Raw genomic sequence first — 72089 nt, 5'->3', positions numbered from 1 at the left:
AGAAAATGTAATATTGTATTATCATCTTTCAAGTGTACTTTACATTGTAATATGGGTCTCTATTTATAGGACTCAAGGGAGATAGAAAATCACACATATTAAACACATATTAAGTATGGAATATGAAGATGAAGAACTAGGAGATGGATGGACATCCACTAATATAAATATTCATAACAAAAATTTATTATTGATCTCTTTATTCTATAATAATATACACTAAAAATATTTTTAGTTTTTATTTTATAATTAATTTTTTACAAATATATCATCTAAATAATACTATAAATATCATTATTAATTTTTATTATACATTTAATAAATATATATCAATAACTAATATAAAAAATTAAGTACAATCATTTTTTAAATTTATTTGAAATAGTTAAATATCCAAGAGAGTGCCTTTTTTATCTTGGTGATATATAATTGGTGAACCTATCGTAGTTAGTGTTTTTTTAATCTAAACTAAAGATTAAAGGTCCGATCAATTTATTTTCACAATTATTAAATTTTATTAGATTTTTCTAATCACATTAATTCTATTGAACAATTTCAAGAATTAAATTGATTAATTTTCCACATTTCTATTATCTTGTTCCACATTTTCTCTCTACCTCGTTAGTGCATGGACCACGAAAAAGAATTATTGTCATATTCTTATAGCCACTAATTTTCTTATAAATTACTTGTGCTTTATGTTTCATTCCTTTTTCATTTCACTTCATGAATAATCACTTTTCTTAAGGAATAATTCCTGTATTACTCAAATAGTAGGAGTTCTAGCTATAGTAGAACACTTCCAAAAATGTAACCAGTGATGGCTTCATGTGAACTTTTTTTATTTGGTTTTAATAAGTCCACGTGAACTTTAAGAATCGTTTTTATATAATATATTCGAAGATATTGATATCTGCCTAAATTTAGCTCATACAAATTCAATAACTTAATATTAATAATAATAAACATATTTGGTCCAAAAATAATAATAATACTATGCATATTATTGAATAAATAATTCAAACTATCTCGTATGGTCAATTCATATTGCAAAAATTTGCGGAAACATTTTATGTGTATACACATAGGTTTGAACGTGCAATTTGTCTATGGTCTTTTATAATAAAAAATAAATAAATATTAAAGTCGGCTATATTTTTTATTTACATCAATACAATTAATTTTATTAATTTTTCAAAATAGAATAAGGAGTTACAAAATATTGTTCAATATGATTTATCTATGTCACTTATAATAGAGATAGTCATCAAAATGTTGATATTTTATATTAAGTGATGAATAATTTCAAAATTATTTTCAACAAATATCCAAATTAGTGTTTTTAAATTTTTGTATAAACAAATAGAATTAAAAAGGAAACAAGAAGGTACTCCAACCAGTGTTTTAAAAACTGGATCGAACCGGTCGGTCGGACCGGTCAGACCTGGAATTGGATGGGTCATCAGTCTGATCTGATTGCTAGATCAGGTGTGCTATTGAACCGGTTAGAACCGGCCAAAACTAATCAAAATCGTAAAAAATTAGTGAACCGGCGATTTAAGAATAAATATAAGTGTCTCTTCTGGTATTAATTCTTCCTGCTAAGAATTTTATGAAGGAAATAATTTGTGAGTGAAGTGAGAATAGAAAATGGGAAATTTATAAGAGAAAATTTACTATTGAAATGGTAGCAAATTTTGAAATGTTTGCCTAGTCGGTAACAAAGATATGAAAAGAAAATTGAATTATTTGTTTGATGCATTAATCGAAGTGGCCATAACACAGTCCTATAGTTTTTTTTTTTTAACTATAACACAGTGCTATAGTTACTACTATATTGTGAATGATATTTTAGTATGAAGTTTGTAGAGAACACGTTATTGGAGATGAGTCACCAAAGTTTAAACTTAAAATAATAAATGTGCGTAAACCTTTTTAAATATTATTTTTCTATATTGGTCATCCATATGTTCTAAATTATTTTCAGCAAATACTCGAATTAGGGTTTTTTATAATTTTTTATAAGTAAACAGAATATAAAAGAAAACAGGGATACTCCAACACTTAAGATAAAATTGACTTTCTTTCCTTAATAATCTCTAATTTTATAATTTTAAATATGTGTTACTATTCCAAAAGCACTTTTATTTGTCTTCTAGAACCTGTTAAAATATTTTTAAAGTTAATGCTTTTAAAGTTTTGCAAAACAATAACACTTTTAAATCGTTTAGTATGTAGAAAAAAAACAAATACGTTGTTAAAAAATAACATTTTTTAATAAAACTTTATTAAATTCACCTATTAAAACACTTAATAAATTTATGGCTTGATGTACACTTTTTTTCTTTTTAAAATCTAATTTTACTCTTTGATTTTATAATTAAAATACAGAACAAAGATATATAGAAAAAGAATATCAATCAATATTGAAATGAGAATAATTAAAATAATGAAATTATATTTTAATTTTATTATCTAACATGATTTTTAGTACAAGTGTATGAAGTGTCTCTTCTTCTATTTTTTTCTTCCAGCTTAGGATTTTGTGAAGGGAATCATTTTTGAGAAAGTGAGAATAGAACATGGTTCTTTTATAAGAGAAAATTTACTATTGAAATGAGATGGTTCTTTTGGTAGATGCATTAATATATGAAGTGAATAACATAGTGATATTTTAGTTGGAAGTTTCTAAAGAACACGGTGCGGAGATGAGTCACCAAAGTTGAAACTTAAAATAATAAATGTGCGTAAATCTTTTTAAAAATATTAGTTTTATAGTAATGTACCTAACTTTGATTTTTATCTTTTAGAATAAATTAATAGTATTAATTAAAGTTATGTTTAAAAAAATACACATGATATAAGTGGAAAAAAAAATTTAGAAGAAGATTTATAAATTAAAAATGAAATGCCTCTTTTGGAGATGAGTCACCAAACATTAAAATTTTTTTAAGAGTGACATACAGAGTGTTAATCACCCCGCAACATTTTTTATAAAATATAGTGGAAATTTAACTGATGTAATTATTGACGCGTTAGAGACATGTGAACATTTTGATATTTAAAATTCTTGAAAAGTGAGTTGAAAAGTGTATAACATTCCGCAACGCTTTCTTTAAAAAAACGGTAGGAATTTAAATGGTGTAATTATTGAGGCGTCAGTGTTGCAGGTGGACATTCTGAATTTTGCAAACGTTACGGGATGCATCTCATTTCGCAGTGCAGGCGTTAGATTCAGGAGTTGCGGTGTGGATTTAACTTTGCATAGCCCAACGACTCTAAGAGTTGTGGGGTGCAACTTAGGGATGACAATTTGACTCATCGCTAATGGGTACTTATATAACATAAGTGTTCGTTTATTTCATAATTCAAAAATAAGTTTTTTGAAAACATTTAAATGTTCTTAAAAACTTAAAATGATATGATATTTTATAGTTGATATATTTATTTTTTATTAGAAATGAGGGTAACGGGTATGGGTACGAGTACAGGTGTTAAAGTTGTTATCCAAGCGGGTATGAGCTCTGTACAGGGATTTTTTCCATCTGCGGATATGGGGATGAGTACTATGGTACCATATGTATATCTTGCCCATTGCCACCCCTAGTGCAACTCACGTCGCAACCTTATTATATATTCCCAACACTCCAACTGCTTCCTTCACATTCCATAAACACCCATATCAATTTTCCAGATTTGTTTCTTTTTCCAAACCGAATCTAGCTCTCTTTCTCTTCAAATTCTACAAATCCAAACTCTCTCAAACCCCTCATCTTCAAAAAAAATCAATATTTACATTCTCTCCAACAAAATCTGTCAAGATTTATTTTCAAATCAATTACTGGATTTGAATTTCTATTGAAGGATTTTGTCAAACACCTTTGTTAAGGTACACATATAAAATTTGTTAGTTTCATGGGCATAATTTTGGTAAAACATGGTTTTTAACTGGTGTTGAGCAAGATGTTGAAACATCTTGTCCTACTGTCATAATTGGTTCAACTGTTATGTGTTTTGACATATGTTATGCAAGATGTTGTGACATCCTATACCAGAACATCCTCACAATTCAGACTGGTTTTTTATCCTTGAAAGATTTGATTGAAAAATATGAGGATCTGAAATATCCAGATACTTATTACAGGCGCATGAAATCAAGGAATGTTTAGAACAAATACAGATTGGTCCCGGTTTTTAGAAAAAGATTCTTTGAGATTTCTTTTAAAAAAAATAAGATTTGATTTGATTTGTTCCTATTTTATGTGAAAATCTTGCAACTATTTCAGAAAGGAGGAAGGTTGGATTTATTTCAGAGTCCAAGCCCATACTACAAGAGTTTATAAATAAGAACTTGGGAAACCTAGTTTTGCAAGCATTCACACAAGGGAAACCGTGGGTGCAATAAGGGTTGTAGTTTGGGGAGTCCTTCAAGTTCTTCGTGTGTCATGTTCTTTGTGTCACTCATGTATCTTCTGATATATTGAGGTGGACACGTGTTCTCACTCTTGAATCTTTTAAGCAATAGAGTTGACTATTGTTCTTGATCAAAGATTTTAAGAAAGATCGAATATTGTTCTTAGTTGAAGCCGTGAAGCAAGACGAAGTATTGTTTAGTTGAAAGTGTATTTTTCTTTTTGATTACTCTGGTCATGGGTTATGTGCCTGTGTTTTTATCACTGTGGTGATTGGAGGTGAGATGTCGATTTCTCATATCTAGATGTTGATTTATAGGTAGAAGTTACACTGAATAGGGATTAGCTGAGAAGTTGTAAACTTAGACTGTTTAAGATTTGAACTAGTACTACTAATAGTGAATTTCCTTCCTGACTCGGTAGCCCCCAGATTAGGTGTTGTTGCACTGAAATGGGTTAACAATTACTTGTGTTATTTAACATTAGGCAGTTTATTTCTATTTGGATATTTGTGCTGTCAGTCAGTAAATGTTATAACATTTGTCTTGACATTGTGTGTTGTTAGGACATCTGTCTTGAAATCTATTTTGTAAGTTCCAGAATTTGAATTGGCATCTAAGCATGCACCTTGTTCTGTTTATTGGGTGAACTCCAAGGAAAATATTTTCTGGTACTATGGATAAAGAAGGAGGATACAACAATAGACCACCTCTGTTGGATGGTTCTAATTATGACTGGTGGAAAGTCAGTATGATGGCTTTTTTAAAATCCATGCACAACCGAACTTAGAAGGATGTTTTAAAAGAATGGGAGCATCCTGTTGATAAAGAAAAAGTATGGAATGTGTCCTTAAAAGCTGGAGAAGATTGATCTGATAAGAACGATAAATCAGCTCTTAGAAACTCCAAGGCTTTGAATGCTCTATTCAATGGAGTAGACAAGAATGTTTTTATGTTGATCAACACCTAAACTATAGCCAAAGATGCTTGGGAAATCCTCATAACAACTTGTGAAGGCACATCTAAAGTAAAGATGTCTAGACTTCAAATTCTCACTTCAAAATTTGAAAAAATAAAGATGAATGATGACAAATGTATTCAGGACTTTCATATGAATATTCTTAAAATTGAAAATACATCTAGTGCCTTGGGAGAAAATATGTGTGACACAAAACTTGTTAGAAAAATTCTCAGGTCCTTACCTAAAAGGTTTGATATGAAAGTAACTTCCATTGAAGAAGCTCTAGGAATTAACAACATGAGAGTTGATGAACTCATTGGGTCACTTCAGACATTTGAAATGTTAATAGGTGAGAGATATGAAAAAGGAGAAAAAGAACAGCTGTAGAACCTATGACACTGAAAATGAAAAAAGGTTAATTTGACATAGACACTGATGAAGGGTTGTCAAGAGATGTGGTATTTTTGGGAAAGGAACTCAATCAGTTATTAAACAAAGTAAAGATAAGATCTAATGTCCAGGACATCGCCTCAAAGATTAGTAGGAACAATGTTGATCAAAGAAGAGTAGTTACAACAGATAATCCTCTAAAATAAAAAGAAGCTGCAAAGAAGGTCATAGCCCTGACAGGAAGGTATGAATCTGAAGAAGACTCTGATAATACAGAATTAGTTGTCTTCTACAAAGAACTCTGTGAGAAAAATGGAGAAGTGTGCAAAGTAAGTGAAACACAGAAGAATATCTTGACTCAACTTCAGGAAGAAAGAGAAAAACTCATGGCCACAAATCTTGAGCTTCAAGATAAGGTAAATCTATTATCTTCCAAATTTGAAAGCATAACTAGTAAATCTGGCATGCTAGATGAAACTATTCAAAATGGAGAAAGAGATAGAAAATTTCTTAGTATAGGTTTTAACTATCAGTCCTTAAATTATAAAGGAAAAACATATGTGACTGAAGATATCTCTGATAAAAAGAAGGATGAATTAGCAATGTGAGGCAAAATGTTCCAACATCCTGCCCAACCTCAAAAAGGTTAAACCAGAGTTAGGTATAGGTTGTGGTACTGTCATTTCTGCGAAAAGGTAGGTCACATCAAACCTTTCTGTTTCATATTATGTGGCTATCTAAGACACTCCCCTTATCACAAAGATAACCATGATAGAAGTTGGCAAAGATGGAAAGAAAAAAATCCTATCATTAGAACTATGATTGATACCTCTTCCAAACCACCATCTGAGGTTATTGTCTGCCTATTCACATGTTCAACAATTGAAAATGAAGAATAAAAAAGGATAGACAGAATCTTGAGTTTCAAAATGTGGTGTTATCTAGAAGCAAGTGGAATCAAGTTGCTAGATTAAACAAGTCCGATGACAAAATGAATGTCTTAAAAACATATTATGAACATCAGGTTACCGAGAAACAACAGTCAAAATCCCCAAACCGTCTTTTAAAAGTAGATTATTGTGAGAAAAGATGTTTTAACCAATTAATGAGGCACGCTATTTTAGGAAAATCATTGCATTCACTGTATAAATCTTCTTAAATCCACTCAAGAACCCTGATGATGTGTCGGATGTTGCAACATCCCTAGCGTAACTTGGAAAATCCACTCAAGAACCAAACATCATCAGTGTCTCTGAGCCATTAGAACAACCTCTAGATGAAAGAATTATGGAAGACACAGAAGACAATGTAGCTTTGGAAGAAGACAAGACTCATGATGATCAAGAAAGTCCTACTGTAAACAAGGGTCAGATTATTGATGTTGTTCTTGTTGATTTAGATACTGATAAGGAATCAATTGTTAATACATTATTTCCTGGAATAACAAAGAGATTAAAAAATAGAAAAGACAAAGTTGTTGAGTCCTCAAGCAAATCTTAAAAGACTCCCAAAAGGAGATTGGGTGTTGCTCCTGAAAAGAGTTGGAGCAAGGTAGAAACTTCTACTGTTCAAAAGAAGTCCTTAAAAAGAAAAAAAAGCCATCTTCTAGTGACTCAGAATATGAGGAGGATGTCAAACCAAATGTTCAAGATATCGTTCCATCATTCATAAAGATAGTTGCTGGAAAGAAGATTCCTGATAATATTCTAGAGGTAGCAACTGACAGCGTCTCTTTTCACTCTGCTAAAACGTGATGAAATGGAAGTTTGTAAGCTGTAGAAGGCTAGCCCTAGAAAGAGAATTGGGAAAGGATTCTATTGAATACAAGGAAGTCATCAATCTCATTAAGGAAGCAGGATTAATGAAGACAATTTTTGTGAAGGAATTCATAGTGAACATTTATGGTGATTGTGATATTAGAAAAAAGCAAGGACTACATAAAGGTGTTTGTCAGAGGAAAATGTTTGGAGTTTTCTCCCAAAATAATTAACAAGTATCTAGGAAGATGTGAAGATTAGCAAGGTGAGGAAGAGGTAAATGACAATGTCATCTGCAAAGAGATTACTGCAGGACAAGTGACTCAATGGCCAAGAAAAAGAAACTATTGGTGAGCTATCTGAGTGACAAGTATGATGTGCTAAACATGATAGGAGTTGACAACTAGGTTCCTATAAATCACACCTCCGCAATAACTATAAGGCTAGGCAAGTTCATTTGTTAGAATATATTTTTTTAAGTGTAGGATAACTTTGTTAGAATATATATGTTATTTTTCATTTTTTTTTAAATAGAAGAAATTGAATATATGTTTTCATTTAACTTTTTTAAATAGAATAAATATAATATACATTGTTATTTAATTTTTTAAATAGAAATAAATAATATAAAAAGAATTTATTTTACACACATTCTGAGGTGAATTTTACCCTGCAAACACACGTAATGAATTTCACCTAGTAAACATAAGTCAGCTTTCCATCAAATTCCACTGATACAGACTGATACGGTGCTGTAAAGCCTAAAAAAGATGTTATAAAATGATATTTATATAGCAATGTTGCAGGGTGTGCAAAAAGTTGCTTATAACGTTTTTGCGGGATATTTGTTCTATCTCGCAATAGTTTAGTTACGGGGTGTATTTCGTTGTTGTGAGGTGATAATTATCCTGCAACTTAAGTTTTTTTTTAATAAAAATTAAATCTTAGAATAATAAATGTGTGTAAATCTTCTTATAAATATTATTTTTATATTAATGTGAGTAACTTTAATTTTTATCTTTTAGAATAAATTAATAATATAAAGTTATATCTTTTTAAAAAAATACTACACCTAATATGTGGACAATTTTTTCAAAAGAATAGCTTATAAATAAAAATGAATCTTTGGAAATATGGTCAACAAAGTTGAATATTAAAGGTGTGTAAATCTTTTTAAAATATTATTTTAATATTAATGGTGTGACTTTAATTTTTATTTTTTAGAATAGAATTAATAGTACTAATTAAAGAGGTATGTGAGAGTAGTTCAATTAATAACTGTTAACTAAATTAAATGAATGTAAATTGTTGATTTAAGATTTAATATTTTAAGATAATAATTATTTATATTTATATATTAATATAATAAATTTTTAACATTTATAAATTAATAACTTTTTAAAAAAATTAATTAAAAATATGTTTTAAAAAATTCACATGATTTGTGGACAATTTTTTTAAAAGAAGAGTTAAAAATATGTGAAGTAATTGTTAACAAAGAATAAGAGGAGTATTATTTTCTTTGTCAAATTGTTTGGTGGTTAAAATTTCATATTTAAAGGTGAATAAATAAGATATTACGAGTTCGAATTCGCACCTCTCTAATCTAATGTCATTGCAAAGCTATCAACTAATGTAGTATAACGAGTACGGAAGAAATATTATTAAATGGTGGAGATCTAAACAAAACACTTTTGTGATTCTTGTAAATATAAACCAAAAAAAAATCATTATATTTTGGTTATAATATGGTTTTTTTTTTTTAATTTTACGTCATTTACAAAATTAATCTTTTTATTTTAATTTTAAAAAATTTTGATTTCTTTTTATATTTTTAATAAAATTGATAATGTATTCATTCTAAACAACGTGTCACTTGTAAAATGTGAAAAATAATTATATAAAATTATTTACAAAATTTAAATAAAAATATATTCACTTTTTAATAATACTACTTTATAATATTTACACTTTTCATCAATACTAATCAGTGAAGATTCTTCAAAATATCACCAAAAAAAAAAACCTTTATTTAGAATATCATAATTGCAACTTGTTGTGTTTAGTAGTTTCGACTCTACAGAATATTTATTTCAAAATGATTTTTTCATTTTTATCGATTGTTATTGAAAATTGTTTGCCTTTCTATGCTTTTTAATATGAAGTGTGAAGTTTTATGCTCTTTTAAATGGATGTAACATAATAATACGTTGTTAATAATAATATGTTGTTAGATTGATTTTCATTTACAAATGGAAGTACTATTTAGCTCTTCAATTTATGCTCTAATATCATGCAGAATTATTTACAGCCATGCAAAACACACTAAGGGGTAATGTTTCTTTAAATTCTCCACTCGTTCAAACTTGAAGAAATAGTATATACACATTTTACATCTGATTCTATATCAGGTTAATTACACCAAATCATCTAAAAATAAGCAAATATTCAATTCTTAAATGCATGAAATAAAATATCAACACAATATGAACCAATTACTTATTTCCTAATTTCCAATATCCTAGGTAAAAAACAAAAAAAAATGATAATTCTGCATGTTAGTCTTAAAAAATGTCCCACAAATCAAGATAATGTCGGCTACTTCTCTCATGTTTAATGTTATTATTGTTATACAATTAACCAAAACAATATAGAGATGAATGAGAGATGAATTGAGAAAGAGAAGAGAGAAAATAATCTTGTATTATCATCTTCAAGTCCACTTAGCATTATAACATGGACCATATTTATAGTACATGACCAATAAACAACCATTAACTTAAGGAATACTTAAAGGTTAGGAAATTAACTCATATGGGTTAAAGAATATAGAAAGATGGATAAATGAACATCCACATCTATTTACTATATTATTCATAACACTCACCCTAGGATATTCATTAAGGATATGCCTCGTTAAAACCTTACTAGAAAAAACCCAATGAAAAAATTCTACTAAAGGAAAAATAATACAATTTCCTTTAAATGTGAATTGCCTCGTTAAAAACCTTATTAGGAAAATCCAGTGGGACAAAACCACGGTGAAGGGAAAAAGATTGCAAAACATATGTATTTCTACCCCTCATGCATATAGTTATATGTGAGACGATATTCTTTGTAGTCGTTGCTTAAAAGTTCTTCTTGGAAGTGACTTCATGTAGTGCATGATTTGATGACTTTGTTGCTATGAGTTGTTTCATAAATCTTCATGAAATGGTTGTACCTCCACAAGTAAACAAGTGACATATTTGTGATCTACTATTATAAGGATTTGATAAGTAACTTACAACTTTACGGTAACAAAGTATTTATCTGACTTCGTTCCAATATCTTCGTGTAGGTGAATAACGCTATCTTGCTAATAGATAGACCACAAATGATATATCAAGACGTGTATAGTTAGAAAGGAACATTAGTGCTCCAATTGCACTAAGATATGGTACTTCAGGACCAAGCAATTTTTCATCCTTTTCTCGAGGCCTGAAAGAATCTTTCTCTACATCTAATGATCTAACAACCATTCGATTAAACAACGGATGAGATTTGTCCATATAGAAGCGTTTCAACATTTTTCTATATAACCTTCCTGATGTACAAATATTCCATTATCCAAATTCTCAATTTGTAAGCCTAGTCATAATTTTGTTTTTCATAGATCCTTCATCTCAAACTCTTTCTTTAAACAACTATACCTTTTGGAAGCTCTTCAAGAGTTCCAATAATATTTATGCATCCTCAAGGACATCTATTATAGCAAATAATTTTCCATATCTTTTTACAAAAAAGCAAGGAAAAATGGAGTTATTTGGATATCCCTCCCTTAGAAAATATTCACTGAGACAACTTTAACACTGGCGTCCAAATTGTTTCAGTTTATAGGTAGACTTGCTCAATTTGATGGAGTAGCTTTCTCGAAATTCAGAATTATGTGCATCTAGTATATTGAACCCTTCAGGGAGTTTCAAGTAAATTTCAATATCTAGTGAGTCCTACAAATAAATAAGTTGTTACAACATCCATCATGTAAAAATTAATTCTTTTATGTGCTACAAGATTTATTAAATATCAAAAAGTACTTGCATCTTCTGCATGTGAATATGTCTCATCAAAATCAATTTCAGTTCTTTGCGAAAATCTTTGAGATACTAATTGAGCTTTGTATCTCACAATCTCATTATTTTCATTTAATTTTTGCACGAAAACCCATATGTATCCAACTGGATTCACACCTTTTAGTTGTTTGGACTACAGGTCCAATAACTTGTCTGTTGCAAAGTGGGTTTAATCCTACTTAAATTGCATCTATCCATTTTGGCCAATCGTCACTTTGTCTACAATTTTTAATAGATATTAGTTCATGATCCTCCTTTTCATTTATCACATTTAGTGCTATATTGTATGCAAAATATCGTCAATGTCGACTTCTTGTCAGTTCCATTGTATTTCATTATAGGCATAATTTATCGAGATCTCTTTATTTTTGTGAATGTCAGGTACCTGATAAACCTCTTCTGGAGCTAAAATATTTATTATGTTTGAAGATTCTATAAGATTTTCTATATCCTCACCTGGGTCATCTTATTCTTAGCTCCCTTTTTTGTTTGAGGATTTTTATCTTTGAAATCGATTTGTCTTCCACGCTTCAGGCATGGTTTAGACTCATTGGATTTTCCAGCAGGGATATCAATTTTTATTCGAGCATTTGCAGTTGGTATTTCCAGTTGGTATATATGATTTAGTCACACCTTTTGGATCAGTGGATACATTTGGTAATTGATTTACTAAGTTTTGCAGCTAAATTATATTTTGAACTTCTAGTTCACATTGTTTTGTTTGAGAATCAAGATGAGATGATTATAATTCATTCCAACTAGTCTCTGTTTCCAGCTTCTTATTCTCTCCCCCTAATGCTAGAAAATTTGATTCATCAAAATGACAATAAGTAAAACGAGCAGTGAATGAATCTCATGTTGTTGGTTCAAGGTACTTACGATAAATGAATATTCATATCCAACATATATTCCTATCCTACTTTGAGGACCCATCTTATTGCGTTATGGTAGAGAAATTGGAACATAAACCGCACATCAAAAAAAATTCTTAGATAGGAAATATTAGGTTTTTTTACCAAAAACTAATTGTAATGGGGAAGAGGTGTGATAACGTTTTGGCTTGATGCGAATTAATGTTGTGTCATGCAAAATTGCATGTCCCCAAGTAGAAACTGGGAGTTTGCATCTCATGATAAGTGGTCTTGCAATTAATTTAATACGTTTAAAAAGTGATTTTGCATGTCCATTTTGTGTATGAACATGTGCTATTGGATGTTCGATGTCAAATCAAATAGACATATAATACTCATTAAATACCCGGGATGAAAATTATGCAGCATTATCAAGACTTGTTTCCTTGACACGATAAACCATATTCAAGTTAGTTTAGCTTGCAATCTCGCACACGTCTGGCCGCGAGTTGACAACAAACAAACAAGTGACCATCTAGGAGATGGATCAACTAAAATCATAAAATATCTAAATGGTCCGCATGATGGGTGTATTGATTCACAAATATAATCATGTATACAGTCTAAAAAATTGACAAATTCATTTCCAATTTTTGTTGGTGATGACCGAATTATCAACTTCTATTTCGAGCAAGAGCTGCACGAGAACTTATTTAATTGAATAATTTTCCGACAAATTAATTGATGACCACATAAGTTTCAATTATTTTTTGCATCATTATATAACCGGGATGACCCAATCGGTCATGCCAAATTAGAAATTTATCATTATTTGCAAATTTCTGGTTTATAGTTGCATATGCTTCAATTGTACTAATATTACTGTAGTACAAGACAGAGGATAAAACGGTAACTTTTCCATTACAAATTTTGTGTCCGAATTGTGTTTTGTAATAAAAAGATATTCAATCCCTTCATCATCTCTTGTTTCAATATGGTATCCATTTAGGCGAATATCTTTGAAACTTAATAAATTTCTATGAGACTTAGGGTAATATAATACATTATCAATGTGCAATATTGTTCCTCCATGTAACAATACACTGGCTCTTTTGGAACCTTCAACTATTTTTGAGGTTCCCAATATAGTATTGACATCATCCTTTCGCTTTACTAAATAAGAGAAATGTTTTTTTATGTGATTGACTTATTATAATAACGAAAAAGAAATTTTCATAAATTCTATTTCTTGATACTTCCATGTGATTGAATTGATATAATTCTTAAAACATTATTCATGATAATTTTTAGTGCAATGATAACTAAAAAGGCAAAAAGTCAAGTAATGAAAAGTTATTTCCAATAAAAACTTCAATTTGTCTCTTTTTATAGTAGTGATAAAAATTTGAATAAGCTTTACATTCCAAAACATATATATAGACCAAATTTGATGAAAGCTCAAAGTTACATTAAGATGCATTACATTTGTGATTCCAAAGTAAAATATTTTTCTTTTAGTTAATATCATCAAAATCTTCAACCATGATAATTATATGAGTCAAAAATTTCATGAAATATCTATTAGGAGTAAAAAAAGGTCTAAATAATATAAGGGACATGACATTTGTAATTTTACAATGTGACACAAGTTTTTTTAGTCAATGGCATCAAAAATATTAAACCATGACACATAAAAATTCAGATAATAATTAAGAAAGAAATGTTAGACATTATCAATAAGATGAAAAATATAGATTTATAATTTCAATTATGCCACAAATGATACACTAACAAATTTAAGAAGTTTTTAATTAACATAGTCAAATGCTAGGAAAAAAATTACAATAATATAAAAACATAGTTATCCTTCTTGGTTGCGTTAGAGTCATCCATGTTATTCTTCTAGAAAGACAGTTATTTTATGAGTATATTACAAAATCGAAACACAAAAATCTTTGTGAAATCTTTTGGGGATATTTTAACATAATTCATGCAATTCTTCAGGGACGCATGTTATTCATGCAATCATTTATGGATACATGTTATTCACAATTGATATTTTCCTTGTTTAATAAGATATAATAGGTAGAATAAAACTATTATATTTTATGAAACTAAAACTAAGAAATATACATGAGGGCTTCATTCTACTAAAAAATTACAATATTTGCAATCCTCCAAGTATGCATACCATCAAATTATGGAGAAAAAAATTGGATACTTTTTATTCAATTTTATTTCTCAAAAATTTATGTTACAAATCTTTAAATCAATAAAGGAAAAAAAATTAAATTTCTTTGTGAAATTCTTCTGGGATACTTCACTATTATTGATTCATATCTTCTAGAATTCGGTAATATTGTTGATGTAATCAGTTTGCTAATTTTTAACTTAATTGATGCAATACTTATGGAATTCGTAAATATTGTAGATGCAATCCTTTTGAGATTTGTTAATATTAATATTGTAGATGCAATCCTTCTAGAATTTAATAATATTAAGGATGCAATCCTTCTAGGATTGAATCATATTATAGATGCAACCTTTTAAGGATGCTTGAATGTTGAATTCTTTTGGAATTCATCAATTACTAATAAACGCAATAATCAGTTAAAATTCAGTCTTTGAACAATTGTTTAGATATAATTTAATATTAAATTTTATAATATAAAATTTTAGTTCTACAAAAATCACATAATAAATTATTTTCATAAACAACTATTATAAAAAATTATTCTTCGTGCAATCCTTCAGGGATGCTTAAATGTTAAATTATTTTGAAATTAATCAAGAATAGATTATCACTTTAATGTGTTAAAACTCAATTTTGGATAATCATATAGAAATGCGTTAATGTTAAATTATTTTCGAATGTAATAAGAATGATAAAAGAAATATAATATGATTATATAAGGTAGATAAATTTCTCTATAAAATATATAAAAAATAAACATATTTACATGAAGAAAAAAAATAGTAACAAGATCATTAATTATATATATTATATGTTCAAACATATTGAGAGTAGAGAAATAATGTAGAACCTGGATATATCATCAGTCGCACCGTAGAGTCTCGTGCTGATAACATGTTATAAAATTAACGAAAACAATATTGAGATGAAGGGGAGATGAATGACAGAAAGAGAAGAGAGAAAGTAATCTTGTATTATCAACTCAAGTTCACTTAGTATTGCAACATGAACCATATTTAATTTATAGTACATTACTAATAAATAATTATTAATTTAAAAAATACACTAAAATCAGGAAATTAACTCATATAAATTAAAAAATATAAAAAGTTGATAAATGAACATCCATATCCATTTATTATTATTCATAACAAATATTTTAAAAACAATTATTTTTCACTCTCATAGAATAACTTTATGTTAAATTATTACTCACCCTATCTCATCATAACTATTGTATTTGCAACAAAAATCATCCTACATAAATTGTCACTTTTAGTTTTCTTCTAATTATGCCAACTAAATGTAATATAAGCTTCACTTTATTTATTTTATTTGTTTAATTTGTATGGAATTATAAACAAACACGACTATGGTTGTGGAAAGGGATAGAGAATATATATTAGGTTTCTACTTCTTTTTGTTGTCGATGTATCATTGGTCCACCTAGGGTACTTAGTGGTTTTGGTCTAAATAAAAGATATTCTCACTATCACTTTATAGATCAATTATGAGGATTTTGAGATTTAATCGGTTTAAAGATCCTTGACCTTCCTCTAAAGATTGAATATGTATTTTTTTAGACTTAACATTTAATATGTTTGACATATTCTCACCACTAAATCTCACCTACAAATGATTTCTCATAGGTAAAAAAATAATTTGATTGAATTTTGCAAATTTCATTCATAAAAATTTATTCTTGAAATTGCAGGGCAAATTATTATTTTTTAATTGGTGAATTTTAAATTTTGAAATTTTGAAATTTTGAAATTTTTTATGAAATTATTTCAACTAAATAAGAGTTTTACTTAATGTATGTTTTTTAATTTTTAAATTTTAAATTTCACCAATTTTAGAAACTAAATTAACTTATGCTATAAATCTTTTGAATATGTATTTAGTTTATGGATTAATTAACCTAGACAATATTTCAATATGCCTTTGCCAACTATTAGGCCGTAAATAAAGACTTAGGAAGATAGAATTAGAATTGTTCCACATTTTATCTTTAGTGATTGGAGCACAAAAGAAGATTTATTGTCAGATTCACATAGCCACTTATTTTCTCATCAATACTTGTCCTTTATGTTTCCTTCCTTTTTTCAATTCACTGCATGAGTAATCACTTTTTTTTTAAGGAATAAGTCCTGTAGTACTCAATCAGTAGAACCACTACTAGCACTAGGACAATTCCAGACATGTAAGCAGTGATAGTTACAAGTCAACTTTTTTCTTTTGGTTTTGATAAGTCCACGTGAACTTTAAGAATCATTTTTATATAAAATGTTCCAAGATATCGATATCAGCCTAAATTGTGTTATAGATACGATTGTTGGAATATTTTATATATATTATTCTAATATTATTTTTTTAGAAGTTTTTTTATGTCCTTTGTATACAATCGGTTTTGTTGGTCCGTCCATAACATAAACACATTTATGTGTTTAATTTTTCAGATTAAAAAATATGTTTTTTTTTTTTTTGCATAATTAGAATTTGATTATTAAGCCATCAAATAAACATACAATTTTGACATTGATTTATAGATAATGTTTTTGTATGAATTTTAAAACCTTTCTATTTAATTTATTAAATAAAAAATGTATAATTGTTTCTTTTTAGTTGGTTGAAACAACAAGTTGTAAAAGTAATATCTGTTGCATAAATTTGATTGAATCAGAATCACAAATGAAGTAATGTGTTATTGTTTATGCGAACGGTTATGATCGGCCAAAAGGAAGACATAGTTTGGCCGAATAATTGCTTGACCGTGATGATAAACATGTAGTAATTTATTAAGTTTGACCATATGGCTAGCTAATTATTGATGTCAAAGACATTTATTATCTGACCTGGCTTATTATTAGTATTTTATCATTGCATGAGAGTACTACTTACAGTTAATTCTTGCAATCAAGATTGAGAATTAATGGTATTTTTGGTATCTTATTCAAGTCTTATTTAATTTGCATATAAAGAATATTGTATATGTCTATATGGTTATTTGACATGGCTACTAAGGTTGTATGTTTGTTGCTTTTTCCAATCGATCTAGTTGTCGCTCCTACTGCTAGCTTAGATTAACTCTATCTCTATGCTAAGTGGGATGAACTTCAAGTCCTACAAAGAATCAGCAGATAACATTCTTGGATGCATGGACTTAAACTTATACCTGAGAGAAGAACGTCCCATCGTCATTGATGAGAACTCAAATTAAACTAAAATAGAAAAATGGGACCGATCTAACCGGATGTGCCTCATGATAATCAAAAAATCCATACATGAACTGATTAAGGGTTATATTACTAAGAGCGAAAGCGCCAAGAGGTTCCTCGAAACTGTGGAGCAATTATTTACTAAAAATGATAGGGCTGCGGGAATTTTTTTCTCAAAATAAGATGGCAAAGGAACAACCTAAGGAGTTCACTTGCTTCTTTTGTAAGAAGGTTGGACATATGAAGAAGGAATGTTTCAAGTACGCCATATGGCGTGAAAAAAAGGGTAATTTTCTCGCTTTTGTTTGTTTTAAAATTAATTTAATTTATGTACCTAAGGATACTTGGTGGGTACATTCTTGTGCTAGTACTCACATAAGTATGTCCAAGCATGGTTGCCTCTGGAGTCGTCCGCCAAGTGATGCTGAAAGATTCATCTATGTGGGCGATGTCAATAAAGTTGCAGTAAAGGCTATAGGAACTTTTAGATTATTATTATTAAAAATTGGTTTTCATTTCGATTTGGTTGAGAGTTTTGTTGCACCCTTTATTAGACGGAATTTAATTTCTATTTCTACTTTGGACAAATCAAGTTATACTTGTTCATTTAGAAATAATAAATTTAGTCCCTCATATGATTCAAGTGTGTTTGGTTCCAGTTCTTTGAATGATAATTTTTATATGCTTGATATTGAGTGTCCTTATAACAAAATTATGCAAATAGAGTGACATGGTACAAAACGAAAAAATTAAATGAGAATTCTGCCACTTTATGACATAAGCAATTAGGACATATCTCTAAATAGAGAATTCAGAGGCTTATGTCGCAGGGAATTCTTGGATCCCTTGATTTGTTAGACTTTTATAGTGGTGGATATAGTAGCTTGTTATGGATTGATGTCTTGGAAATATCATGAGCGATCTTCCTTTATGAATGTAGGATAGAGATTCGTTGTTGTAGCTGTGTAATAAGACCCCTCGGTTTTGTAAAAAAACCGAGAGAAAAAATATATTTTTTTAAATAGAATAATAAAATTAAATAAGTAAACCCCTCATTTTAGAAAAAAAATGAGAAATGAGGTAATAAGTTTCAATCAAAAATTGGTAGATAATAAAGAATTGAAAGCAACATGTCTTGTTTCAATTTCAATTCTTTACTAGTAAGCATTTTTTGTTTGCAATTTACAACATGTTTAAGGATAAATTTATCAATGTTGTCAACCCAAGAAAAAATGTTGTTTTCTTTGATTTACAACATAAGAAGGTTATTCCAAAAATACAACAACATCAACACCATTATGTGAGATAGATTGCAATGGGAGAAAAAATGTTTTGTTCAAGATAGAAGAACACAGAACAATGAATATTTTTTCTGTCTTGCAATCCATCCTAAAGAATGATGCTCACGAGTTTGTGGCGGCTACATAAGTTAGGATTAGAGTAAAATTTGTTTAAAGAGTGCTTTGATAATAAAGTCTGATTATTCTGTCATTCGGTTATTACAGAAACCGAAGGGATAGATCATTTAGTTTACACTTATAAATAAATAAAAATATAAACTTAAATAGCTGGATTTTGAAGCATATCCTGAATTGTTTTTCTCCTCGGTTATATTTAAAATAGAGGGAACATGTTGTTTTGATTTTTTTTTAATTAAAACATGGCACGCCATGGAATTATTGTTGAGTGAGGTGAAAGCTTAATCATGAAATATATTATTTATAGTAATGCCTATTTGGTTCATGAGAAATATCAATCTTTTGATATGTTTAAGTCATTCAAAGTTGATGTTGAACTTCAACTTGAAAAGAAAATAAAGGTTGTCAAATTCGATCGTGGTGGTGAATACTATGGTTGGTATAATGGATCAGGGGAACAAAGTCTAGGGTCATTCGCGCTTTTCCTCGATGAGTATGGAATTATTCTGCAATACACAATCCAAGGAAAACCTAGCACGAATGAAGTTGCAGAATGATGAAACCAGACTCTTAAGGATATAGTGAGGAGTATGATTAGTCATTATTCTCTTTTGGAGTCACTTTGTGGATAGGCATTAAAGACCGTTGTTTATATCCTTAATAGAGTACCTAGTAAAATACTCCCTCCGATCCTATTTGTAATAGAAAATTTATTTTTTAGGCTCATTGAATAATTAATATATCTACATTGTATAATAGATCAGATACATTAATTATTCAAAGAATCTAAAAAGTCAATTTCTCTTATAAATAGGACCAGAGGGAGTAGTAGCTAAGACCCCTTATGAGCTATGGATTGGGAAAAAGTATAGCATCAGGCACCTACACATTTAAGGATGTCAAGCTGAAGCGAGGCCTTATAGATCCTGTGAAGGAAAATTGGATAAAAATACATTTAGCTATTATTTTAATGGATATGTTGAATTTCTCATTTGATTATTTAATTACTTAAATTATATTATTTGTGTGTTGCCTATTTTATTTAAAATATATGAAATATGTGCTTTACGTTGTGGGGTGTACTAAGAATAGTGGGGTGTGTGGTATAGATTGATTGAGAGAATCATTTAGAAATAATTATAATTAGTAGTATTTAATTGAAATATATAGAATAAAGGTGATGGTACAATATTATAATAATAATAATAATCATTATTATTATTATTATTATTAATAGTTTATATAATAAGAATGACATTTAAATAAAATAGAAATAAAAAGAAGGACAATAGTGGAATTTGTGTGTGTAAGTGAGGATAAAGTTGGGAAGTCCAAAAGTAAGGGATTTTGTTATTATAAATAAAAGGTTAGAGTTAGAATGGACTTTTTACCATTCGTGAAAAGAACCAGAGAAAAGTCTAGGGCAAGAACAAGTGCAAGAGGAGGAGGGTAGGAGTTTAGGAAGAGAGGATTCCATCAAACCGAAAAGATTCATTGCTACTAGGATAACCAGGTAAGGGTGGGAATTTGATTCAATAATAGGAGTATGATGAAGTGTAGAGTGGAGGGACTCTTGACCTCCTATAGGGTTTGTTCTTCCTTTGAGTTATAAAGAATATTGATGTAAAGTTGATGATGATTCTGTCTTTATATGACATGATGTGAATTGTAATTGTGGGTGTTGACATGTTGTGTTCTTGAAATCAAATGAATCCATGAAAATTGATAAGAGATTGGATGATTTAGGGAATGAATCTAAGTGTTTATCTCATGAGAAAATTTGATAGACTAATGACAATTACTGTGATATATGTATTGATCCTGTTAGAAAAGATATGGGAATGTTTGTAAATGAATAACATTGGAACTAGTTTGGTGGTTGGAGGTTGAAATTTAAGGAAATTCATGTTACATGGAAAATTTGAATTTTTAGAAAAATACACAGTAATAATCAATTGTATAAAAACAACAATTGATTGCTTCAGTACAAATTTTGGAAAATACACATGTGACAATCGATTGCACAAAACAATAAATACTAGTTCAAGTCAAGCACGCTTAATTGTGGAGTTCTTATTTGTCTGGCTACTGAAAAGAAGATGCATCTTGTTGATATAGGTAGTACAAAATCAATCGTTATAAGAATTCCTTCAACCATGCAATCCCATACATGCATAGCGTAAGGATCTCTCTCATTTCGATGCAAATTCATTTTTTTGCCTAGAAGCTGTCAGAAGCGTCTCATTGTCAAGCCTTGTGTACCAACAACCACTCCATGCCCTCACAATAGTTTCTATACTTTTAAGATTTGTGAATTTGTTTATATATTTTATATATTTGTTTGTTTTTCGCAATGTTTGTTCAAGTGTTTGGATAGGTGGAGAAATTTATGTTTATGCTTCGAGGCAAAAGTTTGGAAGAACAACTTCTTTCTGATCCCGAGATCGAAAGAACAATCCGAAAGAACAAAAGGCAAACGAAGAAACAGAAACAACTATCCAAACAAAAAATCAAAAGAAAGGAGCATCGACATCAACTTCCTCATCAAATTCAACAAAAGAAACAATGGCTGAAGTTGTTAACGGTCCGTACGCAAGCAACCCGAGGCGATTGGCTCGTCTCACCAACAATCCGAGAAATCGAGAAGTTGAGATGAAAACAGGGTTGTTACACATTATTTAGGCTAATCTTTTTGCATGTTTGGATCATGAAGATCCATACAACCACCTTACAAAGTTCTACGAACTTGCCGGTACGTTAGGTGCACCCGAAGCTGAAGAAGAAGCTGTCTTCATGAGATTGTTTCCGCACTCCTTGATCGGCAAAGCAAAGGATTGGTATCTTGACCAATCCATGTGAATACGATAAACAGAATACTTACATTTGATTGTACACAACATCAAATTGACTAATCCATGGAAACGGAGCCAATTTAATGTTGTGTACAATCAAATGTAAGTATTGTGTTAATTGTAACGCCCGTTAATTTAATTAATTATTTAATTAAATTTTTTTTCGAATTAATTGTTGAATTAGTAAAAGATTAATTATATGGGCTTATTTCTATGGTTGTGTGTAGCAAAAGTGGGGGTGTGGAAGTTAGGCCCAATGAGAATAAACAAAATTGTGAGGTTTAAGTTAAGTAGAAAATTAGGGTTAATTGGAAAGGGGAAGAAAAATTCTTGGAGAATTGGAACGTGAGAAGTTGCAGAGAAGAGGAAAAAGGGGAAAAAGCTAGGTTCAATCGGAGAGTTGTAGAGCGACCTTCAATCCAAGGTAAGGGTGGAGTTCTGACTCTATAATGAGGTTTATGATGAATATTATGTAAGGATTGGTTTTGTATAAAATTGTTGTTATGTGTAATTTCTGTTGTAGAATATACTGAAATCCTTGTTGTTTCCTATCTGATTGTATTATGCTGTGAAATTGTTGTTCTGGAATGAATTGATGTTCACAATCATGAATTTGTAATACCGCTGCAATATTCCAATTGATAAATATGATAAATATGGCTGTTGGGAATTTTGTCAGAAATATAATAGCTAACCCATTGTTGTGATTATATGCTGTTTTAGTCTGTGAGAGGTAATCGAGTGAGGGTTTGTAAATCGAAGGAATTCTGAGAATTGGAAAAATAGAAAAAGATTATTGAACCTGGGAATTGTGAGAGGCGACTGCCTCTCGTGGTATTAAGAAGAGAGGTGCTTGCCTCAAGTAAGGAAAAGAAAGAAAAAAAAGGAAATGGTGTGAGAGGCGTCTGCCTCCACACTTCTTAAGAGAGTGAAGCGCAAGCCTCTTGGAGAGAGAGAGAGAGAGAGAGAGAGAGAGTGATGAGAGGTGCTAGCCTCACCCCTGGTGGTGAGTGACTCTCATCATTTGGTGGCATTAGAGATTTTACACCTATCATGGTTCATGTACCTTAGCATAAGTCATGTAGTACTAATATAACTGTAATCATACTTTAATAATAATGGGAGTACATGTTACTTAATGGAAATGAAAATTTGGTTGGTTGGATATATTTAATAATAGTAACAGATGGTAAGTGTTAACAGAAGAAAAAAAGGGAATATTACTCGTAGTTATCAGTAGAAGATAATTTCGCAGGAAAACATTAACAGTAAATAACATAGTAATTAGTAGTAGAAATAGTATACACTATCAAGTAAGTAAGTACTAGCAGTACTAGTATGAATTTGTTAGTAGAAGTACAGAGCAGAAAATTATAGTAATTTTAGTAGAAAATTATCTAGCTGAATATAGTCGAATTGGCCGATTAATTATGCAGAGTGTTGCGAATATTTCGGTAGAGACCGTGGATTGTATAAGTTGTTGTAATGTAGATACAAAAGTTATGAATTTGCAGGTGGTGATGAATTGTCGTGTTGCCTCTATTGATTGGAAAAACAAAGTTGTAGGCTTATGCCAATGTCGAATTATTGTTGTTGTTCGTTGTAGGCTTATGCCAATGTTGAATTGTTGCTATTATTGTTGTTGTTTGTGGTAGGCTTATGCCAGCGTTGAATAGTTGTTGTTGTTTGTTGTAGGCTTATGCCAGCATTAAATAGTTGTTGTTGTTGTTGTTGTTTGTTGTAGGCTTATGCCAATGTCTAATTGTTGCTATGGTTGTTGTTGTTGTTTGTGGTAGTCTTATGCTAGTGTTGAATAGTTGTTGTTGTTGTTTGTTGTAGGCTTATGCCACCGTTGAATAGTTATCGTTGTTGTTGTTTGTTGTAGGCTAATGCCAGTGTTGAATTTTTGTCGTTGTTATTGTTGCATTCATAATGTTGTCGCATAAAAGTTAGGAGCTTATGCTCTATAAGTTAGCTTGGAATGACAAAAGTTTAAAGTTGAAGGCTTATGCCTTGCTGATGCCCATATTAATTGGCATTATTAATTTGGGGGCTTATGCCCTGTTGGTACCACATGCACGTGCATCGTAACGAGTCGCATTCCAAGTTGCATTTTTGAGTTGTTGTGATGATGAAATATTTGTTATATCATGTTGATGATTTTTTTTGTGATAAACGTTGTTAATTAGGTGTGGTGCGATGATTTTGTATGAACTGATTCTAATATAGTATTTATCATATATCCAATTATATTGTTCGATATCTCACCCCATCTGTTTGAATGTTACCCCTATGTGGGTAACGTGCAGGTAATCCAGAGTGAAGGTTGTTTACCTTCATTAGTTTGAGTCACGTGTCGTCGCTCTGATATGTATCACTCGGGAGGGTGAACGCTTGTTGCCTTATTGTGTTATTAGTTTAGTTGCTGAATTTTAAATTGATTTCATTAAGTATTTTGTTGTTTTGAAGTTGTTTTCAGTTGGACAAGACGTCATGTCATTTAAGTTGAGTTTGTGATTCCGCTGCTTAAATAATGAAAGTTTTTTGTTTTCAAAGACCAAATTATGTTATTATCGGTTCATCCGAGTTTAAGTGTTATGTATCTTTTTCATATGCGATTAAATCCCGCTGTTTTTGAGAAGTAAATGTGGCATCCTATTTGTTGTTGAAATTTTGTAACTCTGATTTTAATATTATTCTCCGGATAAAATGGGGTGTTACATGAGTGATATCCACGGGGATTGGGGCGATATCAAAACCGTTCAACAATTTCTATAATTTGAAGCAGAAGTTTCAAGATGTTCGTTGTATAAGCTACGAAAATTAATTGCAAATGTTAAATAAAGATAAGTTTCAATATGCAAATCTCAGATCATTTATACACAATTTAGGCATGTTTCATTATCATCACGTATTGCTCACAAACAAAGTTTATGTCTAAACATTTAAGAGAATTCTACCTTATGGTTTAATCGACGATTTTTCAGCCTATTAAAAAATACGGTAGCATTAAGGTTCAATACTTATAGTGAGTATTAAACCTAAATTTATGTCTAGCATTTAGAGGTTAATAGATGTTATCTTAGATCGAGATTAGAATCGTATTTGTCAATATCACTTCAATCCATGAAATGAACGATGAAATGAAGATAACATCAATAATGATTCAAACATAAATTTCATATAATGCCATGATCAAAGTAAATACATACTATTTCGGTGAACTACGACCAATCCCAACAAGAGAGGGATTTAGCTACTCGTGGTAGCTTGATGAACAATGGAATAATTGAGTTGAAACGACATCAATGAAGATTTCATGACTCTCGATGTGTATCCAACTCCCTCTACCTAAAACCTCCTTTATTCCTACTTCTGTTAAAAGGATATAGTGTATTACAAGATTAAAACTCAAATCCTCCTGAACTGAGATGAGTTCTGTCCTATTTATAGCAGTTCTAGCCGCCTGAGTTCGCTAAGAGAACTTTACTTCGCTAAGCAAAGTATCCATTTCTTCTCCGTTAAGTCTGTCATTCAAACCACCTTCAGGAAGCCGCCAAAGTTCGCTACTCAAAGTCCTGTTTCGTTAAGCGAACTTTCTTCGCTTTTGCTTCTAACTTGGTTCGCTAAGCGAAATATGGCTCGCTTAACGAATCAGGCTTTCGCTACAACTTTTGCTTAGCAAAGTGTTGTCTTCTAGATTTTGTATCTTTTTGTCTTGACTTTGCTGTAGGTTTGCTAAGTGGACATTTGTTTTCTGGTTTTTGTTTAAGGGCTATAACTTGCACATATGCCAACCAAACCAAGTAAACTTGCACAATAATACTGTTATTCAATAATTGGGGTTTTAATGTGAGAAATGTGCCATATAAGTAAGATAAATGCTATGTTATAACGTGATATTTTACTATGAATTAAACACTTATCAACCGATAACCACTCTATGCCCTCGTTAGCCTCGGGTGTTACATACCCACCAGTTTCCGCTTGGTTCTTCCCCAAACTACATCGTACTGGGGGAAGCCCAGATCTGATACCATTTGTCATGCCCCAAATTGCTTTCAAGATTACCGAATGAACCCACAAACCAAAACGGGTTTTTTCAGCATGCTTTGTCCTCACTCACACGCTTTCTAAGAAACTTCCCAGAAGGTCACCTATCTAAATACTACTCCAAGTCAAGAACGCATAACTGTGGAGTTCTTATTTGTCAGGCTACCGAAAAGAAGATGCATCTTGTTGGTATAAGTAGTACAAAACCAACCCTTATGAGCACTCCTTTAACCATGCAGTCCCATAAATGCACAACCTTATGATCCCTCTCATTCCGATGTGAATTCGGTTTTTTTCCTAGAAGATGCCAGGAGCGTCTCATTGTCATGCCTCGTGCACCGATAACCCCTTCATCCCCTCGTTTGCCTATGGTGTTACATGCCCACTAGCTTTTGCTTGATTCGTTCCCGAACCACATCGTACTGGAGAGGTCTGTCTTTGATACCATTTGTAACGCCCCAGACTACTTACATGATTACCGACTGACCCCACAAACCAACACGGGTCTTTTCAGCATGCTTTGTCCTCACTCAGATGCTTTCCAAGAAACCTCCCAAAAGGTCACCCATCCAAATACTACTCCAAGTCAAGCACGCCAAACCTTGGAGTTCTTATTTGTCAAGATACCGAAAAGAAGATGCATCTTGTTGGTATATGTAGTACAAGATCAACCCTTATAAGTATTCATTCAACCATGCGGTCTCATACATGCACAACCTCATGATCCCTCTCATTATGATGTGAATTCAGTTTTTTTCCTAGAAGTTTCCAGGAGCGTCTCATTGTCATGCCTCATGCACGGACAACCACCCCATATCCTCGTTAGCCTCGGGTGTTACAGATTGCATCAGTGCAAATTTTTGAAAATACATTGTGACAATCGATTGCACAAAACAACAATCGATTGTTATGCTATTTGGGTCTAGAAGTGGTGAAATCATGTTGATAACAATCGATTGTCATCTTGTAACATCTGATTGTTGTTGCTTTATTTTTGAAAAAATTTATATTTTGAACTTATGACATGCCTTGACGTTTGACCTCATAACTTTTGATCTGTATATCCAAATGACGTGACATTTGAAGGGTTTGGAAGCTAACACTCAGAGCTATAACATGATACTGAAAGGTGAAATGTTTAAATACTATGCATATGTGTAGCGGCAGGAAAATAAGAGATCGAAGCCATTGACTGACTTGACTCGTTATTTCAGTGAAAGTCGCTACCGCGCTTTATTATTTCCAAAGGAAATGGGAAAAGAGCGAAATAAACCCAAAGTTTGTTTTTAAAACAAAAAGATATCTTAGGTACGGGTGTTGATTATACAAGGGGAAGGTTTTAAGCACCCCTCATATCTATGGTACTCCACATGAACCTTTTTTAAAATCAATGTTTATTAAAAGATATTGTGTGCAAAATAAATGTTTGTTTGATTTTTAAAATGAGCTCGGCAAGATATTACATCTTGTGCCTACATACCTCCTTGGTGCAATGGAGAAGTCAGAGCTAATGTAGTTCCACTTAAAAGGGAAGATTTTTAAAAGGAATAAACACTTTATCAACGTAGAAGAGAATACTCAGCCATTGATGTTAAACATGAGAACAAATGGATTCTTTGCATCACAAATGAAAGAAGGGCTCCAACTTGGATAAAATCAACAAGTATGCCACTAGCTCTCTCAAGTGGAAAATATTCCATCATATCAATCAATTTCAAAATCTTGGGATATCACAACTCACTACAATAATTAATCGTGTCTAAACTTTGAAAGAAATACCAACAAAGGCAAAAGATATTTTTAAAGAAAGATTTTTAAAAGAGTTTTACAAACATAAGAAGATTTTGGAAAAAGGGAGAAGATTTTGAAAATATAAGAAGGGGAGGAGATGAAGGGACTATCCTAGAGCATAAAATAAAAGCTAAGGAAAAGTACGATCTAACCAAAATAAGAAGCCAACACTTGACATTGAGAGTCAAGGTAGATTTCCCATCCTTTGGACTACCAACACTAAACCAGCATAATCACTTGGAGATCCAGATGAACTTGATTATCTTTAGCACCACTTGCACCAAGCCTTTGGATTACATTATAAACTCTTAACGAAAATCGGACAGAGTAACGGCTGTGTACAGATGAATTCCTTATCACAATGCCTTGGAATTAACCTTCAAGGACTTCCGAGGAATTATCTGCATACACAAACAGACAACAACCCAATGCCAGACAGAATAACAACAGAATAACAACAGAATAACAAGGTCTAGAGATGCTAAGTCCAAAAGGTCCAAGTCTCCAAAATGCTCGGGATAGTAACCAATAGTCCATAAAGAGCCTTAAGTATTTTTTATCGTTTTAAGTTGTTTATTAATGTTTTAGCACAAAATAAAATATGGTCCAAATGGACAAAAAGAAAATGGCGGAAACATAAACATACGTCCAAATGGACAAAGGGAAAATAGCGGAAACATAAACATACGTCCCAATGGAGAAAGAGAAAATAATGGAAACATAAACATACGTCCAAATGGACAAAGAGAAAATAGCGGAAACATAAACATGATGAATTATAAAATGAAGCATAAAGGGAGAAATATAAAGAGCAATATAATAAAGTGTGGAAATTATAGTCAATTGTTAATTGTTAGCAAGATGACCATCTTGAAACTTGTCAAGTATATCATTGATGTTAGTAATAGAGATCGATGGTGAGTGAATGATGATCTCGGGTTTAAATTCAATGAAAGTTCATCAGAAGCTTGATAGAATCATAGCGACTACACGATAAACTTCCATAAGTCTTAAATCAACTGCATACAAACTCTGCCATATTTGATCTTTTTTCCCATTCGGGACAATGAATGTTGCGCTATGTTAAGTAGACCGCCAAGTAACTTATGTAGAAGTTACCCTACAACGAGGCCGCTCAACAATTTTTGTGCAAATGCATGCGAGAGAAACGATATATAGATCGTTCTCCAAAAGCAATACCACACAAAAAGAAAATAGGTAGCTGTAGCAACCTGCCCTAAAAGTTAGATTTTTAGAGTCGCCACCTATTCTACTAGGGCGAATAGGAAACCCTACGCAGTTAAGAAATCTGGGTAAGATTATTATAATCAGGTCAAGGGAAGGTGTTAGGCACCCTTAACCCTTTCCTATGGTTTTATGTTCAAAGTAAAGGTTTATGGCTAAATATTAAGGTTTAATAGCTAAGGGAATGAATAGGGCGAAAAGTGAGATTTGAACTGAATTGAGGTTTTGGGGAAGGGGACTCACCTTGGTTATTCAAGTGCCTACGTATTTCCTTAGGGAGAATCAGATTCAACGTAGTTCAGGAACATGGTTGTACGCCTTTGAATTTGATGTGATATGGTTGGAAGGCTTTTTGAATGGCCTATCGTAGTTTTAGAAATTGTGATTTGAAAGGCATTTTGAGTTGCCTGATTGAAAAGGATGAAAATCCGTAGTTTTGGAGGAGTGTCTTGAGTGTTTTAAGTTTTGGGCGTACAACCCTGGTTTGATATGTCACCGTTAGATGCGATGATCAATAGATTTGATCATTATAGTTAACGGATTATACGGGGTATTGCTGGTTACTCTGACCGATAGATTCGATCGTCGCGGGCAGCAAATAAAATGTGTTTTAAATTTCATATTTTTTATCTCTAGTCTAATGCGACTAATAGATTTAATCGGGTCGAGAAGAGAATTAATTAAGGGTTAATGTTTTCTTTTCCAAATGGGCAATGGGATTGGGCAAACACTGATGCATTGATAAATTTCTAGGGTTTATGTGCCTTTTAACAATTAAACTAATTAAATAGATCAAATCGAGTAATCGAAATAATCGGGAGTTAATCCTAAAATCTAATCATGGCCCTAATCCTAATTTTAATCATCCTAGTTCTAAGTAAAATAAATTAATTAAAATAAACAATTAATTAAACCTAATCTAAATAATTAAATAATAAAAATAATATAAAAAAATTTGGCTTCAATCCTGTGTATGTCCTGCGAGGCTCCATGGTATGCATCTCCATCTTTGTGTGCGTTGAATTTGATCATGATATGATCCTAAGGCCACATGATGAGGATGTACTATGGATCCCTTTTGGAAGCGCACATGGGATTCGCAAGTGAATTAATTCAACAAAATATATGTTGGGACGAAGGGTCGAACCCGCGACCCCAGCTTCGCATCTCAGCTTCCTTACCAACTCACACGCGTGCTTCCAATTGATAAAAACATGCAAAGGAAAGATAATATAGAAAACGTGGTAATTAAACAAAAAAACGCGCGTGGATTCAAATGGTCGAATAGTTAGGTTCCACGTCATCTTCTTCTTTGTACAGGACCTGCAACATCTCTTTCACACCGCTTTTTGTAAGTTAGTTATAAAAACACATACCTACTACACCTATCCCTTTCCAAATCCTTCATACAAGCATGAAAATCACAACTAAAACCATGTTTGGTTTCGTCTTGACCAAACGAATTCAGTGGTACCTCTTTCAGGATCTGATTTTGGCTCAATCGAGAAACCCTAAAAATGTGAGTTATGAACCCTAATATGGTGAATCACAGTATACACACGAAACGAACAAATTAATAGCCCAGAAAGCTTCAGAACATCATGACGAACCAAGATATGTATTCAAAGTATGATTATGACTCGTAAATTGTATGAATCGATCCCAAATAAAAAACGACAAACCGTGGGTTTTTGAATGATGATTTTGAATGTTTCTACCGTGGGTGATGATTGGAATTGCTTCAGAATGTTCCTCTGAACGTGTTAGAATCGTCAAGGCCTCTTGAATTTCTCTACCACATGAAAACCGATTTGAGTTTTCCTCTTGGATTTTCCAAGTTCTGCACACGTGCTTTATGGCTGCAAAACTTGTCCCCAAAAACCCCCCATAATCTGTAGCATGTAGGTGCTTATAGTAGCAAGTTTAGGTCAACAAAATTGGCCTGAATTTGATGAATCAAAGATTGGCATTTGATTGGAAAATCTTCTTTAAAACTTGCCAAAATTGGCCTAAATCCAATCTCTTCTTACCAATCCCCTTTTCTCACGAAATTGTATCAAGTATAAGGTATTTATGTGATTGAAGTGGATTAGAAAATAAACCAAAACAAATCTTTTATATTTTCCTTCCTAATATTTGATTAAATTGCCCTTTTTAATGAATACAAATTCATATAAAATAAAATAAAAGTCAAATAATTGTGGGCTTGAGTTTGGAGCTTCTTAATACTCTTATAAGCAAGTTTGGGTCATAACAAGATAGGCCCATTTGCAAAAATAATCATTTTGGACCACTTTTGTTTCACATATTTCCTTCAAGATCGCCCAACTTTGACAAGGCATATCTCCCTCAATTTTTAAGTTATAGGAGAGTTCTAGGACTTTTTGGAAACCTCAAGATGTCCTCTACAAGCCACTTTGGAACATATTTTTCATTTGGGGATTTTATCTTGATGATATGCCCTTTGACAAAAAACTGCTTTTGGTTGACCTTTGAAAAGGACCTATAATCTTTTGTACTATATCTTCCAAATGAAGCATTTCTTGCCTTGGCTTGTGAGAGACAAAGTTGTAGAGAATCCAATTTCCTTCACCATAGGCTTTGAGTGAGAAATTTCTGATGCTCCATGTGAAAGTTATGACCAGTCAAAGTTGAGTTGACTTTCTCCTATAAAAAACCCTAATTTGAACCTTTGCATTTGTTCATTTCTGAGTTTTTATTGATGGATCATGATCAACCTTTGATCAAATAATGGATATAACCTCACATACTTGATCTTGACCAAAAATCTTGAAGTTTGACTGTATTTTGACTATAGTTGACTTTTAAGTCAACATAGTCGATTATTGATCATCTGAGCCATTGAGTGAGCAAGCCTTGGAATTGAAGCTTGACTTTTGACATGGAGATGTTTTGATACATATGTGACACCTTGAGATCCATTTGAGGCCTTAAAGATTCAAACTCCTTTAATAAATAGCAAACCCTAGTTTTGAATAGGAGAGAGTGATTTGAGACAACCCTTGAACTTTGAGCCTTTGAAGAGGAGGGCAAATTTTGGGGTATGACAGCTGCCCCTATTCAATCTTCTTAAACCTGAAGAGTTAGATAGGCACGTCTGCCTATCGTGATCTAAAGGTAGAAGATGATTGAACACTGAGAATGCCCTGAAATTTGCATTTGTTGGGAAGAAGTTCTGTGGGAGATGGGCTTAAAGATGCCACCCAAGGTAAATACCCCTCTTCTTTTTTTTGAATGCGAAGCAGATGCTCTCTTGAAAGAACCCCGTGTTTTTTATTGTAGCATGGCCTGAAATGGCAACCTTATTTTTATGCAATGTTATGATGCATGCGATGTATGATGCAGTGAGCTTCTCAAAATAAATGAGAGCGATGTATGTGTATGCATTATGTATGAATGAAGTATGCAATTCAATGATGCATGACTATTAGCTATGTTAGTTGAAGTATGTTAGTAACTTTGGAAAAGAAAAAATAAAACCTTTGTGTGTTATTGATGATGTTTTGGAGAAGATCACTGCCAAGGGACTAACATGATAAACCCAATTGCGGAACCCTTTGTAAAACCATGTTGTAAAACCCTTTGTGAACCCCTTTGTAGTCTTGAAGAATATCACTGCCGAGGGACTAACGTGATAAACCCAGTTGAGAAACCCTTTGTAAAACCATGTTGTAAAACCCTTTGTGAACCCCTTTGTAGTCTTGAAGAATATCACTGCCAAGGGACTAACGTGATAAACCCCATTGAAGAACCTTTCGTAAAACCCTTTGATCACTGCCGATGGACTAACGTGATGGGTAAACATAACTATCAATAGCGACGACTCGCAGTTTGTGAACCCCACTTACTATAGTTATAGTAAGTTTCCGTAGTTTGTGAACCCCAAAAGGATCACTTGCTATAGTTCTAGTAAGTTCACCTGCACCAATAGGATTACTTGTCATAGTTCTGACAAGCTCACCTGCACCATTTGGATCATCTGCCCTTGTTCGGACAAATTTCACCTACACCATTTGGATCATTTGCCCTGGGTCGGACAAATTTCACCTACACCATTTGGATCATTTTCCCTTGTTCAGACAAATTTCACCTACGCCATTTGGATCATTTGCCCTGGCTCAGACAAATTTCACCTACACCATTTGGATCATTTGCCCTGGTTCGGACAAATTTCACCTACACCATTTGGATCATTTCCATGGTTCGGACAAATTTCACCTGCATAGAAATAATCGTTTGCTATGGAGACTCATGACTCGAGGGTCGGAGAAAATAGCATGCCAAATATTCACGACTCGAGGGTCGGAAAGGAAACGATATGTTTAGAAACTCACAACTCGAGGGTCGGAAAACACACCTGTCACAACACGAGGGTTGGAAACTCACGACACGTGGGTCGGAAAACACACCTATCACACCACGGGGGTTGGAAACTCACGACACGTGGGTCGGAAAATACACCTATCAGAACGCGAGGGTTGGAAACTGGACTTTGGTAGTATTTGAATGCACTAGATGGTATGCATGCTAATGCGTATGTATATGTTTTATGAGTGAAATGAACAGCAGGGTTGCTATCATCGGTAAGGTTACCGGGATACATCAATCAGGTGATTGGGAATAAACCAACCGTAAGGTTACTGTCATCGGTAAGGTTACCGGGAAGCAGGTGGACAATGTAGCTTAGCACCAGAGTAAGGATTTGGATGTTTTGATGTATGGGATAATGCTTATGCTCATGCATATGTTGATTGATGCCATGAGTGGAACGAAATAATGTCTTCTATAAGACTACCTGAAAAAGTTTCTGGAATGGATATGAAAATTTGTCTTAAAGAAGACTACCTGAAGAGGTTCCTGGAAAGGATAAGGAATGTCTTAACGAAGACTACCTGAAGAGGTTCCTGGAAAGGATAATGAATGTCTTAGAAAAGAATTCCTAGAAAGGTTCTTAGAGAAGAATGTCTTAAAAGACTACCTAAAGAGGTTCTTGGAAATGGCGATGATTGTCTTAGAGAAGACTTCCTAGAAAGGTTCTTAGAAAAAGAATGTCTTAAAGAAGACTACTTGAAGAGGTTCCTGGAAAGGATGACAATTCGTCTTAAAGAAGACTACCTAAAGAGGTTCCTAGAAAGGATCGTAAGATTTGTCTTAAACAAGACTATCTGAAAAGGTTCCTAGAAAGGATCGTGAGATTTGTCTTAAAGAAGACTACCTAAAAAGGTATGGTGTAATGTATCAACCAATGTATGTAATGCATGACTTATGTATATTTGCATATGATGCTCCACTGATAGGTTGTTGATAACCAGAGTGTATATAGTTTGCTAATGTTGTAAGGTTGTTGGGCGCTAGCGCGATTTCCCAATACCTGTTTTTTGAACTTTGAAGATCGTAGTTAGGAGAAAGATTGGTTTGAGGTTGTAAAGTATGAAGATGTCTTTTCCTTTTGTTGCGTGCTTTATGGATTTGATATCCATTGCCTTAATATTTTCGTGGGAGAAGATGCTTATGATCTCCGAGTCATGAGGGAAGTGCCATGAGAAATAACCTTGTCATATGCTTCGACGTTTAGAGTGAAGGGTGTGCTCTTGATCTCCAGGATGTGGAGGGCTATCCATGGTGTTATATCCTTTTAAATTTCTCCCATGTTTGACATACCCCTGATTGTTATTGCTTCGAGGTGTACCCCAAGTCGATTGAACCTTGGGAAGAATGCCCCTAGTGAATAGGATGTTTGATTGCATGCCCCTATGATCCTTGAAATTTTGCCCCTGTTTAGGAGAACCCCCTAGATGTGGTTCCCCCCATGCAAAGGTCTTTATTAGAAGTGATCGCCCTTGATTAACCAATTTTGAGATCTCCTTGACGCTAAGTGTATATTCGTAGATGACGTTGTATCCTTTGAGAAGTAACTCTAATGCGATGCGTGTGCAAGTTTTGAAATCAAAGTCCGTTATGAATTAGGACTGGATGATTAGAAGTGAATGCTTGAAGAAGCGTAGTGATTAGAAATAGTTTTAACAAACCTAGGATTCAGTATAACAAAATCCTGCTTAATATGCTTTCGTAGTTAACCTTGCCTCAATTAGGACTTTTTAAATTTTGTAACTTGGCCTGGTTCATGTTTTAAGAAACAATGGATATAAGGCTCAAAATTTATTTAACCCACCCTTTTCTCCTTGATGTTTTCCAAATCCTAAAAATTTGCCTAACTCAATGAGTATGCTTTGTATGTAAGAGAATCGTTTTAGTTATGATGTTGAGCAGAAGCCTTAGTAGAGATCCAAGCACTGATAACAAAAATGTTGTGAAGATCCAAGCATTGATGTGAAGCTTTAATGGTTTAGCAGTCACAAAATTATCCTTTGTATTTCTCCTTTGTTTTGTTTTTATCCCTTATTTTTGCATGAACCAATCCCTTAGAATTTGGTCCATCGGGATGCCCTGATTTTTGCCTAAGTCATTTTTGTTTTTTTTTCATGAAATTTTCCATTTTGACTTAGCGGGCGTTCTTCTTTTGAAAGCTCCTTTTGAGATATGATCCTTGGATTTTGAATATTGTGACTGCCATGTTGATTTTGATTTGTAAGCTTCGACTTTGATACTTCCTCGATCTTGAATGATGTAATGAGGAAGAAGATTGTTGTGAGTGTTATCTCCATTGCTCCCTCATTCTTGAATGAATGCGAGGAAGAAGATATGCTTGAACCTTTGCTTTGCTTGATCCTTATGCTTGAACCTTTGCTTGAATCCTTGCTTGGATTGACTGATTCTCTTGACAACTAAAATACACCATTGAATTAGTTGTAATCTACCCTGCCCCTGGTTGAAATCAAGGTTTATTTGAAAAGTAGAAACAAACTCCAACTCCTGGCTCGAGGGGGTGACAAGGGATTAACATCCTTATATCTCCAATGTTTTAGGAATTGAAACAATGCCTGTACATCGTCGGCTCGGTCTTACCTTGAAAGCATATGTCTAGCTAGACTTAGTTATTTGTATTCGTCATTCTCCCTTAAGTTTGTTAATAATCCTAAATCTGAGATAGCAAATAGAAGTGCGCGAATGAAGCGAATAAATTGATTCCAAAACCTGCATGGTCATCCCATTAGAATCGCTAATCCGAAGGTACAACTTTTATCCTGAGTAACACTTAGCGATCGTAGGGGTTGAAATTCTTAGCATGATAAAACCTATTGATCCTAGGGACAAACTCCTTTGCAAATCCGTTGACCTTGTTTTACTCCTTACTTCTTAGACTTGTAGAAGTAAAGGGTAACCTCGAATTTTCCTTGGGCACGTCAAACCTGTCGGGAATAAATTGTTAGCAGTGGGTTTTCGTCGTATCGGAACTTCATGAGTTTCCTTTGAATGAACCTTTTTTGCTTTTTCTAAGGATAGTATCACACCATTCGTAATCTTTGGAGTTTGTAAATTGATATAGAAAACATATAACCCTTTTGCCCCTTGGTGTGGAGTCAACATATGTCGCCTTCCCTCCATCGTAGTTATGCATCTTCGTTCAGGATATTGCCCCAGTTGGGCTAATCCTTGACCCCAGGCTATCGTAGAGCATCCTTGTAAGTTTTGCTACGTTCATAGATGAACCCCTTTATGACTAGATACCCCTTGAGTGTATCTATAAGGGAACTTCTCTGTTGAACTAATCCTTGCTCGATGATAACTTTTGTTGTATTTACAATCTTGTTTCGACTAGGCATGGACATGCGGCTGGCATGGTAAAAGACATCCCTTTTTTCCTTTGTAGGGCCAAGCTAATATTTTATTCTCCTTTCTCCATAGTTTATGATCCTTTGGATTTTTCTTTGTGAGTCTCGGGAAATCGGCTAGCACGGAACGGGTGGATGCGGGCGAAGACGCGAATGTAAATGTATGAATGCATGAAAATGCAAATGCATGCGTATGCGAGAGACTTCTTGTATTGTAACTTCTTGTATGCAATGCAGACGTGTGACGTATAATCCTAGGGATATCCTTAGAGGCGACATTAGACCCTAGTGAAATCCTTGCAAGATAGAGGTTATGACACGCCAATGGAAATCCCTTAGATTAGGGAGTATGGAGAAGGTAGCGGCTGGTGACCGTTCAAGACAGTCACCAAATCTCATGGCCATCGAGAGGCCGTTCGACGTGTACCAATGAAGTTGTCCCTCGTGGGAAGGTTCTCTAAGAGGAACACAACCTATCTAAGGACGATATCGGATGAAGAGAAATCCCTACAGGCTACGGATAAAAGACGTATAGATGGGAATCCAAACCCTATAAGTTAGGGGGTGCGCGAAAACAAGCATGGAGTGACCGTTCAGGACAGTCACTAGATCTCATAGCCATCGAGAGGCCAATCGAACGCATGCTAATGAAGTTGTCCTTCGGGGAAGGACGCGTCGTTGTGAAAACACATGGACGTAAAATAAGATCCCTACAGGCTAGGGAGTACGTAGGAGCAAGCACATGATGACCGTTCAAGACAATCACTGGATCTCATGGCCATCGAGAGGCCAATCGACGTGCGTAAACGAAGATGTCCTTCGTGGGAAGGACACGTAGTTGTAAAAATACAAAGATATAAAAGGGAACTCCCTACAGGTTAGGGAGTGCGTAGATGCAGGCGCGGGGTGACTGTTCATGATAGTCACTAAGTCTCATGGCCATCGAGAGGCCAATCAACGTGCATAAATTGAGGTGTCCTTCGTAGGGAGGACATGGTCTTAGAAATAGAGCCCCTGCAGGACAGGGAACGCGTAGGAATACCTGCAAAATTAACACGCAAGACATTCGCAGTATATAAATTGCACATAATAAGCACATAAGCACATAAGCCCTAGGTTCATAGGTTCGACGTAACGGCTTAGGGTGCCTACCCTTCCCATTGGTATGTTCTAGAAGGTCTCATGGGGTCGTTCGTAGCCGCCGAGACTTTTTTTCTCTTTGGATTTTAGAACAACTCATTTGTCCATGAGGTTCGAGTTTTAGGGGTAAGTTCCCAGAGAGATCAGCCAAATACCAAGTCCTGCCCTCAACAAAGTCAAGCTTCGTATCAGACATTTCCGGATATTCAACCCACTCTGAGTGGAATTATAATAAGACTCATAGGCGATGTAATTCCCCTCTGGTCTTAAATATAATTCCCACGCTTAGGTTTAACGCAATTTATAATATCCCAACAGAATACAATAAAATAACAAATATAAAAATATTTAATTAAATTGAACGTAAATGAATGAAGTTGTGGTAAATGAATGAATAAATTGCAGATGAATAAATAAATAAATAAAAATTTAAATATTTAATAAAAAAAGGAAAACCTAAATCCTAAACCAAACCCTAATTTAGGCAAACTAGCCAAACCCCAATAGCAAACCACAAACCTAAATAATTTGCCAAACCTAAACCCTGCCAAAACCTATAGGAGCATAATAGTTCACCATTAAGTAAGTCCCCAGCAGAGTCGCCAGCTGTAGCAACCTGCCCTAAAAATTAGATTTTTAGAGTCGCCACCTATTCTACTAGGGCGAATAGGAAACCCTACGCAGTTAAGAAATCTGGGTAAGATTATCATAATCAGGTCAAGGGAAGGTGTTAGGCACCCTTAACCCTTTCCTATGGTTTTATGTTCAAAGTAAAGGTTTATGGCTAAATATTAAGGTTTAATAGCTAAGGGAATGAATAGGGCGAAAAGTGAGATTTGAACTGAATTGAGGTTTTGGGGAAGGGGACTCACCTTGGTTATCCAAGTGCCTACGTATCTCCTTAGGGAGAATCAAAGTCAACGTAGTTCGGGCACAGGGTTGTACGCCTTTGAATTTTATGTGATATGGTTGGAAGGCTTTTTGAATGGCCTATCGTAGTTTTAGAAATTGTGATTTGAAAGGCATTTTGAGTTGCTTGATTGAAAAGGATGAAAATCCGTAGTTTTGGAGGAGTGTCTTGAGTGTTTTAAGTTTTGGGCGTACAACCCTGGTTTGATATGTCACCGTTAGATGCGATGATCAATAGATTTGATCATTATAGTTAACGGATTATACGGGGTATTGCTGGTTACTCTGACCGATAGATACGATCTTCGCGGGCAGCAAATAAAATGTATTTTAAATTTCATATTTTTTATCTCTTGTCTAATGCGACTAATAGATTTAATTGGGTCGAGAAGAGAATTAATTAAGGGTTAATGTTTTCTTTGCCAAATGGGCAATGGGATTGGGCAAACCCTGATGCATTAATAAATTTCTAGGGTTTGTGTGCCTTTTAACAACTAAATTAATTAAATAGATCAAATCGAGTAATCGAAATAATCGGGAGTTAATCCTAAAATCTAATCATGGCCCTAATCCTAATTTTAATTATCCTAGTTCTAAGTATAATAAATTAATTAAAATAAACAATTAATTAAACCTAATCTAAATAATTAAATAATAAAAATAATATAAAAAAACCTGGCTTCAATCCTTTGTATGACCTGCGAGGCTCCATGGTATGCATCTCCATCTTTGTGTGCGTTGAATTTGATCATGATATGATCCTGAGGCCACATGATGAGGATGTACTATGGATCCCTTTTGGAAGTGCACATGGGATTCGCAAGTGAATTAATTCAACAAAATATATGCTGGGACGAAGGGTCGAACCCGCGACCCCAGCTTCGCATCTCAGCTTCCTTACTAACTCACACGCGCGCTTCCAATTGATAACAACATGCAAAAGAAAGATAATATAGAAAACGTGGTAATTAAACAAAAAAACGCGCGTGGATTCAAATGGTCGAATAGTTGGGTTCCACGCCGTCTTCTTCTTCTTCGTACAGGACCTGCAACATCTCTTTCACACCGCTTTTTGTAATTTAGTTATAAAAACACATACCTACTACACCTATCCCTTGCCAAATCCTTCATACAAGCATGAAAATCACAACTAAAACCATGTTTGGTTTCGTCTTGACCAAACGAATTCAGTGGTACCTCTTTCAGGATCTGATTTTGGCTCAATCGAGAAACCCTAAAAATGTGAGTTATGAACCCTAATATGGTGAATCACAGTATACACACGAAACGAACAAATTAATAGCCCAGAAAGCTTCAGAACATCATGACGAACCAAGATATGTATTCAAAGTATGATTATGACTCGTAAATTGTATGAATCGATCCCAAATAAAAAATGGCAAACCGTGGGTTCTTGAATGATGATTTTGAATGCTTCGGCCATGGGTGATGATTGGAATTGCTTCAGAATGTTCCTCTGAATGTGTTAGAATCATCAAGGCCTCTTGAATTGCTCTACCACATTGAAACCGATTTGAGTTCTCCTCTTGGATTTTCCAAGTTCTGCACACGTGCTTTGTGGCTGCAAAACTTGTCCCCAAAAACCCCCCATAATCTGTAGCATGTAGGTACTTATAGTAGCAAGTTTAGGTCAACAAAATTGGCCTGAATTTGATGAATCAAAGATTGGCATTTGATTGGAAAATCTTCTTTAAAACTTGCCAAAATTGGCCTAAATCCAATCTCTTCTTACCAATCCCCTTTTCTCACGAAATTGTATCAAGTATAAGGTATTTATGTGATTGAAGTGGATTAGAAAATAAACCAAAACAAATCTTTTATATTTTCCTTCCTAATATTTGATTAAATTGCCCTTTTTAATGAATAAAAATTCATATAAAATAAAATAAAAGTCAAATAATTGTGGGATTGAGTTTGGAGATTCTTAATACTCTTATAAGAAAGTTTGGGTCATAACAAGATAGGCCCATTTGCAAAAATAATCATTTTGGACCACTTTTGTTTCACATATTTCCTTCAAGATCGCCCAACTTTGACAAGGCATATCTCCCTCAATTTTTAATTTATGGGAGAGTTCTAGGACTTTTTGGAAACCTCAAGATGTCCTCTACAAGCCACTTTGAAACATATTTTTCATTTGGGGATTTTATCTTGATGATACGCCCTTTGACAAAAAACTGCTTTTGGTTGACCTTTGAAAAGGACCTATAATCTTTTGTACTATATCTTCCAAATGAAGCATTTCTGGCCTTGGCTTGTGAGAGACAAAGTTGTAGAGAATCCAATTTCCTTCACCATAGGCTTTGAGTGAGAAATTTCTGATGCTCCATGTGAAAGTTATGACCAGTTAAAGTTGAGTTGACTTTCTCCTATAAAAAACCCTAATTTGAACCTTTGCATTTGTTCATTTCTGAGTTTTTATTGATGGATCATGATCAACCTTTGATCAAATAATGGATATAACCTCACATACTTGATCTTGATCAAAAATCTTGAAGTTTGACTGTATTTTGACTATAGTTGACTTTTAAGTCAACATAGTCGATTATTGATCATCTGAGCCATTGAGTGAGCAAGCCTTGGAATTGAAGCTTGACTTTTGACATGGAGATGTTTTAATACATATGTGACACCTTGAGATCCATTTGAGGCCTTAAAGATTCAAACTCCTTTGATAAATAGCAAACCCTAGTTTTGAATAGGAGAGAGTGATTTGAGACAACCCTTGAACTTCGAGCCTTTGAAGAGGAGGGCAAATTTTGGGGTATGACAGTTGCCCCTGTTCAATCTTCCATTTTGGCATCACCACTAACAAAAGCACCATGTTAGGGATCCATTCCAACTTATCATTATCTTAGAACCCTAGGATGAGTCTTTCTTTGTTTGGTCTTCCTTCGTTGTCTAAGAGTTTGAGTAATTTTTTGGTGAATGTTTCTCGTCTGAATCTTCCATATTGAACAATCCTCCATCAATTGGGGAAACAAGGAGGTTTGTGGATGATCTTAAGGTATGTGCTCGGGCGGTGACTCTGATGGTCCATATTGAAGATTACCATTACAGATCGTGTGAGATCGCTTTTGGTGAAATGTGGCTTTCAGAACTTGATGAATTTGATGTGGAAATTTGTGAAAATCAAAAGTTAATTCCCACGAATTGTGCCACTTTTTAAGGTGGAACAAGAAATTTGGGTGATGAAGTAACAAGATCTTAATATGCGCGGAGAGAGCTTTTGATAGGATGGAGCCACGAAGACTTGAAAGGTTAGCTCTTCAATGCATAAGTCATTGAAGTTTTAGAAATGTAGTTTGAGAATGAGAGTGAGATACTACCTAAAATTGGTGTGTGTGAAGCTTATATAGGTATTCTCTGCGCCACTGCTTGTTACGATATTAGAATATTACTCCTGTCCAAATATGCATCCTTCGTCGGTGCATTTTCATCCGAAGTCAAACCTGGATGAGGTGTAAGCGTATTCTTTGCCAATGCTTTCTTCCTATTGGTTATATCTCGGATGTCACCCATGCTATCTCCAAAACATAATGATCACAATGGTTAAGATATATATTAAGGCAACAATGAAGTACAATAATAAAATTAACCCATATCCAGCACCTCTAGGTCAATCACTCAAGTGTGTGAGGAGGCATTGCTTATTTCATCTCCATTGAAGAAAGAATAAAAATAACAATAATGGAGAGAGAGAGAGAGAGAGAGAGAGAGAGAGAGAGATAGAGAATACCTTAGACAAACTACGGAGGTAGAAATAAATAAGCCAATAAAAAACCATCTAGAAGCTTAGAAATGTTATAGGAATTCGAAATCGAGGAAGAATAGGCAGATAAACAGATCAACAGTATCACTCTAATCTAAAGAAGATCATAGGGAAACTTGCAAGGAGTATAACTTTTGTTCAAAAAGATGAAAAAATCGTTCGAAGTAAGGGGTCATCCTTAAATTAGAAGCCGAAGGCGACAAATCTACAACCAAATATGAAGGATGGCTTAAAAGAAGAAATCAACGGTGAAAAATTAACTGTAACATCGCAGAGACACTCGAGTGCACTTAAGTACTCTAAACGGTAGTGTTACTCTCTACTCTAGGGGCCTGAAGCTACGCGTCGAAATAACATTACTAAATGTTTCAATGAAGAGACTTGAATTTAATGTGCATGTTCTCAAGGCTACCTACTCTCGCTCAGCACACTTTTTTACTTCCACCTCCGCAACGCATAGGCTTGTCCAAAGAGAACAAGATTGAAATAGAGAGCAACCTCAATCCCTGCGCTATCAAGTAACATCAAGGACTTGAGGGACAACTGTTCCAGACCAATCAAGCCCTACAACGGCACACCCAATTACGAAAGTGCAATCTAAAACTTCACCAAGTAAGACAATATTATTGTGCACTTAAATTAATTTTGTTGATTGTCTATTTAAATTGCACGACTCAGAAGAAAAAAATTCATTTTAAATAAATCAAATTATTTTCCAACATCACATATTTTAAACATACAAATATATTTTAAACAAAACTTAATATAAGTATACATACACATCACATATTTTATCATACAAATATTTTAAATTAAACTTAAAAAACACCATATTACAAGTATTTATTAAAAAAAATAATAATAAATTGAGGATCTTTTATGCTTAAGCGTCGGTCCAAGTTAAAATATCGTCAATGGTGTTACAATTGAAAGGATCCCATTGTGTCCAAATCCATAGAACTTGATTAGTTTGAATAAATTACTTCTATAACTTAAACAATTCCTTTTCATTTCAAAATTCAAAGGCCTTATTTTACCAAAACAAAAAAAGAACAAATAAATAATACATTAGGCTTTTGGAATTCCAACAAACTCCTCTATGAGATGCTCAACTATTTTTCTAGATGTAATCTTATCAATCTGGTATGCTTTCATCTCATTTTTCAGACCTGCAGCAACACGAGTAAATTACTACTATAAGCATTGCACTAGAATGCATGTGAGTGATGCACATAAATATTTTTTATTTTAAAAATACAAAAATGGCCGGGAAAGAAAAACTTTATTAAATAAAATAAAATTAGTAGCAATTTTATGTTTCATCAGAAAAAGAGGTAGAATTAAAATTGAATTCTAACCTGGGATTTGTAAAATTTTGAGTGGTAGTCGAGAGGCATTAAAATCGAAGAAAAAGAGCAAACTCTCCAATAGCTTCACGGATTCAGTTGATACTAAAACTTCTCTCTGAACAAATGCATTTACAAAAAGTATTCACAACATTAAGCCAAACACCAAAGGCAATATCATGTGTGTTGATGCATAGGAACACTGACATCATAGATGGTGTAATAAAAGAAATTAAAATAAATCTAATAACTCACTTTCTAACACACTCTTAAAGTAAACAATATCTTAGAATGCAATTTTTCTCATAATGCATGATTGACAATCATGTTGCGAAAAACCAACCCGCATAGAGAAAATAAAAGAACACAATAATAACTAAAGATAAATAAAAGAACACAATAATTCAACTTTCATTTTCTTCAACGACAATCATATTTCACCATAAAAAGTATAGCCACATGAAGCTACACTATTCCAATAATATTCACATTGTCTTTACTGACAATCATATATTTTAAAAACTATTATACTCCACCAAAGAAAAGTATAATTCACTTGAAGCTAAACCACTTCAAATATTTTAATATTTTGAAAATCAGGTTAAAACTTAATGTTGCAATTTTCATGTTGGTGAGAAGCTCTTCAACCATCGACATAATCTCATACCTTGTGTAAAATTGATTGTATCAACACATCTTTGACTTGAACTTTCTACAGGTAAAAAACGATTCTTCCATCTAATTTCTCTAGCGAAAACAATACAGCTGAACCTGTGACTACAGCTCAACAACTCTTTTACAACACTACCCTTCTTTTCTGATGTGGAACATCAGACAAAGCTGCAACCACAGAGCATACTAAGAACACTTATCCTCGGATCAAACCAAAAACTCTGATACCAACTGTTGAGAAAAACCGACAAAGAGAAAATAAAAGAACACAATAACAACACAAGGACATAACGTGGAAACTCCAAAACCGGAGAAAAACCATGGCTGTTATCAATAGACAACCAGAGAATAACACTATGTGAAATTGTTACAGCACATAATATACCCTCAACTAACCCAGGTATCCAGTACACATACACCCTCCAAAATAAATATTTAACTACATCTCACAACGCTATCATACAAGAGCATAAGAGAAAAAAAGAAAGTCAAATACATGCTTAAAGTGCTTTTGACTGGTGTATCTTGTAACGAAGAACTTGAATCTTATATATAACCTTGGACTTCCTCTTTCTTCACAAAATTAAACGATGTGAAACTTCTTCAACATGTATATTTTCAACCAACCCCAACAAATCATTGTCAAGTATTTCGTCCACTTGTGAAAGACCATATAATATATAGACTAAACTGGCTATCACAATATAAAACAATAAAGGAAATAAAACTCACTCATGTTGGGGCTATCGATTCGAAGGTTAATACGAGAGATCATTTACATTGAGATTTTTTCTTTATGAACAACACACATTTGTGAAAGACACACCACATACTCATTCAAAACCTTAATATGATAGGTGTGTTGGTTTTATCACTTATAAATGCTCAAGTCTCCACTTTTCTAATCAATCTGATACTTCCCCAGACACAGTTCTTAACTCACACTTGTTATTCTCAACACTCCCTCACAAGTCTGAGTCTACCCACGAACATGTGGGGATACTTTCGATACAAGTGAGTCGGTCCCTTCACTCGAACTAAAGGCTCATGATACCAATGTTGAGGCTATCTTTTTCTTGTCCCCATCTGTGTGTGTTAGTTTTGACACGAGCCATATATTTTGTCTAAGTGGAAGAAAAAAAACAATGGTAGTTTTCTTGGAACACCACCCGATGAGAGAATACTCTAGAAAGATGCAAAGCTCATTGATATAACGATGAATGTCATGTTGTTTCTTTAGATATATCAATTTAGATAGTTTTCCTTATACTTGTGTGATATGTGGTTTACTAAGTTCTAATCACTATAACAGGAAATTTTTTTATTATTTAATAATATTTGTGTTTATTGTTATGAATTGTTTACAAACATATCTTAAACTGTGTTTAAGAATTAATAGTAGATAACACAGTTGTAACCAATATTACACAATTAAGATATTTTAAATAATATAATTTAAAAATTCTAATCATGTCCACAAACTAAAAATTATCTACTTCTTATGGTCTTGTATTCTCATTTGAATCTTATATAAGTGGCAAAAATAATCCACTTCTTATGATCTTAAGAACAAAACGCAGTGTCAAACTGACAAAAGAAGTGTAAAAGAAATAACAAGCACAACAGATAGGTGAAAATCCAACAACTAGGGAATTCCTAGAAAAGAGATCAAACTCTAGAGAGAACACTCACTCTACGAATCACCGTCCAACCGAAGACCCAACTAGAGCTCAAATATCCAGACCCACTATCAATATACCAAAACATGGAAGAACTCTTGATCCGCTAAGGGTTTAGACTCTAGGTAGGGTTTTAAAGCCAATCAGTGAAGAGAGAGTTCAACGTTGGCTGATTAAGAAACCAGTTCCAAACCAAAACAAAAAGCTCTTCTCCCCCCACTTCTTTCATGATTGTTGACACACTAGAAAATAATTTATCATTACCCATTTACCTAATAGGCAACACCACCGCATGCCAAATTATAACGAAACCTCCCCTTAGCTTAACCTTCACTCATAAGATAATAAAAACTCAAAAAGAAAACTAGGTTCCTTAGGAAGAGCCATCAACACCCCTAGCCACTTAAAGATCTTATAACTGACATTAGAGGCTAGATTACAAGTGACAAACAAATGTGAGGCATATTCAAGCGAATCCCCCACCGAATACAAGAGAGATCCTCTGGATCAACATTGACCTTTCGCTTGAATAAATTATCTATAAAAGGGAACCTATCGATCAATAGCTTCCAAGAAAAGACCACCATTTTAACAGGAGCCCAACTATTCCCAGTGAACGAAATAAGTATGTTCTCCCTAACTAATTGGCCCTCAGAGAGGGGAGAAATGTATTAGTAGGATGAGTAAACAGACACCACAAAAAAGAAACCATATTTAATGAATGCCAAAAACTCATACTTACTATGTATTATTCTTTTTGAATTTATCTCTAGGGTTTGAACATGATAAAAAGAAAATTAATATGAATGGTGTATCATTTTATTTTGTAGATTTCTTTGATCAAATATTGAAAAAAAAAGTATGCTTCTTAAAATACTAATTTCATCTGTGCAATTAAGAAGTTAATCTTGAATCAATTGTCACTAATAAAAATGCATTAATATATGTAAGGTATGTGCAAACCTTGAAGTTCTTTTCCTCGTTAAAATACCCTGAAACGATGATAAGTGCTCGAAGTTTCTCTGCAACTGAAGTATTAAATTTTTTATTAAGCCTTTAAACAATATACACATTTCGGTAAATGTTGAAAATTAAAGGTCATATGTCATGCCGTAATAGGAGATGAGAATGATAAAAATAAATACTATTTAATTACTTAAATGCGCTTTTCTTAGTGTAAAGAATTTGGGATGAATGACAATTTAGAAAGATTATACAATTAAATTTTAATAGATAGATAATAGAATAGTAGATAAATAAAACACCAACGTGGAATTTAAAATAATTTAAATATAATAAATAGTAAATAATAAATCCACATCAGCATAACCGTGATTAAAAAAACACTCAATTAGCGTGCTTCATAGGCGTTTTTCTCTAGTAAAATTTCAATAGGGTCTAAAACAATAGAATCTTCATGTGGCAAAGTTAGTTTCATAACTTTTTTTTATAGAGTAAATCAAAATTCGCCTATATGGCAAGGGAAAAAAATAATATTAACCCAAAAATATAACTGCTCAAGTTGTTCTCTCTAATGTTGGTATTAAAAATTGACCCCTTCGTCCACTAGATGTTAATAAAAAAATAAAAAATGCCTAGTCAGCATGTGATCACATAGGCATTTTTGTCCATTCATATTCCATAGGGTCTAATCTTCATGTGGAAATGTTCGTTTCACAACTTATTTATAGAGTGTAAACCAAAAATCGTCTATATGACAGAGAGAAAAATGATATTACCCCAAAAATATAACTGCTCTAATTTTTCTCTATGATGTTGCCATAAAAAATTGACATCTTCATTCACTAGACATTAATAATGCATTCTTGCTTAGTGATTTTATATGAATATTTATATATGAAATTACTATTGGACTTTAGGCGTGAGGGGAGCCTCTTGCGTGTAAATTATATAAGTTTCTATATGATCTTAAATAGACATTAAAAAACTAGTATTCTAAATTTTCATAAGCTCTAATTGAATTTGATTTCATACATAGTACAACTAATCCCTCAATTTTTTATCTGCATCATGAATATGGTTAAATTGATTTGCTTCTTTATGTGAATGACATTGTATTAACATACTATGATCTCCCTCTTATGAGTATGGTTAAAATCTTTTATACTATAATTTCAAAATTAAGGACTTGGATTACTTGAAATATTTTTTTGGGTATTGAAGTTGGCGGATCGAAAAATAATCTTATTTTAGATAGTGATTCACTAGAAAATCTATAGACTTTCTCATGGAATAAAATTTAAAATTATCATCATCTAAATTTACTATTTTAAATAATCATGCACCTTATCATCGTCTTGTCGGTCGTCTTATTAATTTTTACGATAATACGTTCAAATATCGCCTATCATGTTAACATTTTAAGTCAATTCATTTATATTACGATAATACGTTCAAACCTACATGATTGTTATTGTAACACCTCGATTTAATTTTAAATAGTATTAATATTATTTTAGTATTATTATTATTATTAATTATTTTAATTGAGTATTGGAGTATTTTAAATAATAAACGGGTGTTTTAATTAATCAATTATTTTTAATTAATTTATTGGGATGGTTGAGTTTATTAAAAAAATTAGAGATATTTTAGAGCTGTGAGAAAAATAAATTTTTTATTAAAATTAGGTAGTAAGGGGTGAATTTAATAATAGCTAGAGGTGTGTTGAGATTTAATAAAATAATTAAATTAGAACAATATTTAATTAAAATTAAATAATAAAATTAGAGTGTTAGAAAATAAAAAGAATAAGGGTGTAATGAGAATTGAGGGGGAGAGGAAAATTAGGATAATTAGGGTGAATAAATAGATAGAGTGAGGTAGAATTTTGTACTGTACATGTAAAACTTGGGAAAAGAGACAAATTTGGGAGAGAAAGGAAAAACTCAAGGAGGCCACAAGTTTTCATAGATCTTAAATTTTGAGGTAAGGGGTAAAATTATTAATATATGGGTGGCTAAATAGTGGGATAGTGAGAGTTCCTTACTATCTCGTCTTCTTCCTTTACCTATAATTTGTATTTTTGATGTTTATGGCAAAAGAGAGTTTGGGTAAAATCCTTTTAGGAGAACAATTGATAATATTTTCTTGAGTAATATGATATGTATGTTCATTGATATGTCTTGATGTCTTGTTTATGCTTTTTGATGCCTCTGTGCTGATTGATGAGCTATGGTTACACCTTAAGGCAAAAGTATAAAAATTGGATACATGTGTATGACTATGTTTATCTGTATATTTTTGGGGCGGTGATAACTCAAAATAGGCGAGTTTTGAATATGTTCAATAGAGAGAAAAATGCAGAAAATCGTAGGTAGACATGGAAGGGGACTAACCGCCTTATTTCATTCGTAACTTGAGTTTCATAAGTTCGTTTGAGGTGCCGTCAGTTGCGTTAGAAAACTAACACAATAAAATTTCATTTGAAATGGAGAAATTTAGTCTAGGATCACAAAAACAATAGCAATTCTCTGGTTTTTATACCAAGGTGTAGTCAATTTCAGCCTTGCGTTGATCATCTTATTTCACGTATAAATTGAGTTTCGTATGTCTATTTGAGGTGCGATCAATTGCGTTAGAAAGACAGTTTAACGATCCTTAAAATGAATAGTTTCATAATTTTATGATGAGTACATAATTTTTGGTGTTATTTAAAAGAAAGACATTCTATTTTAGAGTTTATGCAGGAAATATTGTGATATGGCTGAACTGAAACAAATAGAATTTGAGTTTCGTAAGTGCGTTGGAGGTGCAGTCAGTTGCGTTAGAAATAGGGTTTAAAAAATTTTTAAATTGGAGAGTTTCAAAATTTTATCATAAGCCTATAATATTTGATGCTATTTTGAAGTGAGACAATTTTAGAGTTAAGTCTAGAATTTTGGGAAATTCTTTAGCAATTTAGGGAATTAAATATATTTATAAATTATTTTAATTTAAATAATTTGATATGTTTAGAGTCTATTGATATGTTTAGAGTTAGAGTTGAAGTTATCTGGCGCTTTAGAGTTGAGTATGAGTCATATTTTTATTTGTTTAAGCCTGCCAAGTTAAAAGAGTTAAAATTTGAATTATTTTGTAGTTTAGAATAAAGTTATTGAGTTATTTATAGTAATGCATAGCTAAAAGAATTGATATTGGAGTTATTTAATATATTAGAGTCATGTTTGATAATCAAATGAGTAGGACTTAAGTTACATTGATATATTTGGTGTAATGTGAATCAATAATATTGAAATTGAGTAATCTGAGGTGTTCGGATTCATGTTGATGAGTAGTGAGATAAGGCTAGAGTACGCATGTGAACATTGTTGACCATGAACCCTTTTGACAATGTTAGAGTTGGAAATATTTATTATTTAGAGTTATGGAGAGAAACCTTATCAAATAGTATAAATGTTGTAACTTTAGAGTTAGGGTGAAGGTTAAAGGAACCCTTGCCAAGGGCGTAAGATAGTGTTAGAGTCAAAGGTAAATAATAATGTGTTGTGTTGAGTTATCTTAAGGGTTATGAGTTGACCCTGTTTAATGTAAGGGTTATAGGATATTATTCTTACCTAGTTGATGAGATTACATAAGTAATAATATGTTTACTCTATTAACGAGTGTTGTTGGGTACATACATTAATATTTTCCTGTTCGTGAGTGTTGTATATATAGTTATATGTTGTTGAGTTGTGATTACATATATATTGTCGAGTTATAATTATCTGCATATGTTGAAAAGTGTAGTTAGATAACAACTACTATGGTGGCCTTATTGTGCGATGTTTATTGTTCGAAGAGGAACCAATTGTGATTATTGCACTTGTATGTGGTCGTTGCATATCATGCATCACGTGTGTCGGTGATATATGCACAGACCTCGGTCTAGTGACGAGTTTCTGGTTTAGAAATGAAAACTAGTGACGAGTCAGAGTTAGAAGGGGGACCCGGTTCTAAAGGGAACCATCAGTGAGTAGAAGAAATCAATAACATAACTCTGATGGTTGCTAATGTTATATATGATTCTATGCTAATTGTTTACTACACCTTTAACATTACAAACATATTTCTCACCCTTTTTATTTGCTTGTGTGGCTCATTGTGTCGATGGTATAAATACTCAGGTAGAGGAGCATTAATTGCTGCTTTGTGAAAGGATTGGCATTAATGCCTACTTCGTTTTATTTATTGTTTTGTTGAGTTTAGTTAATATTTCTACATTCCCCTCTAATAAATAACATCCGGGAAAAGTTGTTTTGTTGCATGTTATGTTTTATTGAGTCGTTCGGAATATTTAATTAAGTAAATTATACCAATAAATGAATTATTTGAAGTTTTCAAGTCTTACTCCACTGCATGTTTTATGTTATTACGTTGATGAAAGATGCATGTTGAGCATGTGTAACACCTATACTTGAGAAATTATATGTTTATCTTTAATATGTAAAGAGTCGGGTTTTAGGGTGTGTTACAGTTGTTACATGTCTCTTTTTTCTACCTTAAGTCCACTTAGGGTCAATATCTTTTCTTCATTTTTGTTATCCTTTATTTCTCTTTCCATTAGTATTTTTATTTAAATTTAATTTAACATTTATAATTTAATCTTATATCAATCAATACTACATATAAAATTACCTTCTTCACAAAATTTGATACATAAACTTGTTAAATTTAATCATATTAAGGTATTTCTTTTTTTTTTTTTAATTTTTTATTTCTACAACTATGTATTTCAATGCAATGCTATTATTTTCCTTTCATTTGTACCTTTTAATAGTATGTATTTCTCTCCCAATTATTTATTATTATATTACTTTAAATTTATAATGATAATTAGAATATACTAGTAATTAATAAAAACAATTTGATAAAATTATTATTTTTCTATTTTATTTATCATATTTTTTGTTGTTGGTATAAAATAGTCAAATGTCACACTTATTTTAGAATGTAGAAACTAACTAATTAATAATATTTTTGTTAAAAATACTAATTAACAAAATACTTTAAACTATAGCAAATAGAATCATAAAAGATAATATTCTATTTTAAAAGGCAAGTGACTTTAAAATACTTCAATAATAAACCTTTTATATAAGACTCACATTGGAAACATGTTATATCTTGTGCTAGATTCTCCGTGTAAGAGAGCAGCTGTCCAATTGAAATTCCAATACAACTCATGCCAATTTGAGATATTGGTCTTGAATCTGTATTATTTTCTGCTTTATCAAAAGAAAAATAAATATTAGTAAGATATAAAAAAGTATTATCCATTGGCAAAATATGCTCGGTTTATCGGACATATGTGCTTTGGGCACAAGGAAAGACCAACATTTTAATCACGCATCTTCTACTATATTTGTCTCATGATGAATCATTTTGGTGGATTTTTGCAAACATTTATTTAAACATTTTTTAGAATTTCTAGATAGATACAGAATTCGTCATGTCTGCGTTGCCTCTGTTTGGTAAAATTAGTGGTTAAGTGATAAATTAGCTGATAATTTATAGTTTACTAGCATGTTCGGATTGGCTTTTGGAAGACCTGGAATCAATTCTAGAGGTGTAGAATTGATTCTGTGTGATTTTGAGATGTTTGTTTTGTCAAAAGTAGAATTGATTCTGCCTCCAGAATTGATTCTACTTGAAGCTAGAATTTGTAGCTTCTATCTCCAGAATTGATTCTGGATAATTTTACACTGAAATTTATTGTTCAATTCACTTTTCCATAAATGTATCCAAACATAAATCAATCCTGCTAAACTCAATTCTATTAAAATCAATTCTACTAAACTCAATTCTGATATAATCAATTTTGTTCATCGCAAATCCAAACACACCCTATGACTGATGACTGATAGATTATAGTTTATAACTGATGACTGATGATTGATAGCAGATAAGTTAATTAAAATGTTTGATAAAATTAACGGTTTAACTACTTGATAAATTACTTGATAAATGTAAAATAACATAAAAAATATATTTTTTAATTAATAATTTAAATATATATTTAAAATAATAAATTATAAAGTAAAACTATTTAAAATAACGTCTGAAAAATAAATTATAAATTAATAAAATAAATTATAAATTTATGATAAAAAAATTGTTACTAAATAGATTTTTATTATCATAAAAGTTTATAAACCATACTAAGATATAAACAGTACTTGCCAAACAAATAATCAGCCTCACTATCATTATTTTTTTTTAATGGAAAAAGTCAGTTTTATTCTCAACCCTTTACTATATTTATTCTATCCATCTATTTATTTGCAAGATTCTAAGTTGAATAAGGCGAATATATTCGTTTGCCAACCTAATGTATTTAATTGGACCCATAATATTTGCAGGGATAAGATTTGAACTGTGGAAAAATTATTATGTCTATACCTTTCACTACGTGTCGACAATTGCTGCCATCTAGAAATGACAATTCCATTAAAAGTGACTAATAGCACTCACTTGAAAGCAACCCCACACTCTCTTGTAGCATTATAGTAAAATGAAATGAGAGAAGATGCTTGCTTATAAATTAACCTAATGCAATGTGAAAACTGAAAAAAGAGTAACCAATCATCGTTTATAGACGGCTAGTTGTGCCAAAACCAATACAAATGAACACACTTTCGACGCGGGATATGGCCCTACTTATGCTTGGATACTTGTAGTCAACTTTGGAATTATCTCCCAACTGAGGCTATCAGTGTATCTATCACTCATTCAAAAAAATTATTTTTATTTATTAAGAATTTTTAGGATTTTTTATTTTTTTTTTACAACTGGATTAAGAAAGAAATTAGTCATCAACTTTTCTTTCCTTCTCTTTTTAAAAGTATTTTGTTTGTTTAGAAAGATTGTTCCTTTGAAAATCTAATGATGAGAAGATAGAATTATGGTTGTGTATATCAACAAGTTGTATGAATGATTTTTATAATAAATGATGAAATTAAGTTTGTATAAATGATTTTTTAATAAAAAAATTTAAAATATTTTTATATATGTTATAGTTATTTTTATAATAAAAAATAAAATAAATTTAAATTATTTCTATAATATTATAAGTTATTTTCATAGCTTAGAAAAATTTTAAAAATAAATTATAAAAATTGTCAAAAACTGTTTTTATTAGGTTTTTTAAATGTTGTTATAAAATTTATGCAAGTAATAGACTCAAATGAGTTAATCTAAACCGAGTGTTACCCTCTTAATTCAAATAAGCACATTGGTTATACCAACAACTTTTTTGAATATAAAAAAAAAATAAATATATTTTTATATTTTAAAATGGTAAAGTAAAATATAATATTTAATTTAGGTGTGTGCAAGTGCATCTGAGTGCGAAAGTATGAGTTCAAATTCACATATTTCGCTTACTCACCGTTAATAAGTAGGCTATTAAATTAAAAATAAATTTTAGTGGGTGAAGTAGTTCAACTTATATGTATTAGTTGAGTTAAATGATTTGTAACATTGTCTTTTCATGTCTTTTGGACATTGAGATTTTGAATAAATTTTTTGTTTCTCTACATCATATATAGGAGAGTAAAAAAATATTGTGAATATCTTTTGAAAGCCTCTTACAATGTATTGGGTTAAGGTTAATACTGATGGTTGAGTAGTAGGTTTACATGTGAAGCATGTGGTAGAATTTTCAAAGAAGATAGTGAGTCTTACCTTGATGCGTTCTCGTCCAATATTAGTCAAGTTTTTGTTTTTGAGAGTGAGTTGCATGGAATTAGCAACGCACAATAGGGTTAAACTCATATTGGGCTTCAATGGTATCATCCTATATCTTCAAATAGAGTAACAGTTGTACAGATAAACTTGCTAATCAAGATCATCTAGTTCAAGACACGATTTGGTGGGTATCCATGCCTAATACCATTAGCTTTTGTTTCCCTAAGTTTGCTTTTTTTAATTTTGCTTTTAAGCTTCCCTTTGAGGGTTTGGTTCCCTACCCATATCTCTTGTATAGTTTTTTCTCTTTTTTATTTAATAATATTCGAAGTGAGAGGCAGATGATAGAGGATTTTGAGCCGATTTAATCAGGATGTCTGCATTTAATTAATGTTTATCTTTTTATTTGTTTTTCTTAAAAAATATAGATCTAAATTCAATTCTTAACAACGATATATATATATATATATATATATATATATATATATATATATATATATATATATATATATATATATATATATATATATATATATATATATATATATATATATATATATATTGATTAAAATAACAATATTTATCAATCAACATTTTCTTAAAATAAATAAATAAAGTATTTATTGTATTCGAACGGGAATTGATATTACTCTTTATTTGATAATATTTATTTAAATAGAAATAAATAAACATATTACTAATTTGAAAACCTATTTACATTTATAGATATTTTTTTGACAAATAAATATTTATATTTAAGAACAAATAAAATAACTCTTATATTAAAACTAAAAGAAGAGAGTAGTTCAGCAAAAAAAAATTCATAACTCAATTTTATAATTTAAAAAGAATTTTTATCTCTTCCTAAAACCTAAAACCAAATATACAGTATACACCAATATCACCACCAAAAGTCAGGGTAGGGTACATTGGTGAAATATATGCATGGTGTACATTAAAAGTGATTTTTCAGTTGAATGTGCAGAGCCTTAACACCATTCATATAGAATATAGTATACTAGTACAATGCATATTAATCTGTGAAATGATTCATAAAATTCATAGCTGAGTAAAAAAGAATACCTTGTCCTTTCCACTTTTTAAAGTCCTTTCTCAGTATATCCCCTACTTGCATAGAGGATAGGTCGTGCATTTTGTACCTCACTGAAAAATAAATAATCACAGCATGTAAATAAATTAATTAAACCAAGTAATTATATACAGTGATTAATCATTGATAGAGATTTATATGTACTATAATAGTAAAATGGTGTGGGACGTACATAGTTGATAGAGACCATTGCAGCCATAACGACCAGCACCATTGATCAATAATGAAGCCATGTACTTATCCTTAGAGGTGCAATGAGGGTCCCTTAGATTTGTAGTGTCCAATAAGATTCCAGATAACTGCAAAACATTTATCAACATCACATGGAATCTGATTGAAATTTGGAAGAAAATACATCATGCTACGAAATTGTAACAATTATAAAATATTTAATTGATATTTCATTTTATTTTTGTTAATAATGTATTTTTTTTAATATTCTATCTAGATCCTATCACTAATCTTAGATCTATTTTTGAAATAAGAACCCCATATATACTTCATTCAATAAAAGATAAATGTTGAAGGGAATCTAGTAATTAAAATACAAATAAAATGTATTTAATGATTATTCTAATCAAATTCAAACCTATATTATTAATATATTTTTAAGTGGAATTTATAAACTATTAGAGTCGACTGTTATGAGTTGAATTTTTTTAAAATTGGTTGTGATAAAACAGCTGGACATGAGTATTTTTTTTTTCTAACCATGAGTTAAAATCTTGGAAACAGATCTTCTTCTGCTTTCTCTTTCATGTTTTCGCTCAGCTATAATCTTAGCTATTCACATATTAATTTATGTTATTGATTGCATGTGGTAGATTAAAATAAATGGTTGTTATTGAGCAGGATCATTCAACCACTCCAACTGTAGATGATCCATATCCTAAAATCTCCATCTCAGACTGCATTCTTACAACCAAAATCCTCTTTCGTCATTACTCAAATTCACATCGGTCAATCACAATATCAATAGTGATTGCCATTTTTGTCACAACTAACTTTTGAAGCCATGAAAGAATCTGGAAAGGAGTGGGTCAAGGTTACAAGGAAGGGGCAGAAGGGACATACCAGCAGCAGATGGGATATTTTTAAGAATCCCATTGAAGGAGACAGGGGCGATATTACTTCGTTTTTCATTACAGACTTTGAACAAAAATGGGGAGCAAGAGATCTTTTTTTCGAGATGAAACATTTTGGGGTGGTGGACGAGATTGTCATACCACCAAAGAAAGATTGGAGAGGAGAGAAATACGGCTTTGCGAGGTTTGCCAATGTAGAGGATGTTAAATTGTTGGAGGTAAAACTTGACAATCTTTGGTTAGAAGGGAGAAAACTAAAGGCCAATGTCTCAAGATTCAAAAGGAAAGATCTCAAAGGAAGCAAGCAGGCGGAGTCCCAGGTTCAAGTGAGGCATGGAAAGACCGCGCCTAGTGGTATGGTGTCAAAGGGTGTATCGACGACTCAACAGGAATGTGGAGATAGTATCATCTTTGCACACAGGAAGCAACCGGTGACTTATGCAGACTCTCTGAAACAGAACTTACCGGAAAGGGGAGTTTTTAAACAGAACTTGGAACAGAATGTTAAACAGAGTTTTGAACAGAGAACGTCGAACAACATTTTAGCAGGGGATGTGAGCAATCCAGAGACAACACATAAAACATTTTACTACAGTTCCAAAACAGAAGAGACTGACCGTTTTCGTAACGCTATGGTGGGAGTAGCGAAGGCACCTGGGATGGCATATGGCGTGAGCAAGAGCTTATTGGAGGAAGGTATCTTCACTGTTGTGGCAACACCTCTGGGACCAAATTTGTGTTTACTGGAAGAGAAATCGGAGGGGGACTTAGAGTTGTTGCTAAGGGATGCTGAGGACTGGAAAGTGAGATGGTTTAAAGAGGTGAGGAAGTGGACGAAGAAGGACGTTGAATGCGTTAGAACGGTGTGGGTGTCGATCTTCGGAATCCCTTGCTTTGTGAGGAACAAGGGTTTTTGCGAGATGTTGCTCTCCGACATCGGGACGGTGGTTAACGGGGACGAGTTGGAAGGCAACCAGATTCGGATGGATGTGACAAAGGTGATGGTGTTCACTAACCTCTTAGACACCATTAACAGGAAGTTTGTAGCTTGTGTGGATGGGGAGATGTTCAATATTCTGGTGAAGGAGGATGCGATGGTGAGAGTGGGGGACATGGAGGACGCGTGGTCCGAAGCGGCGTCGTCGTCGGAGGACTCAGTAGATTCAGATTCCGTGGAGGAGAGAGAATCGGAGGAGGTGGAGGTGGAAGAAGTGGATAGCGCGTGGGTGGAAGTTCTTGGTTCAGGTTCCCAGAAAGATGTCAGAGGAGCAGGGAAGGATAGGCTTGGGGTACAGGGCGGCAGGAATCTCGGAGAGGGTGGTGAGGATTATAGCTACAAAAGGGGTGTTTCAATGTCAGAGAAGTTTGTGAAGGATGGCTCAGTTACCATTTCTTGTGAAAGTAGGGTGGCGGGTACAGAGTGTGTTGACTTTACTGGGAAGGTGGGTAAGGGAGATACGGAAACAGTGAAGCAGATGAGAGAGGTTGAGGGTGACATAAACCCTAGTAGTGTAAAGGGTGCTATGGGTGTGGGCTATGCTATTGGTGGGCCAAACGCTTTTGGTGGAACGGCCCAATATGTTTTTTTGAAACGAACTGAAAGTGGACCTTCAAACAATATCGCTATTGGACCGGGTTTGTCGTCTAGTGACAAAACAAATTTAATTAATGCTGATTGTTTTTTGGTGGGTCCCGGGGATACACAAAAGGAGAATAAAATATTGGAGGAGGGAGGATCCATGCACGTAGGAATTGAAAAAGGTGTGGGAGAGGTTTTGTCCTTTGATGACCAATGCTTTAAACTAAAAAACTCAAGGAAGGTGAGGAAGCATATGAGGGAGATTTTCAATTTGGGAGAAAGGGTGGATAATTTCAGCTATCCTCCAGATTTGTTGTTTCCTTCGCATGCAGAGGCTAAAGAGAGGACGGACAAAGGAGATTTTATTGAGGAGCATTCTTTTACAAACAATTCTCTTACGGATTCGGATGTGAGGAATTGCAACGGTAGAGTCCTAAAGCGAGGCATAGGAGCTTCTTCTGAGGGGTTGTGGAAGTCTATGAATATGTTGGGGATCACTAACTCAGAATTTTGCAAACCAATAAGAAAATTGGAAGAGATGGAGTTGAGGGGACACAAAGAGAAGGAGTCTTTGAAGGAGTCTATCAAAGGGTTGAAATGATTATTTTCTCTCTTAACATAAGAGGAGGAGGTAAGAGGGTGAAGAGAAAGAGAATTGGCTTTAATATTCAGAGAGGTAGGGTGGATGTAGCTTTTATTCAAGAAACCAAGCTGAGGGATGTTGATCATCAACAAGTTAAGGAGTTGTGGGGTGATGAGTGGGTGGAGTGGTCCCATCTAGAGGCAGTAGGGGCTGCGGGTGGTATTCTTATCATGTGGAAGAAAGATTTGTTCAATCTCTTATACAGTTTTCGTGGAGACGGTTTTTTAGGTGTGTGTGTGGAAAAGGACAACAAAAGAATATACTTCATCAACATTTATGCTTCTTGTGACCATATAGTAAGAATGAACACTTGGAAGAAGCTTGTGGATTTGAAGAGGAGGAGTGTTGTTGGCTCTTGGTGTTTGGGAGGGGACTTCAACATGGTCACCTCTCCGGAGGAGAGAGTTGGTATTTCGAAGAAGAATTATAAAAGGGAGATGGATGACTTTAAAGATTTCATTGAAAAGATGGAGTTGGTGGATCCACCCACGATTGGAGGGAAATTTACTTGGTCTAATAAGTGCGGTAGCGCGATGAGTAGATTGGATAGATTCTTGTTGTCTTCTTCCTTCATCGATGATTGGAAGGTAGAAGGTCAATCTATAGGAGGAAGAGATGTATCGGATCATGCTCCCATTTGGATCCGTGACAACAAAAGGAATTGGGGACCCAAACCTTTTAGATTCAATAATCTTTGGTTTAGGCACAAGGACTTTTTCTCTTTTGTGGAGGGGGAGTGGAATTCTTTGGAGGTAAAGGGGAGGGGGGACTACTGCCTTGTTGAGAAAATGAAGTCCCTTAAACTCAAATTGTCTTTATGGAATAAGGAGGTGTTTGGATGGATTGATCTTAATATAGAGGAGGCGGAGAAAGAGATGCATTTTTTAGATAACAAGTTTGTTCATTTTGCAGGTAATGTTCCGGAGGAGGAGGTGGTTAAAAGATCTAAGGCGGCAAATATGTTTTGGGAAAATCTTTACAAGAAAGAAGGCTTCCTTCGCTTAAAGTCTAGACAATTGTGGCTTGCCGAAGGTGATTGCAATACGAGGTACTTTCATAACTCTCTTAAAGAGAGAAGACGGAGGAATTCCTTGTGCTCTCTTTTATCTAATAGTGGAGTGATCGAGGATGTTCATGAGGTTAAAGAATTCACTTTTAATCATTTCAAAACTTTCTTTGAGGATCACGAGGAGGGGAGGCCGAACCTTAGTGGTTTGGAGATGAAGAAGCTTCTTGTAGAGGAGGGGGTGAGTTTGGAGCGTCCGTTTTCGGAGTTGGAAATTAGGGAGGCCATTTGGGCTTGTGATGGCAACAAAAGTGCCGGACCGGATGGTTATTCTTTAGAGTTCTTCAAGAGGTTTTGGAGAGTGATTCGGGTCGATGTTTTGAAAATGTGCAATGACTTTTATCTTAAAGGTGTTCTTGTGAAATCTATCACTTCATCTTTCCTCGCTTTGATTCCAAAAACCAACAATCCTCAATCTTTAGGCGAGTATCGTCCCATTTGCTTGGTGGGTAGCATTTACAAAATCATTGCAAAAATTTTGGCGACTAGATTGAAGGAGGTCATTGGGAAATTGGTGTCTTCCAATCAAACCGCTTTTGTTCCGGGTAGGAATATGATGGATGGTGTTCTTTTGGTCAATGAAATGTTAGATTGGTCGAGGAGGAAGAATCGTAGTTGTCTCATTCTCAAGGTGGACTTTGAAAAGGCGTATGATTCCGTTTCTTGGCAATACCTTAGAGAAACTTTGGTGGGGATGGGTTTTGGTTCTAGGTGGATGAAGTGGATGGATGCTTGTATTTTCAACAATCACATGTCCGTGTTGGTTAATGGAAGTGCTACTAAAGAGTTTAAGGTGCAAAGAGGGTTAAGACAAGGAGATCCTTTGTCACCTTTCCTCTTCGTCATTGCCATGGAAGGATTGACCGCTCTTGTGAAGAAGTCGGTAGAGGTGGGGAATTTCAAACCCTTTAAGTATGGGGAGACCGATAGTGTGGATATATTACAATTTGCGGATGACACTATTATTCTTGGCGAAGCGTCTTGTGATAATATTTGGAATTTGAAGGTGATTTTGAGAGGGTTTGAATTGGTTTCCGGGTTGAGGATTAATTTTTCCAAAAGCAATATTATAGGGATGAATGTTGGTGAGTGGTACATGAATGCCGCATTGACTTTTCTCTCTTGCAAGAAGGGAGTGGCTCCTTTCAAGTTCCTTGGAATCATGGTGTGGGGACAATCCTAGAAGGAAGAAGGTGTGGTTGGAAGTGGTCAACAATATTAAGAGGCGGCTTTCCTCGTGGAAGGGAAGAAACATTTCGATGGGAGGTAGAGTAACTTTAATCAATTCGGTTTTGAATTCCATTCCTATCTTTACGCTCTCTTTTTTCAAGATTCCCGGGAACATCGCCAAAACAATAAGGAAAATTCAAAGTGAGTTTTTATGGAGTGGGAAGTTTGATAAGAGAAGCATTCATTGGGTTAAGTGGGAGGTGGTGTGTAGGCCAGAGGAGAAGGGTGGTTTGGGGGTTAGAGATGTTAGAGAAATGAACAAAGCCCTCCTTTTGAAATGGAAATGGAGAATTCTTCATGATAATGAGGCAATTTGGCAAAGATTTTTTAAGGTGAGGTATGCTTGTTATAAAACAAGAATTCAAGAGGTGGGGGTGATTTTCTTAGAAGTGATGATTCCATTTGGTGGAGAGATATGTGTATGAACAATTTGTTGGAGAACACTATTGATAACGGTTTCTCCGGATGCTTTAAGTGTTCTTGCAATAATGGATTGGATGTTCTTTTTTGGGTTAATAATTGGTTGGGAGAGCAATCTCTTTGCACGGAATTTCCGGATTTGTATGAATTGTGTCTTTGGAAGCGTTGTACGGTGGCGGAGGCGTATAGGCGGATAGGAGGATCGGATAGGTGGGAGTTTGGAGGTCTATTTTCTGCCGGAGATTCTCACGGACTCTCCAATTCAGCCGCGGCAGCAACCAGTCCAAATTGGACTCGGTTTTGCGACCGCATTCGGGGATTCACGCCTAATGAAGTTGGTTGCGACACTTTTGAGTGGTCTTTAGATGAGTACAAGGATTTTACCGTTGCGAGCATCACTCACGTGATAGATGGTGCCAAATCATTTGCTTGGGATTATCATTTGGCTAATTACTTGAAAGTGATGTGGGAGCTAAAACTTCCACCCAAGATTAAGGTCTTTGCTTGGAGATTCTTTATTGACCGGCTTCCTACTAGAGATCAATTATTGAAAAGAGGTGTTGCTAATGTATCGAGCCCGGAGTGTGTAATGTGTGGATCTTCCGTTGAATCATCTTCTCATCTTTTTTTCACTTGTCAAGTGGTGAAAATAATTTGGAAACAAGTTTTTATTTGGCTCGGAATTTCGGAGGCGATCAATGTGGAGGAGATCCTTTGTTTCGGTGTTATTCAAGAAAAGGTGAAGTGTCGCAAGCGAAGAATTTTAATCAATTTTGTTTGGGTGGCTACTATTTGGAGCATTTGGATTATGAGGAATGCGATTATCTTCAAGGGGGAGGAGTTTTGCTTTGATGTTATTTGTTCTAACATTGTTTTTCTTTCTTGGAGATGGTCGTATAGCAGATATACTAAGTTTAGACCAACCTATTATGAGTGGTTTAAACTTCCTTTATCCGACACAAGTAATCTTTAATGCTTGGTGTCTTTTTGTTAGGGTTGCACCCCTAGTGCGAGCTTTTCAATCAATTGCTTATTAAAAAAAAAAAAAAACAACAATGAGCCTTTCCATCATGAGTTCCACCATGGAAACCTTGGGCCGCACCACTGTGTTTGTATCCAATAATACCTAATTGACATAATTAGTCTCTTATGGCAGTCACATTAACAACTAGCTTCCAACTATAATATGCACTAATTGACATTCAAGTTGCGTTGCAAACTATATATGAGACCATTTTGATGATAAGTTCTACATGGACACTAGAGTCACTTCTCTCATGACTGAAATTAAGGTAATCTCACGTCTTATTCCAATATGAGCAATATTATTACTGTTGGTAGTGGTCATAATTTTGTAGTTACTAGTTGTGAAACTACATTAGTACCTAATCTTCATCTTTAGCTAACCCCAAAAATTTTTACAAGCACCAAAGTTAATTAAAAATCCTTTTAAATTTTTTTTACTATTGATAATGATATTTCTATTGAATTTGATCATTTGGTTTTTCCATGAAGAAGGTTCAAATTAACAGATATTCTTTTAATGAGATGTGACAACTTGGGTGACCTCTATCCAATTACCACAAAATCAAGAAATGTAAAATCCTCACCATCCACCTTTGTTTCTCTATCTAAAGAATTATAACACATCCAAGAACTGTTATTTTAAGTTCTCTTTACCAAAACAATTTTAAATTACGTCACTGACTTTGACTAACAAATTAGGTAAAAAGGACTAACGTAATATGTTTTGAAAATTTGAGGGACTAAAACTATATTTTTAAAAACCAAAGTGGACCAGGCTCAATTTGTCATTCTTATCCTCTTCGAAAATATATAAAATTACCTTTTTACGAATTTTTTCCTATACTCTGTTACTTTTGATATTGTTCATAATGATATTTGGATGTCAGCTTTTCTATGTTTAAGCTGACATTATTATTATGCTTTAATCCTTACATTCTATTTTTTTCAGGGTCATGCTTATTTTAAAATACAAATTGAAAGAGACGTCAAAAATTTTCAAACGTGGTAATGAAAAATAGTATGACAATGAAAATTTTTATAAGCTTTTTGAACTAAATAGAATGTTATTTCTATTTTCTTGCCCATACACCTCTTTTTAAAATAGAAAAATAATAAAAAAATTTGTATCGTCAATAATATTATCGCACCCTTCTAGCTCATATCTTTCCCCCACTTCATTTTTGGCATCATGTATTATAGATGATCACTTACCTCCTCAACAAAAAGCTTTTCATACAAACTTTCACTAAAATTCTCCACCAAAAAGGCCCATCATACTTTCACATTAAAGTTTTTGGTTGTCTATGTTACCCTCTCATTTTATCTACCTATAGAAATAAATTATAGTCTTGCTCAACATGAGTATTTTTGTGTTATCCTTCAAATCAAACAAATTATAAATGTTATGAGTTGTCGAGTCGTAAAATATTATTTCTAGGCATCTTATCTTTGATAAAAATACATTTCTATTTTCTAAATTTAATGCCCCTCTAACCTCTAATTAAGATTATTTAAATATAAGCTACACACCCTTTCCTAACTTCGGTCTAACCTATTATATTCAAAAGACTAATACAACAAATCAACTTTACCCTACTCAAATTTTTACCCCATCAATCAGAACTACCGCATCCCTGAATCTAACGACTATGACCCATACCTCCCAACAAATGTCATTGCATACACAAAATCTCATCTTGTCCTCATATTTGGCCTCACCACATACTGTCGGCTCAATTATTTCACTGCACCACTCACATCCTCACCTAAAATGATCACCCAAGAAAAACAAAGAATTTTTAAGCTTCATAAACTTTTTATTCTCCATACCTCATCTCCGAACTCTATTTCTCTATTGCCTACTAATCACACTGCCTACTAACTTCATTCATGCATTATGATGCTATTATGGAAAATAAGACGTGGAATTTAATGCTAACATTAATCAAAGTTTATGGATTTTCAAGCATAAAATGAAGTCTGACAAGTTCTTTGAGAGGTACTAACCTCACTTTTAGGTGATGGTGCCAGCCAATAAAACAATATAAATTATGGTGAAACTTTCAATCATGTAGTCAAACTAGGCAGTATCCGAACGATACTCATGTTACTTTATCAAAACCTTAATTTCTTCATCAATTAGATGTCAAGAGCACATTTTTGCATGGTAATATTGATGAAACAATCTACTTGCATCATCCACCAAGTTTTAGCAACCATAAACATCCTAATTATATATGGTTGCTCCGGAAGTCATCATATGGAGTTAAATAAGCACCTCATGCTTGGTATCACCTATTTACTAACTATGTCGTTACCTTGAATTTATCTCATAACATCTCTGATAATTCCTTATTCATCTATCGTCGAGGTAATGATATAACTTCTATCCTTTTCTATGTGGATGACATCATTTTTCCTACTTCCTCAATTTCCTTTTGCCAATCCATAATAACTGAAATCGACTCTGAATTTTCTATGAAGAATTTAAGTCCTCTTAGTTACTTTCTCGGTATATCTGTTACCAGATCAACATAAGGCTTTTTTTGTATCAAAATAAATATGTCAAGGGAATTATTGAGTGCACATACATGTGTTCTTGAAAAACATTTACTACAATAGTGGACACAAAATCCAAACTAAGTGGATCATTTGTAAATCCATATCATGCTCCCACTAGTCTTGCTGGAGAACTTTAATACTTGAATTTAACAAGACTCGATATCACATATGTTGGGCAGTAAGTGTTTTTTTTTATGCATGATTCAAAAACACAACATATATAAGCTTATCACATATTCTTATGCAGATTGGGGTGAATGTCTAGATAGTAGATGGTTCACAATTGGGTATTGTGTACATCTTGAGGACAACGTCATCTTCTGTTATGTCAAATAATAACCTACATCATATCGTTCTAGTGCTTAAGATGAATATCGTGGAGTCCTAAATGCAATATCCGATTCGTGTTGATTTATGAATCTTCTTTTGGAACTGCATTTCCTTGTCTCGAAGATCACATTAGTCATTTGTGATGATGTAAACGTTGTGTATCTCTTTGTAAATGTCCATCAAAATCAGCACACTAAATACATTGAAATGGATATTCACTTTGTGCGTGAGAAAGTTACTTGTGACCAAGTTCGTGTGCTACATATCTCTTCCCGTACCAAATAATCAACATCTTCACTAAGGACCTTCCACGCCAACTCTTTAATTATTGTCGATTTAGTCTCAACATCTGACAACCTCCAATTTTGATCACGATGGTATATTTGAATATGTAAATATTTTTTATATCTATATATATTCATATGTGTTCATTTAGCAAATCAATCTCTTTAATTGAAAAAATTCCTTACGATTTAGTAATATGTTGATATTTAAATTATTATACAATGAAATATGCTAGACAAATATTCTCTTTCAAGTACATTGGACATATGTTATATTTTCGGGCCTATGTTATTTGGGTCTTCTTCATGTCTGGATTGCAATCCGAAGGGTTGCAGTTTTGAAAACGGCAGTACAGGTAGTAAACAATTTTGTATTATATTATACAATCCTAATTATAAGATTTTAACAATATAGAGAGTTAATAAAAAATAAAGAAAATATTCCAACATCATAAGATAGTTTATAAACACGAATTTGTAAATCTTTACACAAAACTCAATTATAAAAATTCAAAATTCAAAATTTAGAGGTAGTAATTAAGAAGTTAAAATACCAGTAGTTTACTGAAGGATTTGCTAGTTAATAATTCTGGTGAATAAGCTGCAAATTTTTCAGCTATAGCTGTACAAGAAGAACCTTCCTGTGGTAATGTTAACATAATAATCACTTTCACTCTTATAAATAAATTATTAAATTAATCAGAAAATTTGATGTATGAATTTAAGGCCTAATTACCTCTCCAATTGTCACATTTTTTACCCATGAATATATTGTCTCACCCTGAAAAATAAGAATCGTTAGGATGAAAAAAATATATAATTTTAATAAAATTAAAAATTTATTTTTTTAATTTATTAAATAATTGATATATTTAACTTGTAATTTAATAAATAAAAATAAATAAATTTTTATTAATAATAATAATAATAATAATAATAATAAAAATAAACTAATGTGTAGTTATTTTATAAAATGATGGTAACTGTTCCCTTAAAAATACATGACCAAGTTTAGGAAGTAAATTAACCTTTCTAGTGTGAAAAATTTCAACCACAGCATGCTTCAATTTCTGTGGTAAAAAAACAAAAAATTAATATCGATAATTAATTTCTAAATTCTTTAATAAAAGTAAACAGAATTTATAATTTATAATTTTTGTACCTCTTGTTTATTGGCAATCTTGCTGCTCTTCAACAATAATATCTTAAGACTTCCAAATAAATCATAATATGACATATCAATCTGTTTATAAACACATTCAATTATATATCAAAAATATTATTTTATTAAAATATAATTGTTGGAGTTTATATTGTAAATTAAACTAACCTCATCAGCAAAAATTAAGGATGATTGATCAATTTGACATGAATCAAGTAACCATTTGAGTTCAACATGTGATCCAAGATTCGCTCTGTTAATGTTGATAATTGGTACTATGCAGATTTGATCATTTTTTGAAGTTAGATTCAGATAGAAAGAATACATGATTGTTGAAGCCACAGTTCCAACATCTGCATGTAAATAAAATTTTTATTTTATGATTGCAAGCTTTTTGAATTTACATACTAGGCATGAATTTAAATTGCGGCTGCCGTCGTGACACACATTGCAACGTAAAATTTAATCGAGAGATATTTGAAAAACACAATTGAGAGTAGGAATAGTCTCCGTTAGGTCTGTCCCACAAAATCTTGAAAAAAAGGGACGCTGTGAGACAGGTCTAAAACCTAAGTCTACCCCGTGAAAAAGTGATGCGGATTGGACATTATTAAAGACGCGATCTAAAATTTAAGTCCGTCATACTACAGATGAGGGTAGGACAGACGTGCGGACTTTGCATCCTTAAAGGATAAAAGGTGTAAAAAATCGTGGTAATGTCCACGCTTGCAGAAGCTCACAAAGAAAAAGGCAGGGTAAATATATTAGTAAAACTTTGATTCATCCTGCAAAAAAATGCAGATAAAATGGACATGCCCAACTAATTGGTTCTGTTTTGCCACCCCTAATTGAGAGACATTTTTCATTACCGTGTGTAATTAAATCACACTACAAAGATTTACTTTATCAGCAATATTACTGTCACAATTGCGATTAGAGACCTCAATTTAAAACCATTAAATCAAAGAAAGAAAAAAATATTTACCAGCATCATCTGATCCCATTACAGCATACAGGAATTTTCCAGGAACACCAACATTAACATCATCCTTTCTTGCCTTCAAAAATGCATTGAGCTTATCAATACTTTCACATGATTCAACAATTTGAATTTCTGGTGACACTCCATTATAATACGAAGCTGCTGATAATGGAAGAAGAACATTTGGTAGCTTTTCTTTTCTTCTTGTAACTGTATATATCTTGTCCACATGTTGTAATATTGGAGGTGCATGTGAATTCTCTTCTTCTTTTGGTTGAATATCCAGTTGTATAAATGGAGCAATTTTGCTTGTTTGTAACCAGTTTTCAGATGGAGAGTGTTCAATTGATTCATAGTTGAAAACTTCTGAGAATGTTGAGTTGTCAAATTGAAAATGATTTATGTCATTTTTAGAGATATCCATGACAAGTTTTGAGGTTTTGGTTTCATCACTATCTGTAAAAATTCAAAGACATTATTACTATTAGTGGCTAAATAGGTGGCAAATCGACATATCCGTCTCATTTAAGTTCGCTTCACAAAAACAAAAAAAAAATAGAGCGAGGCGGGGAGAGCATATTTGAAAGTCCTAGTCTAAAATCTTGATCTATTCTATAAAAAAATAGGATGTGGCGTAAGGCCCGCAAGCACTAGACATTAAAAATCTAAAAATGCAAAAATTTATGTTAATCTTGCATCCCCAAAAGTCTCAAAAAAGCAGAGCGCACACATTAAAAATTGCATAGTTAAAATCTTGATCCTTTCCAGAAAAAATGCTAACGAAATTGCCCGACGGATTAGATCCATTTTACCTCCGTAAATTGATCTCTAAATTGATAATCATCATCTATGAAACATTGACACATTCACAAACAATGAACATGACACTATCATTTAGTTATTGATCATTCTCACCTTTGCTTAAAAGACCATCAAAGAATGGATTCTCTCTAGTACGAACATATGGATCCTACATGTATTTAGAATTGTTTAGTGGAAGAAAATACATAGCTGAAATAAAAATAATATAGAAATAAAATTTTGAGACATATCAAAATCAATTTTCCCTAAAAACATTCAAATATTATCAAAATTTCACACATACTATAAGATTAAGTAATCTTAATTGAGAAAGAAATTAAAGCATGATAGTGGTACTAATTATGAACCTGGTGATTTGGTGCCAAAGCTCCATCAGATTTCATGGTTGAAACAATATTCAGGTGTAGAAAACTATGAGAAAAAGAAAAAGATGATGGTTTTAACTTATGCTTAATTAAGGGTACGGCAGATTAAGTAGAGAACAAAAAATAAGAAGTAAAAATTGACAAAGTTGGAAAATGTTGGAGACTCCGAAATAATGTTAAACCTATGATTTATTTAGTATTATACAATTATGTCTCATTCTTGCTTGTTTTCTTCAATATGCTTAGTGAAATGCAATGGAAATAGATGGTGGCTTTTGCCGCTCTTCATTTAAAATTGTAAGATTCTATAATATCAATAAATCAACCATTTTTTATTATCTACACATGGCTTGTTAAAACATGATCTACAACAATATATGTGATTAAAGAAAAATTAAATAAATAAAAATAAAAGAAAAATAGTATAGTATGAAGCTTACACTATGATAATAATAATAATAATTATTATTATTATTATAATAATAATAAGAGTAATAATAATATTTAATAATAATAATAATAATAAAAATAATAATAATAGTAATAATAATGATTGTATGAAAAAATTCATAATTATGTTACATGAATATAATTTCTGGCCCATAGTTGAATTTTTTACTACAACATTTATTTATATTATACATTAACGTAAACAACTAGTTATTGATATTTTTAACTTAATAATTTTTTTTATAATAATAATAATAATAATAATAATAATAATAATAATAATAATAATATGATAGAAAAATGTTTTGAAAGAATTTGAAAAATATCACTGATCTGAATAAAATTGTTGGTATGTATAATTTTTAAAAAAAGTTCTCTCAATTTATCCCAGTACCGGGGAGTTTATTAAAAACTATAGAATTTAGAATATCTTTTTTTTTTTTTTAATAAGCAATTGATTGAAAAGCTCGCACTAGGGGTGCAACCCTTACAAAAACACGAGGCACTAAGAAAAACGATTGTCGGATAAAGGAAGTTTAAACCATTCGTAGTAGTTTGGTTTAAACTTCGTATATCCACAACCTAACCAACGCCGAGAGAGAAATACAATATTAGTACACACCACCTCAAAACTAAAAACCTCGCCCCTAAAAATCATTGTGTTCCTCATAAGCCAAATACACCAAAGAGTAGCTACCCAAACGAAATTGGTAGCGATTCTACGCTTGCTCCTTTTCACCTTATCTTGTATGACATCGAACCTAAAGAAATCTTCCGCATTAAGCTCCTCCGCTATACCGAGCCACAAGAAGACATGGTTCCAAACCGCTTTCACCTCTTGACAAAAGAAGAAAATATGGGATGAGGATTCAAGAAAGGAGCCACACATCACACAATTCGGGCACACAACACTAGCTACACCTCTTCTCAATAAAAGATCACGAGTAGGAAGCCGATCAATGAAGAAGCGTCAAGTAAAGACCTTGATCTTGGGAGGAAGTTTAAGATCCCACATAACCTTCAACGATTTGATCACTAGATAATCCCAAGCAAAAGACTTAGCGCTATCGATCACGGAAGAAATGCTCGCTACGGAGAACTCGTTGTTATCGTCAATGGACCACGTGAAAGTGTCGCGGCCATTCACACTAGGACTGTGCGCAAGAAGACAGTCCCGCAGCCTAGCCCAGCTGCTGCCAGCTGCTGCCGCGGCTGAAACAATTCACCGTGGACAGAATCGGCCGTGAAAAGGCCTTCCAATGCCCACCTAGTAACTCCGCCGTTCCACTCGTAAACCTCCTCCACCGTGCAAAACTTCTTTGTTGATATCAATAAACATTTTATAAGTTATGAAAAATCTCAATTGAATACTTATAAATTTTATTGTTTAACAAAAAAAATTAGAATTGTCTTAATTAAATTAAAAAAATTTATTAATGTTTTATAAGTGTCTTAATAATTGACTACTGGATAATATTTTGTTTAAAATATTTTGAAATTCCAAACCAATACACTCTCCAGCTTACAATTTGTAAATGAAAAGAATAAACTTGATAGACAAATAATGTAGTTTATCATGAAGTATATGCAAATTGCAGTTTTGCTAAATTTAAAGATTTATGTTTTCATTTTATGAATAATATTAGTTTTGCAACTTAAAATTTTTATTTATATTTTGATAAAATAAATTTAAGCATAGATTTTGTTTATATCCATTTTCAATTTTCTTTTATGT

General features: G+C 32.8%; 1 protein-coding gene across 1 annotated transcript; it reads right to left on the bottom strand.

Moving 5' to 3' along the window:
- Positions 1 to 43744: 43744 nt before the first annotated feature.
- Positions 43745 to 70035, bottom strand: LOC131634931 (uncharacterized). The gene is made up of 14 exons (XM_058905556.1): positions 69887 to 70035; positions 69633 to 69687; positions 68721 to 69173; positions 67904 to 68088; positions 67736 to 67816; positions 67602 to 67643; positions 67310 to 67354; positions 67128 to 67214; positions 56521 to 56647; positions 56321 to 56401; positions 52657 to 52773; positions 47510 to 47574; positions 44208 to 44313; positions 43745 to 44018 (listed from the first exon to the last, which is right to left on the bottom strand). The coding sequence occupies exons 1-14, from the start codon at positions 69920 to 69922 to the stop codon at positions 43918 to 43920; spliced, it is 1581 nt and encodes a 526-aa protein (XP_058761539.1). The 5' UTR covers positions 69923 to 70035; the 3' UTR covers positions 43745 to 43917.
- Positions 70036 to 72089: the final 2054 nt, after the last annotated feature.

Source organism: Vicia villosa, unplaced genomic scaffold, assembly GCF_029867415.1.
Source record: "Vicia villosa cultivar HV-30 ecotype Madison, WI unplaced genomic scaffold, Vvil1.0 ctg.001383F_1_1, whole genome shotgun sequence".
Taxonomy (NCBI): Eukaryota; Viridiplantae; Streptophyta; class Magnoliopsida; order Fabales; family Fabaceae; genus Vicia; species Vicia villosa.
Note: the sequence above shows the minus strand (reverse complement) of the source record. Positions and strands in the feature narration are given on the sequence as shown.

Coding starts and splice junctions, on each gene's coding strand:
- LOC131634931 (XM_058905556.1), bottom strand. CDS start 69,922: ATGAAATCTGATGGAGCTTTGGCACCAAATCACCAG. Junction 67,215..67,309: donor AAAATGTGACAATTGGAGAG/GTAATTAGGCCT, acceptor ACATTACCACAG/GAAGGTTCTTCTTGTACAGC. Junction 56,402..56,520: donor CAATGGTCTCTATCAACTAT/GTACGTCCCACA, acceptor TTTATTTTTCAG/TGAGGTACAAAATGCACGAC.